General features: G+C 38.1%; 2 protein-coding genes across 5 annotated transcripts in view; one reads left to right on the top strand and one right to left on the bottom strand.

Moving 5' to 3' along the window:
* The window catches only part of LOC110625009, a 20,508-nt gene extending 17,392 nt beyond the window's left edge, over positions 1-3,116 (bottom strand). The window contains exons 1-3 of one of the 4 annotated variants that reach the window (XM_043960990.1): positions 2,957-3,113; positions 2,627-2,753; positions 1,741-2,358 (exon numbers count right to left, since the gene is read on the bottom strand). In XM_043960990.1, coding sequence (XP_043816925.1) covers positions 1,741-2,358; positions 2,627-2,753; positions 2,957-2,986 — 775 coding nt within the window. In that variant the 5' untranslated portion in view covers positions 2,987-3,113. Of the gene's footprint in view, positions 1-1,740; positions 2,359-2,626; positions 2,754-2,845 lie in introns of all 4 variants that reach the window. The other 3 variants (XM_043960988.1, XM_043960989.1, XM_043960991.1) reach the window with 3 other exon arrangements.
* Positions 3,117-25,118: 22,002 nt separating this feature from the next.
* LOC110624853 (sodium/hydrogen exchanger 6) lies at positions 25,119-38,202 on the top strand. Its single transcript, XM_021770256.2, has 22 exons — positions 25,119-25,457; positions 25,553-25,604; positions 25,710-25,769; positions 25,891-25,915; positions 26,033-26,118; positions 26,210-26,321; positions 28,457-28,519; positions 28,641-28,660; positions 28,747-28,844; positions 30,149-30,177; positions 30,253-30,284; positions 30,376-30,423; positions 30,521-30,581; positions 30,662-30,759; positions 30,851-30,926; positions 31,049-31,068; positions 31,209-31,306; positions 31,391-31,500; positions 33,613-33,696; positions 36,122-36,222; positions 36,327-36,403; positions 37,856-38,202. The coding sequence occupies exons 1-22, from the start codon at positions 25,268-25,270 to the stop codon at positions 37,906-37,908; spliced, it is 1,593 nt and encodes a 530-aa protein (XP_021625948.1). The 5' UTR covers positions 25,119-25,267; the 3' UTR covers positions 37,909-38,202.
* The last annotated feature ends 33,887 nt before the right edge of the window (positions 38,203-72,089 follow it).

Below are 72,089 nucleotides of genomic sequence, written 5' to 3' on the forward strand. Positions count from 1 at the left end.
ATTTTTCTTCAATGATCACGTTCGCACGTCCAAAAAAAGGAGGGGGAGAGGAGGAGAAGACATACTAAGCACCATTTCCAGGAGAGAAGCCACTAGCCAACAATTGGCACTTTCTAGACCTAAGGGGTGCTTGTTCCATATTATGTTTTCATGTTTTTATCAAAATGCAGCAACATAAATCTACTGCAGAAGAAAAGTCTACCTATTAATTTCTACAAAAATTAAATCCATATTAAAAAAAAAGAAAAAAAAAAGAGAAAAATAAGAATTTTGAGCCACATTGTCGAACAGCAGCCACTTTAATGTTTTCCACCATGAAATTTTCAGAGAGCCAACTTGGAATTGAGCCTGAGTTTGATGAAAAGAAGGTTCATGTAGCTCAAGACAAGGAATCCTGCATGAAAATATCCAGTTGTTCCTAGCTTAGGAACAACAAGACTTGCCAAAACCAACTAACCATTATAACCTCACTAGGGTCTTCAGCAGCCTTTGGAAGCCATTAATAAGGGTGATCACTGGAACCAAGAAAGAAAAGAAAGAAATAGGAAGAGTATGCATAGGTATCACAAATTTACAGTGAGAGGATCTTTACATGAGCATCAATATCAGTTTCCTTATGCAAACTGCTAATCTAACAAACCAATGATTCATACAACAAATACTGATAGCGAAAAATAAATAACAAAATAAGAAACCTACAGCAATTAACCTTTTATTCTGGGTACATATAAGGCCCCCACATGATTCTTTGGATGAGACCAATATAAAAGCTAAGACATAGGGCCTTTACACCATCTAATATGACAACACCCAGAACCATTGCCCAAAGACCCATGAATAATGGCTTTGTATTTGTTGAAACTACAGATATGCTATTCTAAAGGGCATTAATACACAAGCCAAATTAGCCAGGAGTATTTCTTAATTGTAAAAATTATAAATTTGCTCCTATACGGTTCACTGAATGTCTAGAAATTCAAGAGGACACAAACACTCTTAAATAAGGTTTTACAGCTTAGGTCTACCTACAGTAGTCATCTCTTTTAGGTACCCAAATTGTTCTAATTAAGTGCAACTTTGAAATGGTGGAATTTTTTCATGACAAATCCTTTTTAGAAAAAAGAATGGACAGCCAATGCAATATTGCTTTGTCAATTTAAATTCTGCCAAAAGCATTGCAGTTCATGGACATCATATTACAATGTTCTGATATCAACTAATGTTTAATATCAATGCTTGGAAATGAATTTTGAGGGATAGATTACACTTAAAAAGAAATTGGGGGATAAAATTATCTTTTGTGGCTTTCTTATGGTCTTCTGTTAATAGGATTTTCCAAACGGTGTATGCAAGCTAATTATTTTCTGTGGCTTCATTATGGCTTCCTGTTAATTGAATTTCCCAAAGGGGTATGTCAAGCCAACTTCTAGCAAATGAAGGAGGATTGATATGTGGATCCGTTTTCAGTTTTGTTTGCTGATATTATTTAGAGAAGGATACCTGGTTCTCCTGAATGTAGTTACAGTTTTCCATCAATAAATTCTTCTTCTATTTTAAAAAAGGAAGAAACAGAGAAAGTGATCATTATTATAATGTGAAAGCAGTGTTGAAAAGTGAAGAAACTCAGCACAAAATATATTTCAACATTACAAGAAGCCCTTATAAATACTTCAACGATTAAAATGACTGCCAAAAGACAATTAATCATATGAATAAAAATCAAAAACAGTTTTTCCTTACTTGCTGACTCCATGACAGAATTCTCAATCATGAGCACAGGCTTGCCATATGAATCTGCAATTGGATATGGATCAGCCTCCCAACCAACAAATTTCTGCACCCCAGTTTCCTTCTTGGCTTGATTGCTATCAACCCGTTTTGTTTCTGGTTCTTCAAATGCTACCACTTTTTGTGCTGGAACTTCTACAACAACTTTTGTAGAAGATTGCCTGCTTAAATAGGCAACACTACCCACCTTTCGTGAACCAACTCCTTGTCCACCCTGCAAGTGAGTCTGCCCAGTCCTGCTAGAACTGGGGCTCGCTATCCATTTTTGGGCATCATCCCATTTGGATGGCATTGGTTTAGAAAATGGAACAATGGGCACTCTTTGTGGGGCACGCTCTGTTTTCTGAAACTCAAATCCTGAGGATGACACACTCACAGTATCATGTACACTATCATAATTTAAAGATGAATCTTCGAAGGACCTAATTCTTGAACTGACAAATGACTGATCCTTAGATCTACAATCAGCAACCATGTGTGGATTCATGGAGTCAGCTGCTATTGAAATGGAGCATTCAGGAAGTACAGTAACAACATCTACATCTTTGCAACTATCAGAACTGCTCCCACCTGAGGAGATTTTCACTTGCTAAGCAGTCAATACAAGCAATGAAATGTTTCATACTTAAATTAAACAGAAATATCAACAAGGAAAAAGAAATTTAGGAAACAAAGAAATAATAGAACTGAATAGTGAATGCTACCAATTCAAATCATGAAACCCATTTTTTCGTGAAACATAATAAATCATGCACTGAAACAAACACATGTAGAACAAAAATTTAAAGCAACATAAAAATAAAATATAAAGAAAGAAATAGAAGGGCTAGCATAGTACCAGTTTCGTCAAAGTGAGATGGTTGAGACCTGAGGGAATAACCAGATTCAACCTGCTCCTCTTGTTTTCTCTTCTTTTCAACTCCGAGTAGCATACTTCTCAACTTTCCTGGAGAAAACCCCCCACCCTGTCCGGAACAATTACACCCAGTTACAAATTTCTATTTTTTTGACAGATCAGAGGCAGAAAGCAAATGAGAAATCAGAAAAAGTGAAATGCATGAATAGCTGTGGGTTGCTGGTCACGGCATCGATAGAGAATAACGTTGGGAGTAGAGAAAGTAAAGCGAGAAGCGCAAGCGAACAAGGAAGAGTGTATATTAACGAGTACCAGTGGCTTTTGGATCCTTTCGTAATCCATTGCAAGTAAAAGATCGAGTAAAGATTGCTTATTTCATTTCAATAAGCTTTAGAATTGCACAGAAGTAAATCATCTCATCACTCTGTGAATCAGACTCCACTGACAAAATATGGGACCTCGGCCTTTTTTGCAGTGTCTTTTTGGACTCTGGTCAAAACAGATTTATTATTATTATTATTATTATTATTTGAGTAAAGTGACGGAGATTTTAGCCCTAGTATGTATTCAGCCTCTCTTTTTTTTTTTTTCCTTTTTTTTTAAATAAATAAATCTTTAAAAAAAATAAGTAAATTTTTAGATTATATATAAACCCTTTAAAAAATAGGATAAATAAATTCTTTAATTTATAAAATTTAAATTAATTAAAATATTTTAATTTTAATATAATATAATCTCTTTATTCTAATTGAAATATTTAAACTTATTCGATTCGATTTTATCAATTGAAATATGTTATTATCACCGATCAATTCAGTTCAATTTTTTTAATTTTATTTTCTTCAAAATCAAATCGAATCGAAATAATTAAAATTTTTAAAATTAAAAATTAAATTAAATCGAAATAAATAAAAAATTAAATTAAATTTTTAAATTAATTTAATTTAATTAATTTTTTCGATTACTCATTCGTATATTCATTCTACTTACTAGCGAGTTAAGCTCACTGAGTGCATTTATTCTACCTTCACATACAATATATAATTTGAATATTGGCAATAAAAAGTCATCAATCTTCCAAAGCACGTGTTCAAAAGGAGGGAACCGAATGTACATACAATATATGGATAATTTTCCTTTGCAATTTTTTAATTTTATCATATTTTTAAACTTTTTTCTCACTTCTTATATAAATTCATTTTTTCTAATTAAAATTTAATGGATTTTAGATATTTTATCTAAAAATAATATATTTACACTACACACATCATTTATAAAATTATTTTTATCATTTCTAATTGTTAAATATATTTTTTAATTCACTTAAATAAAAATTTGTACTCATCTCTTCTTTTTGAAATTAAATAATAAATAAATATTCAAAATAATTAAGTTGTAGTAATTTATAAAATAAATAAAAAATAATATAATTGATACGATATAATAATCACTCAAAATAAGTCATGAAATATCATTATAAGATAGGACCATATAATAAAACCCTAATAAATTATGGCATGTGGTCGTAGAAATCTCATCTATAAAAATGAAGGCTATGACATTGTAACATTCGGTACTCAAAACGTCAATACTCGCCCTCTTCAGTAGCCGGTACTAGTCGGATTTTCAAGAGATTCAATAACTAATTTCATCTTTCTACGATATAAAAGCAAACAAGCATAGAGTTCAAGATACGTATTTTTATACACTAATTTTTGCTCAAAAAATCTATTATATTCGCCTTTTCTAACAGTTTACTGTTTTGAGTGTCGGAGTAGCTGCCCATAAGTGCTAATCACCTCACTTTTTTTCTTTTGTAGGCTGACCAATCGCAATTCAGCTTATTTTATGGTTGCCCATAGGTGCTAACCACCTCACTTTTTTTCTTTTGTAGGTTGACCAATCGCAATTCAGCTTATTTTCAACCACATCATTGGGCGTCGTTGCCAAGGATTCTCCATTGAATTCTTCTTGTTCATTTGGATTAAATTCGGCTTCCTATTCACTTCTTCTTATAAACACTTTTTCCTTTCTATTCTCCAAATGACTGACAACTCACGAGTTGATGCTAAATTCGCTGCTAATAAAGAGGCCAACATCTCTTTCACCCCTAGCAGTGGACAGAACACTCCATTTATGGTCAATGAGGCAGATCTCAACAATATGAATAATGAGCAGATGCTCCAATACATTAAAAAACTGCAGGCAACTCTCGAGCAATACAAAGCTCGAGAGGAGTCCTCATTTATGGCTCTCAAAATAAGGGAAGAGGCTTCCTTCGAGACCCCGAAGACTCGGACGGAAGAGATTCAAATACGGTCTAAAAGGAAGGCCAAGTTGGAGGATGAAGAGTCATAGATGAGGCCCCAAAAGACATCGACTAGAAGGTAGTCCATGTTGTACAAAGGTACCAGCAGGAGCAAGAGAAAGAATATGGTCTGGATTATTCTTCATTGCTATCGAAGGAAATCCTTGCAGAGACTTGTCCTACAAAATTCAAGCTGCCTAGTTTGTATAAATAAGACGGGACAACAGACCCCATGAGCCATCTAGTTATCTTTCGAACAACAATGCAACTCTAGGATGTCAATAATTTTGTGTTATGCCGAGTCCTCTCGTCTACACTCACAAGTTTAGCTCAGAAATAATACCAACATCTAAACCCAGGTTTTATTCACAATTTTACATAGTTTGCTATGTTATTTAAGTCTAGATTTATTACTTGTATACCTCCTAAAAAGCTCTCCTTAGACTCGAAAAAGATCTGCTAAGGAGAGGGTGAGTCTTTGAAGAGCTTCATCTCATGGTCCAATGCTAAAGCGATACAAGTTGAAGAGTTAAATCACAAAATAACATGTGAGGCATTGAAAAAGGAAACTCGCAACATTAAGTTCATAGACTCTGTAATCAAGAACCTGCCGCTACTTATCAGCAGCCACTACCAAAAAACAGACTATCAGCGACGGATTTTTCCGTCGCTGATAGTAAAAAATCTGTCGCTAAAACTTTCAGCGACGGATTTGAGTCCGTCGAAAATCCGTCGCTTAAAGTCATGTCGCTAATTTTTTCGACGGATCAGAATTCCGTTGGAAAAATTTGCGACGGCTTTTCCAACGGATCAGAATTCCGTCGGAAAATTTTAGCGACGAACAATGTTCGTCGCTAAATCCATCAAAAATCCCAAATTTATCCGATGAACAATCCGTTGCTAATCTATCGGAAGTAATTAGCGACGGAAATTTTCCGTCGGAAATATTAACACATTTTAACAAATATTCTCCCAAATCCGTCGCTAATCTGTTAAAATTCGATTACGAAAAATAATTTTCTGCTTTTATTTAGATATTCCTTGTATAATCAAATAATTTATAATTAAGAATCATATTTAATATAAATCAAACATTATTCATAATAATTATAATTAATATTCATAAAATTTAAAATATCTCCATAATATTTAACAATGTTCATAAAATTTAAAATAAATTCATAATACTTAACAATAGTCATAAAATTTAAAATAAATCCATAATACTAAACAATGTTCATAAAATTTAAAACTAATCTATGAATTTGTTGAACCATCTGATAGAGAAGTAGGATCTGCAATTGTGTTATGCGGTGAAGATATTTTTTTGTTCTTCAATGATTTCATCTGATCTTTTAAAGTGCAAGAAGACAAAAGAGTAGTTTAAGAATTATGTGGACTCAAAGCTAGACGGCTTATTCTGGGAGCAGTTTGCAAATGAGTTTGCAGGGTGGGCTTTTCCAAACAGTTCAAAGGAGTTGAAGGTGATAGAGTTTGAACAGTTAAGGCAGACTGAAGAAATGAGTGTAGATGAGTACACAAAAAAGTTTCTAGAGTTGCTTCAGTATATGGGTCAAGCTTATGACATTGACTAGAAGAAGGCTAGGAGGTATACCATGAGACTCCATTCTAGGTTTTCCTCCCTGATCTTAGCAGCAGAGAGAGAGAGTTTCCACACTATAGTGGATGCAGTTAGAAAGATGGAAGCTAGTGCCATCATATAGGGAATAGTAAAGCAAGAGGTGGCACAGTTATCGAGTTCCAAAACCTCGAGTACAGGAAGGTTTGATCTCTCTTCTCTATTTGCAGCTGCCACGGGAAGTAAAAAGTGGAGTAGATCCACTAAGAAGACTAAGAAGAATAAGTTCTAGAACAGGTTGAAGTCTGGTCTGGGAATGGTTAGTGGTTCAAGCTCTAGTTCGGATAGCTCTGGATGTGTAAGGTGTGGTAAGCCACAGAAAAGGCTTTGTCGGTTTGGGACTAAAGCTTATTACACATGTGGACAAGACGGACACATGGCACGTGAGTTTCCCAATTCATCTAGAATGGCACAGTCCCAACAGACGGCTTCTAGCAGCGTGACTCAGACAGCAGCTTTAGCCACATCACAGGGCAGAGGGCGAGGTAGAGGAAGATGGACAACCTCTTCTTCAACAGGTTCCCAAAGGGAAGGTCCTTCAGCTCCAGCATGGATCTTCACCATGACACAGCAGGAAGCTAACACATTAAACACATGGTGTCAGGTAAACTCACTATTGAGTGTTCTGATGTGTATGCTCTTATAGACCCTGGTGCCTCTCATTCCTTTATTTCTCTGAGAGCCGTAAATAGTTTGGGTTTGATAGTTTCTAGGCTAGAGTGTCCTCTTTGGGTCAGTGGACCCAAGCGTGATCCATCTGTGGTAGAGTCAGTCTGTCGGCTCAGTCAAGTTATAGTTGAGGATAGGTGCCTTTCAACCGACCTTGTGGTTCTAGATTTGACTGATTTTGACCTCATTCTAGGGATGAATTGACTCTCTACTCATGGTGCTATCTTGGACTGCAGCAACAAGGTAGTTAGGTTCAGAGAACAAGATGGATCGGAGGTCGTCTTTCGTAGAGACAAGTTAGGTATGCCTAGAGGTTTAATATCTGCCCTGCAAGCTCATAGGTTGCTTCAGAGGGGTTTTCAAGGGTTTCTTGCTCGTGTCAGAGAGTTTAATGGTCAGGTTAGGGAACCAGTTTCAATACACGTGGTCAGAGAATTTCTCGATGTTTTCTCATACGAGCTACCAGGTTCACCAACTGCCAGGGAAATAGAGTTTGAAATTGAAGTAATGCCAGGAACCAGACCCATCTCTATTCCTCCTTACAGAATGGCACCTGCCGAGTTGAAAGAGCTAAAGGAACAGTTGCAAAAATTGGTAGAAAAGGGTTTCATCCGACCTAATACCTCACCTTGGGGTGCTCCGGTATTGTTTGTGAAAAAGAAGGATGGATCTCTAAGACTTTGTATTGACTACAGGTAGTTGAACAAAGTCACTACCAAGAATAAGTATCTGTTACTTAAGATTGATGATTTGTTTGACCATCTAATAGGAGCCGGTTGTTTCTCCAAGATAGATTTGAAATTCGGGTACCATCAGTTGAGAATCAAAGAAGAAGATGTGCCTAAGATAGCTTTCAGGACTAGATATAGGCATTATGAGTTCCTAGTGATGCCGTTCGCGCTGACTAATGCCCCTGCAACAATCATGGATCTCATGAACAGAGTTTTCAGATAGTTTCTGGATCACTTTATTATTATTTTTATTGAAGATATCTTGGTGTACTCTAGAAATACAGAATAGCATGCCCATCATTTGAGGAGAGTGTTACAGATCCTGAGAGAACACGGTTTGTATGCCAAGTTCTCCAAATGTGAGATTTGGTTGAGGAGTATCTCTTTCTTGGGGCATGTATTGTCAAAAAGGGAAATTGAAGTGGACCCTAAAAAAGTAAAAGTTGTAGCTAACTAGTCCAGACCCACTACAGTGACAGAAATCAAAAGCTTTTTGGGTTTGGCAGGTTACTATAGGAGATTCATTCAAGATTTCTCCAAAATAGCTGCTCCTATGACTAGGTTGACTTAGAAGAATTAGAAGTTTGTCTGGTCAGATCAATGTGAGTAAAGTTTCCAAGAGTTAAAGAGGAGATTGACGTCAGCACCAGTGTTAGCTCTGCCTACAAGTAATGAGGATTTCACAGTATTTTATTATGCATCCTGAGTGGGACTAGGTTGTGTGTTGATGCAGAATAAGAGGGAAATTGCTTATGCTTCTAGACAGTTGAAGAAGCACGAATTAAATTATCCTACACATGATCTAGAGATGGCAGATATGATATTTGCACTAAAGATGTGGAGGCATTACCTGTATGGGGTGAAATGTGAGATCTTCACAGATCATAAGAGTTTGCAATACATCTTGAATCAGAGAGAGTTAAACTTGAGGTAGAGGAGATGGGTGGAACTGCTTAGTGATTACGATTACAAAATTCAATATCATCCGGGTATAGAAAATTTGGTGGCAGATGCTCTTAGATGGAAATCACTTGGCAGTTTATCCCACATCTCAATGGGAAGAAGACTAGTAGTGAAAGAGTTTTATAAGCTTGTTAACGAAGGCTTGCAACTAGAGTTGTCTGGTACAGGTGCGTTAGTAGCACAGATGAAAGTGACACCTGTGTTTCTAGAAAAATTGGCACAAAAACAACACGAGGACCTCGAGTTGGTAAAAATAGTAGGAGCTGTTCAGAAAGGTAAGAACGGTGATTTTAGGTTTGACAACAGAGGAATTCTCCGTTACGGAATAGATTTTGTGTACTAGATGACATAGGCTTGAAAGGAGACATTATAAGATAGGCTCATAATGCCAGGTACAGTGTTCACCCTGGAGCCACCAAGATGTATCAGGATCTGAAAAAAGTGTATTGGTGGCCATCTATGAAAAGAGAAGTGGCTCAGTTTGTATTTGCTTGTGATGTGTGTCAGAAGGTAAAGTTAGAATATCAGAAGCCAACTGGAATGCTCAACCCACTACTGATTTCCGAGTAGAAATGCAAACACATGGAAATGGATTTTATAGTAGGGTTACCATCAACGTCCAAGAGACATGACTCTATATGGGTAATAGTGGACAAATTGACCAAATCTGCTCACTATATCTTGTTAAGAGTGGTTACTCTGTGGATAAGTTAGCACAGATCTACGTGGAAGAAATCATCAGGCTGCATGGGGCTCAGTTTCTATGGTGTCAGATAGGGGACCCCGATTTACCTCCAGGTTTTGGCGGAGTCTGCAAAATGCTATAGGCACGAGCTAGACTTTAGCACTTCTTTCCACCCACAAACCAATGGACAGTCAGAAAGTACCATCCAAACTATAAAGGACATGTTAAAGATGTGTATGCTACATTTTGGTAGTTCTTGAAGGCAACATCTACCACTGGTGGAGTTTGCCTACAGTAACAATTATCATGCTAGCATTAGAATGGCTCCTTATGAAGTTTTATATGGGAGAAAGTGCAAGTCACCTGTCTGCTAGGAAGAAGTAGGAGAAAGGGCTTTAGTTGGGAAGAAGTAGGTGAAAGGACTTTAGTAGGGCCAGAATTGGTAGAGATCACCAATAGGGTAGTGCCCATCATCAGTGAAAAAATCAAAACAGCTGTGAGTAGACAGAAAAGCTATGCAGACATCCGCAAAAAATAAGTTGTCTTTCAGGAGGGAGATATAGTATTGCTTAAGGTGTCTCCTATGAAGGGGGTGATTCATTTTGGAAAGAAAGGTAAACTAGCTCCAAGGTACATCGGACCCTTCGAAATCTTACAAAAGATTGGAAATGCATCCTACAAGTTAGATTTACCTGCTTCCATGGAAAGAATCCATCTGATTTTCATGTTTCTGTGTTACGAAAATTCGTGTCAAATTCGGGCAAGGTTCTTAGTGAACCTGATATGGAGATCTTAGGAGATCTCACCTATGTTGAGCAGCTAGTACAAATCACAGACACGCAGATCAGAAAGCTGAGGAACAAGAAAATTACGATGATTAAAGTTTTATGGAATCACCACATTATAGAATAGTGTACCTGGGAGACCCGAGAGTCAACGCTTAAGCAGTAGCCCCATCTCTTTTAAAGTAAGTTATTAGATGTTTTTATGTATCTTTTTGATGTGTATGTTTTGCTTGCTTGCTTGCTTTGTTGAACATTCGAGGACGAATATTCTTAAAGGGGGAAGAATGTAATACCCGGCTAAACTCTGGTGTCGGAATTCCAATTTTTTGACGGAGATCCAGGATCTCGAACCTGGAACCTTTAGAAGGGTAAAATAGGATTTTCATAAAATGAATTTGAATTTTTTAGAATCGTGTTAAAAAAAAGGAGTTTTGTAAAGGTTTTAAGGTTCAGCCGCTGAAGATGAATATTCCAGCCACTTATAAAAGGCTTTAGCCCGAAAACGTGAGAGCTCTTTCTCTATGTTCGAAAAAGAGGTGAGTCCATGCACTCTCCTTGATATTTTTGTGGAGTTTCTTCCAATCCCTTAAAGAATTCATGAGTTTTTACTTCGTTTTTGAAGATTTGAGTTTGGATTTCAAGCTTTAACCTTTGGAGATCTTCGGAAATCGATTTCCCTTTTCTCCAAGTCTTGGTTGCTGTGTTTTCTGTGTTCTTCAAGTGGTAAGTTCAATCCCTGCCTCTTCTTCTATTTTCTGAAGGTTTTCAACAAGTGTATTAAATGCTTAATGGATTGTTGTGGCATGCATAATTGATTATTCTAAAGTTTTAATGTTTAAGTTAGTTTTGAAGATGGATGATTTTCTCTTGGGATTTTGTTGATGCATGTTGAGTTTAGAAAAAGTTTTTGAGGTCCCTTATGCGTGTTAAGTGTGTATGGTAGTCTTTAGGCTGTTGCATGCAAGTTTGGATTTGTTTCTTGGCTGTGAGCTTAGGGCAGAATCGGGTTTTGCCTTACTAGATGACTGTGCGGTTGTCAAAACTGGTCAAAAATAACCTTTTTGGTTATCAACAATTTTACAACTGCAGATAGTGGCAAAAGGATCGAATCCACAGGGAATTGATACTTACCTATTTTCCTTATCAAGACTAAGTAAACAAACTGAAAGTAAAATAAAAGGGGGTTTTGAGATTGATGAATTAAACTAGAATTGAAAGCAATAAAGTGAAGCAAATAATAAAGTAAAGAAATTCAATAATGAGAAAAGCTCTAGTTGAAGAATTGGATCCACTTTAGTTATTGGGATTGATCATTGACACAAAGATTCATTTATTTGATTCAATAAATTAGTTATGGAGGTGGGAGATGCTTCTCACCACCATATCCCTCCTTAAGCGTAAATCAATTATGGAACGTCCTCTAATTAATTACTAATCAACAAGTTGCCAAGGAACGTCCTTGGGCCTTTAGCATCTAACAACTATCAATTGTATTAAGAAATAGAGAGATCTAATTCTAACTACCCAAACGTATAGTGATATTTCTAGATCATGCAATTTCTTTAGTTTTTACACCAAGAGTTACTTGTGTTTGAATAATTCAAGCAATTACGGACTTAAAACTATCCAAACTAACAAATTATTACTTTGCAATCAAGAATCAATGGGCCCTATTGATCTAAACAACAAAGCAACAATGGAATTAAGCATGAAATTGCATAAATATTGATAAACAAAAGATAAACAATGTATGTTCAGGTCTCCCCATGCATAAAACAACTAAAGTTTCACCTAATCTTCAACTAGAAAAAGAGGTTTCAGCCACTCATGGCTGAAACAAAACAAAAAAATAAAAGAAAGAGAAGAAAAAGATGAAGAACCGGCGACTTGGAGAGGAAGTGCGGCTTCAATCCGAATGTGGGAGAGAGGAAGTGGCGTGCGGCTTGCTTGTGATGCTTTTATAGCTGAAAGTGTTGCCCTAAGTTTCTTTGTTGAGATGGAGCTCTCTTTTGAATTTCGAATTTTGAATGTTCTCCTTTAAATTTTGAATTTTGAATTTTGAGTTCTTGGGAGGCAAGTGCATCTTCTTGGGAGGCAAGTGCATCTTCTTGAGATTTGGCTTCCTGAATAGGCAGAATTGAATGCTGAGGTGTCTTCACATTTTTAATAAGGGAAAGACTTCTTAAAGATTTGAAATTTGAATTTTAAATTACTTTGTTGACTGTACTTTCCTTATTTATCTTCACTTCAGCTGCAACTTGGCTTGGGCAAATCATGTTTGTTCTCCTTTATCCTCTTTTAGGCAGTTTTAAGAGTATTTTCACCAAATTACCTCTTTACACTGTTTTCTGCAAAATAAGATCAAAACCACAGAATTAGGCAGAAAATGTATAAATTAACATTAATAACAACATGATAAATGGGTCTAAATTTGGACTGATCACTAGAGAACCTGCCTGTGGAGGTAGCCATTTGGCTGCCTAACCTACACTGGAAGGATTGACTTTTGGATCTATGAAGGGACCTTCGGTTGCTGAACCTGCCGCCAAAAGTCCCCTGCCCAGCCTTTTCCAGCTCATTTCCTACGTATGATCTTGTATGTTTATAGGGGTATCTTGGAGGGGGGTTATTTTAAGTGTTGTAAAAGTTATGTTCGGTCCCTCATTTAAGTCCATATGTGTAGAATCAGACTTGGGAGACCGTAGAGACTTACAGTGAGATAACTGCTTTAGGGTTAGGCGTGTGTAAGCCAAAGGTGAGTAGAATTGAACTGATCTATTATTTTAAAGAAATTAAACTTTTTAAGCATGCTCATACATCACGAATGCCAAGTATATACGATTAGGTTGCTTTGCATTAGAGTTCACAAATATGATGCATTGCATAAATTATTATTGTTGTGGATGGACGTTGGATGACTCACTAGCTCTCGAGTATGTTATGATGGATATGGAAAGACCAGGACTGCCCATTCTATGCCCCTGGCACTATGGACATGTTATGTTATGTTTAAGAGGAAGTCCTGAGGAGCACCCATCGTGGGCCAGTCACTATTGGAATCTGTAAAGGGTTACTGGTGACAAGTCCATCTTGATGTGAATTATTTGTGTTGTGACGCATTCGTACGATCATATGTTTTATTGAACTTTTTTTATGTTCTGCTCACTAGGCTCCTGTAGCTGATCCCTTTCCCCTAACCCCAGGTTTGCAGGATCAAAGTTAGCTTGGAAAGTCGACTGAGTTACTAGTATAGCCTGTTGTAATAATATAGCTGTGGACATGTATTAATTTGTGGACTAGAATTGTGATTTTCCTGTCATCTTCCTTGTAATCCTTGTTCATGATCCTTTTATGAAAAAATTTTTAAGTATAAGTTATATTCAAACCAAACTTGATACATGTTATGTTGACCATACTGGAGTATTTGATGAGAGTTCTAGTATGTATTTTATCTTTTCAGTTATGATGCATGCACAAGTCGAGTCTTGATTCATGTAATGATTATGTTTTTATTGTTTGTGTGATCATGTATGGAATTATATCAGGTGTAGCAGGATGTATAGTAGGCTTGCTACGAGCTCCAACGACCTTAAGTCGATCTTAACCCTAATGCTGGTAGCGGTCCGGTTTTCGGATCGTTACAACGATGCCTCGCCTCTTTCAGAAGAGATCTTGGTAGAGACATGTCCCACTAAGTTCAATCTTCTAAATTTGGATAAATACGACGGAACAACAGATCTCAGAAGTCACTTGGCGATCTTTACGATAACCATGCAGTTTTAGGATATCAATTATTTCATGTTGCGCTGAGTGTTTCCATCAACATAAACAGGTTTGGCTTAGAAATAGTACCAACATTTGATCCCAGGTTCAATTTAGAACTTTACACAATTTACTGTTTTATTTAAATTCAGGTTTATTACTTATATACCTCATAAAAAGGTCTCCTCTGACTTGCAGAAGATCCACTAAAAGAGGGCGAGTCTTTAAGGAGTTTTATCTCACGGTTCAATACAAAAGCAATACAAGTGGAAGAATTAAATCATGATATAGCATGTGAGGCATTGAAAAAATGAATATGCAACATCAAGTTCATGGATTCTCTAATCAATAGCCCAGTCGCTACATACCACCAGCTAATGGGCAAAGCCTAGAAATACACAATGTTGGATGATGAAGTTTGAGCTTTAAGAGATGACAAAAGGACGAGTCAAAAGTAAAACCAAAAACCAAAGAGGAGAGGATAGGAAGGAGACAAGAGAAGGCCACAAGGAAGGTTTCACCAGGACATAATTCGGATATTAGTCCCGCTAAATAAGACATTTTATGCCAAGGCTATAAGGCAGGTTCTACCAGGCCATAATCTAGGTGTTAGTCCCGCTGAGCAAGACATTTTATGCCAAGACTACAAGGTGAGTATTAGTCAAGTCACATGACCGGGTGTTAGTCCCGTTTCACAAAAAGTCTCTAATACATTTCACGACCAAGCCACCAGAAGGGTATCCACCAGGCTAATAGCCGGGTGAGTAGAAAAAGTGATGCAGAGTATGGAAGGACAATCCAAACAAGGCATGTGCCCTAAAATCGTGAAGACAACTATCACCTTCGAATATGAAGAATCGAAGAGTAGCAGAGGGACTTCTGATATAACATAATAATCGCCCAAAGTAGGCCATGCGCTAGCACTCAAAGACAGGGCCACTTGGCAAAGGTCTGATAAGATGATACTCGGTCCACTGAGGGAAAAGAAGGCCCGAACGCTTTATGTAACGACCCGAAAATCGGACCGCTACCGGCGCTAGGATCCGGGTCGACTTAAGGCCGCCGGGACCCGTAGCAAGCCTGACATAGGACCTGTAAACCTGTATAATCCCATTCATGATCAACAATAAGCATAAAAATTAAAACTTTCCTTTGCATACTCATCAACCAAACTCAACCTGTGCATAAACATTAACATAACCTTGATCCCTCTGTGGGATCTCATCTGTGCCCTCAAAGGGATAACATAACCTGTGTTGAGCTGGTTTACATAAACATCATCAAAATCTCTAAGATCATGTATAAAGAGGGATACAACATTCTATGGTCAAGCACATACTAACATCCATAAAACTCATTACATAACTATATTGTACTTTTACATTACAATTTTGATCATGTCCATTACTAGCTATTACATAACATGACTTCTTTACTCTATCCGGACTCCCGCTCTATACTGTACCTGCAAGCCTGGGGGTAAAGGGAGAGGGATGAGCTAAAAGCCCAGTGAGTAGAGCTAGTAAAACACATTAACACTATGCTCAAATGGAATGCATCATAACACAGACAATTCACATAAGGGTTGGGTGAACTTGTCACCAAATAGTCCAAGTTAACTCTGTGCCAGGCCTGTAGAATGGGGCCTGGTCTTCCTGTCATAACATACATTACTTACCATTTTCCAGGGCCTCCTCTGGGCTCCTGGTCTTCGAGTCCCATAACCGTGCATTACTCTGTGCCAGGCCTGTAGACTGGGGCCTGGTCTTTCTTACTCTGTGCCAGGCCGTAGCATGGGGTCCTGGTCTTCCTGTCTTGGACTAATTGGGTCATCCAACATTCACCCACATCAACAACAATTTATGCAATGCGGCATATTCGTGAAAACTAATGCAATCATCCTATTGCATAATCATGATGCATGAAACATGATAAAACATTTAGTTTAAAAGATTAAGTTTAGTTCCACTCACCTCTGGCTGACTCTGACAACACCGCAGCTGAACTCACTGCTGGGGTCCTCGGTTCCTCGGGTCCGAACCTACACAGGTGGACTCAAATGAGGGACCAAACATACCTGAACATAACTATAAACTACTCCCCAAAAACCCCCTAAAACATCCTGAAAACATCACAGAAAATATGCATGAAATGGCTGAACAGGGCACTTTCGGCGGCACCTTCGGCGGCCGAAAGTCCTGGACAGAGACGAAACTCAGGCAGGTTCGGCGGCACCTTCGGCGGCCGAAAGTCCCAGACAGAGACGAAAGTCTCTTTTCGGGGGCAACTTCGGCAGCCGAATGGCCTGCCTCCCCAGCCATGTTCGGCGGCCGAAAGTACCTTCGGCTGCCGAACCTGGTTTCTGCCAAAGGGCAGAAACTTGGTTCCCTTAGCACATTTCGCCTCCAAACCTTCCAAACATGCATATTTTTCAACCAAAGCATGCATACAAGTTCCTAGGGGCCTCAAACAAACATATACCCCATCTACAACACTTCAAACATACTCAAACAACACACATTGCTCAAAACATCAATATATATACCCATAACTCAACATATACCCTAGCATGCATTTCTACCCTTAGATCTTGCATAAAACTTATTTAGAACACATAATAAGGGTGGATCCGAGCTTACCTCTTGAAGAAATGAGAGGGAAGACGATCCTAGCTTGGAGATGAAGAGATTGAGCTCCTTGAACCTCCAAGCACCCAAAACTTGCTCTTTGTTCACAAATCTTCAAAATAGAAGTTAAAACTCGTGAAAACCATGAAAGATCTAGGGAAAACACTCAAGATTGAGGGAGGAGCGGCGGAGACTCACCTTGGCCGACAATGGGAGAGAAAAAGCTCGCCCGTGCGGACCAAAGGGACCCTTTTATATGTGGCTGGCCAGGCCACGTTCGGGGGCCGAATGTGCCTCCGTATCCATGCAATGTTCGGCGGCCGAACATGAGGTTCGGCGGCCGAACCTTGACTTCCCTCACTCATGCTTTCGGGGGCCTAACGTGCCTCCAAAACGCATGCATGTTCGGCGGCCGAACTTGACTTTCGGCGGCCGAACCTGGGTTTTCCTCCAAAGCTATTTTCATGTAAAAACTCATTTAATTCACACTTAAAATCATTTAAAACATAAAAACATTTCATAAAAACATGACTTTACCCTTCTAGAGGTCTCCGACATCCGAGATTCCACCGGACGGTAGGAATTCCGATACCGGAGTCTAGCCGGGTATTACACTTTAGGTCTCAACTCTTCATCAAGATTCGCCCACTCAACCTACAAGATGAGACTCTATAGAAAGTTAGTATTAGAGGATATTATATATTAGATTTCTGGTACGTCTACAGTCATGAAATCCCCTATCAACTAGTCGGTACCAACCGGATTTTCAGGAGATGCGATAATTAATTCCATCTTCTTACAATATAAAAGCTAATAATCGCAGAGACCAAGGGACACAATTCTTATACAAATACTCTTGAGTTCTAAACAATTCCTTACACTCACCCATGTCTCCAGTTTATTGACTTGAGTATCGGAGTGGCTGCCATAGGTGCCAACCACCTTATATTCCTTTTTCTTGTAGATTGACCAATCTCAGCACAGCTCCATTTCAGCCACATCATTTGATTCCGATGCCAGAAAATCCATTGAATTATCTTCATTTGGATTAAAACTAGTCTCTTATTTCCTTTTTCTTAAAAAGAAGTATTTCTTTTCTTCTTTTCTTAAAATGGCTAACAATTCACAAGCTACTGCTAAGACTACTACCAACAAGGGCATTATCATTTCTTCCACTTCTGACAATGGACAAAATAAACCCTCTATGGTGAATGAGGTAGATCTCAATAATCTAAATAACGAGTAAATTCTCCAATACATTAAAAGGTTGTAGGCCACTCTCGAGCAGTATAAGGCTCGAGAGGAGACCTCATTTATGGCTCCCAAGGTAAGGGAGGACGCATCCATTGATATCCCAAGGACTTTGATAGAGGTAATTCAAGCACAGTCCAAGGGGAAGGTAAAGTTGGAGGAAGAGGATTCGTTGGATGAGGCTCCAAAGGATATCGACTAGAAGTTAATACGGGTCATATAAAGGTATTAGAAGGAGCAGGGGAAGGATTATGGGCTGGACATTACCTTGCCTCTTTTAGAAGAGATCTTGGCAGAGACGTACCCCTCTAAGTTCAAACTTTCAACTTTGGACAAATACGACAGAATAACAGATTCTAGAAGTCATCTGGCGATTTGTAGGACAACCATACAACTTCAGGATCTCAACTATTTCGTGTTGTACCTAGTATTTCCATCAACACTCACATGTTTAGCTCAGAAATGGTACCAATATTTGAATCCAGGTTCAATTCATAATTTTACACAATTTGATATATTATTTAAATTCAGATTTATTACTTATATACCTCCTAAAAAGCTCTCTTTTGACTTGCGAAAGATATGCCAAGAAAAAGGCGAGTCTCTAAGAAGTTTTATCTCATGGTTCAATGTAGAAGTTCTATACAGGTGGAATAATTAAATCATGAGATAGCATATAAATTATTTAAAAAGGAATGTGCAACATCAAGTTCATGGATTCTCTAATCAAGAGTCCAACCGATACATACCAACAGCTAATGGGTAAAGCCCAGAAGTACACAAGGCTGGATGATTAAGTCCAAGTCTTGAGAGAGGACAAAAGGATGAGTCAAAAGTAAAGCCAAAAGTCAAAGAGGCGAGAATAGGAAGGAGACAAGAAAAGGCCATAAGGCGGGTTCCACCAGACTATAATCCGAGTGTTAGTCCCGCTAAACAAGGTATTTTATGTCAAGACTATAAGACGGGTTTTACCAGACCATAATCCGGGTGTTAGTCCTACTAAACAAGACATTTTATGCCAAGACCACAAGACAAGTTCTGCTAGGCCATAATTTAAGTGTTAGTCTTGCTAAACAACACATTTTATGCTAAGGCCACAAGGTGCATTGCACTAGGCCATCATTTGAGTGTTAGTCCCGCTAAACAAGGTATTTTATGCCCAGTCCACAGGGGTATTAGGCAGGCTACATGACTGGGTGTTAGTCCAATTTCATAAAAATTCTCTAAGGCATTTTACGACCAGGCCACTAGGAGGGTATCCGCTAGACTAACGACTAGGTGAACATGCAAAGCGATGCGAGTATAGATGGACAATCCAAACAACTGTCACCTTCAAATATGAAGAATCAAAGACCAACAGAGAGACTTATGATATAACAGAATAATCGCCCAAAGTAGGCCATGTGCTGATACTCGAATACATGGTCACGTGATAGAGGTATGATAAGATGATACTTGGTCCCACTGAGAGAAAAGAAGATCCGGACGCTTTAGGTCTCAGTTCCTCGTTAAGACTCACCCTCTCAACCTACAGGGTAAGACTCTATAGGAAGTTACTATTAAAGGATATTATATATTAGATTTTCATTACGTCTACAATTACAGGATCCCATATCAATTAGTCGATATTAACTGAATTTTTAAAAGATGCGATAATTAACTCTATCTTCTTACAGTATAAAAACTAATGATCATAGAGAGCAAATGATGCAATTCTTACACAAATACTCTTAAGTTCTAAGCAATTCATTACAATTATTATTGTTTTCAGTTTACTGAATTGAGCGTCGGAGTGGCTGTCATAGGCACCAACCACCTCATATTTCTTTTTTTCATAGATTGACTAATCGCAACACAATTTTATTTCAGCCACATCAAGAAGGATAAAAGAGTTGAATTTTATAAAATATAGTGATATTTGGATTGAGCGATTTTAAAATAAAGATAAATTTATATATTTTTTTAGAATTTAGGGATTTGATGATAATTTTTCTTAAAGTTATTTGAATAGTACAATAACAATTTTAAGGTAAATTACACTTTAGTCATTAAGTTTTAACATAATTAATGAATTGATTTCTGTAATTTTAAAATCGAGCACTTAAATCTCTCTATAATTAATCCGTTTAAATTAAAAATCATTCTATCCATTTTTACCATTAAAAGTGTAAAAATATTTTTATTTCCCTTTTTAAATGGATAAACTATATTTTAATTCTTGAGTTTTATCATAATTAACGGATCGGTCCTATATTTTTAAAACCAAACACTTAATCTCTCTATAATCAATCCTCCAAGACTCTAATTCGTTCATTCATTTCTTACAATTAAAAGTATGAAAATATCTTTATTATTTTCTTTTTAAATTAAAAATATTAAAGAGTTAGGGTTCCATCTATTTTCTCTCGTTTATTAATTTAAACATTTTGATAATTTATTTTTCATTTGAAAAAATATTTAAGTCCTCATTAATTGTTTATCTAGATTATCACATTCAACTTTTTTTTTAACATATTTTGTCATTCAATTTTCATTCGTTAAAATATTTCGGTACTTGATAATTTCAAAACTTCTAAAAAATACTTACAATTTCAATTATTTTTAAGTGGTATCAAGTAATTTTTAATTAAGTTATTGACTTTTACTACCAAATAACTTTTAATTAGGTTATTGACTTTTACACAGAGTGTTTTAGAAATAAATTATATTTGTAGAAATTTGCCTATCCATTAGTTTTAAACTAATATTTATAATGGGCGAAAAAAAAGTAATTTTAAATGGATTACATATAGCAGAATTTAAAGATTTAGTTTTAAAAATATAAGAACTAATTAATTAATTATATTTAAACTTAAAGATTTGTGCAATATAAAATGCTTCATTTATATTGACAAGAATTTAAGTATGCATGGAGATATTTCAAGTATTTACAATGTTTATTTTGTTTTAACTTATTGATTAATGAAATTATGAATGAAAAAATTTTCAATTTGGATAAAATAATTATAAAGAAATTTAAGTATTTGATTTTAAAAATATAGAGACTGATCCGTTAATTACACTAAAACTCAAAATTTAAAATATAATTTATCATAATTTTTATTATAAAAGGGTAATATTAATTATTTTTTACTTGAATTAATTGACTAATATATTGAAGAGTTAATAACAAAAAAAACATATACTTCTTCTGTACTTTTGTAATACCCGGCTAGACTTCGGTATCGGAATTCCTACCGCCCGGTGGAATTTTGGATGTCGGAAACCTCTAGAAGGGTAAAATCATGTTTTTATAAAATGTTTTAATGTATTTCATGGGTTTAAACAAGAAAGAAATTTAAGTTTGAATGAAAATAGTCTTGAGAGGAAGACTCAGGTTCGGCCGCCGAACCTCAAGTTCGGCCGCCGAACATGTATGCACTTCGGGAGTGCTTTAGGCCCCTGAAGGCATAAGTGAGGGAAGTCCAGGTTCGGCCGCCGAACATGGCATGCATGCGGAGGCACGTTAGGCCCCTGAAAGTGGCCTAGCCAGCCACCTATAAAAGGGTCCCCTTATCCGAATGGGCGAGCTTTTCTCCCCATTTTCGGCCAAGGTGAGTTCTCCGCCGTCCCTCGCCGATTTTGAGTCCTTTTCTTCAAATCTTTCATGATTTTCATGAGTTTTTACTTTGTTTTGAAGATTTTTGAGCAAAGAGCAAGTTTTGAGGCTTGGAAGACTCAGGAGCTCTTTTCCTTTGGTTTCCAAGTTTAGGTCGTCTCTCTCTCGATCTTGAAGAGGTAAGAGCCAATCTTGAGCTCATTGTATATTTTAAACAAGTTTTAAGTTGATCTATGGGGTAGAAATGCATGTTTAGGTTAGTTGAACTTTGTTAGGTTTTATGTGATTATATGGACAATGTGTGCTGGATATGTATGTTTGATGTGTTTGAGTTGGAGTTTAGGATAGTTTGAGACCCCTATGTGTTGATGCAAGTGTGTATGCATGATTTGAGAGAGTTGGATGCTTGATTGGAGGGTTTAGGAGGAAAGTGTGCATTGAAAAGCTGAGTTTCTGCCCTTTTGGGAGAAACCAGGTTCGGCAGCCGAAAGGACTTTCGGCCGCCGAACCTGTCTGTGAGGCAAGCCTTTCGGCTGCCGAAGCCTGCCCCCGAAAATGGACTTTCGTCTCTGGAGGGCACTTTCGGCCGCCGAAGGTGCCGCCGAACTTGCATGACTTTCGGCTCTGGAGGGACTTTCGGCCGCCGAACCTGCCGTTGAAAGTGCCCTGTGCAGCCCTCCTTTGCATGATTTCTATGATTGTTTCAAGGTGTTTTAGGGGGGTTTTTGGGGAGTATTTTAGAGTCATGTTTATGTATGTTAGGTCCCTCATTTGAGTCCACCTGTGTAGGTTCGGACCCGAGGAACCGAGGACCCCAGCAGTGAGATAACTGCTTCTGAGTCTGTTAGAGCTTCAGCCAGAGGTGAGTGGAATAACTCTTTATGTTTTACAGTAAATAAATCAATTCTTAGCATGATTCACACATCATGAATGCCATGAGATATATTAGGTTGTTTGCATTAGAATTCACGAATATGTTGCATTGCATAATATGTTGTTGATGTGGATGGATATTGGATGATTTATAGCCCTCAATCTATGATATGATATGTACGATACGGAATGAAAGACCAGTGGGACCCATTCTACGTTCGTTGGCACCATGTAAGAGAAAGTCCAGGAAGATCCATTCTACGTCCCTGGCATATTGAAATGTTATGTTATGTTATGTAAGAGAAAGACCAGGACCCATTCTACGTTCTGGCACTATGGAATTATGTAGAGGGCTATTGGTGACAAGTTCATCCTTTATGTGATATGTTTGTGATGTGATGCATTTCATGGAAGCATGGACTTTGAATTTAATGTTTTATTATTCTGCTCACTGGGCTTTATAGCTCACCCCTCTCCCTTAACCCCCAGGTTTGCAGGTACAGGGTAGACCAGGAGGTCAGCAGAAGTAGAGTCATGTATTATGTAATAGCTAGATGTGGATATGAATATGTTGTAATGTAAAAGAAAAGTATTGAAATGTTATGTAATGATGTTTATGGAAGTTTAGAGTTGTGCTTGACCATAGTATTATGTTAATCCCTTTCTAGTACATGATCTTAATGTCTAATGATGATTATTGTAAACCAAACTTAATTTATGTTATGTCACCCCATTGGAGCATTGATGAGGACTCCAAGGTGGGGTTAATGTTTATGTTTATGAATAGTGCATGCACAGGTTGAGTTTGGTGATTGAATAGAAAGAAAAGTTCAAAATTTTTATGTATGTTGTTGATCATGTATGGGATTAAACAGGTTCACATGATGAATGTTTGGCTTGCTATGGGTCCCGACGGCCTTAAGCCGATCTGGATCCTAGCGCCAGTAGCGGTCCGATTTTCGGGTCGTTATAACTTTTTTTTACTAATTAAAATTTGGCCTTTTAAAATTATTTTAATTATACCCTATCATTATTTATACAGTTAAAAATTAACGAAATTAAGACGTCACTCGCTATATCAATATCACATCAATATGCTACATAAAATTGATGTAAGATTGATAATAATTTAAAAATTTAGAATAAAATTATAATAAAATTAAAAATATAAATTTTTTTAATAATTATTTATTTTATTAATATTTTTTAGGAAATAAAAGAAATAAAAACTGAATTTATAATTTCAGGTAAATTATATATTTTTTAGCCATTTAACGAAGTTCGATTATATAATTAAATATTTAATTTATATATTATTAATTTTTTAAAAATTTACTTTAAATATTAATATAACTTTTAAAAAAGTGGTGAATTAGTATTATACGTCAGAGTTAAAAAAATAATTTAAGAAGTATTTAAAAAATTATTTTATTATTTTTAATATTTTTAAATTGAATCAAAATATTATTTTAAATTATTTTTTAATATTTTATAATTAATATATTTAATAGAATTATTTTCTTGATGATAGTTTTAAACCTAATACTAAATTATAAGCATATTAGATAAATTCAAAAAAAATATTTTTTAATACTTCATTATTAATATATTTAATAAGATTATTTTCTTAACGATAAAAATTTAAAAAAATTAAATAATAATATAATTAATAATTTTTAAATATATTTAATAGTAAAAATAGTAAATTAATAATTTAGTAAATTTTCAATTATATAATTATCGGTAGAGTATATTTAATTAGACATCAAAAAGACAAAATTTTATTAGTAAAAAATAAAAATATAAGATAAAATTGAAATAAAAATAAACTATAAAATTTTTTTTACTATTAATTCTAAACTTTATTTAGGTATTTACAGTAAATCATAAATAACGATAAATAGAATTAGAACAACTTTAAAATTTTAAATTTTAATTGAAAAAAATAGTATAACCTCTAAATAATAAAATTAAAAGCATAAAATTTTTTTATCATTAATTTTATATTAGATCCTTAGAATTTAAAACTTAATAAATTTAAATATGATCTATAGACTAATTAGATTTTTAAAATATAAGAATAACTAATTAATATTGATAAATTTAAGGATTTTTGTTGGATTCAAAAATAAGAAAAAATACTGTTGAGTTTGTAAAATTTTAGATAATTAATGATTATTCCAAAATCAATTAATTAAAAAATCATTATATTTTATAAAATTATTCTTTTATCCTTTTATTAAAATTATTATCACACGTTATCGTCTTAAATTTTTATAATATTTACTTTTTTGTAAAAATAAATATAATTTAATATCTGTAATTTAAATGTCAAACTATTCAGTTCTTTTAATTAATCTTAAAATAATTTAATTAATATTTTTTAATAATAGAATTAAATAGTTTAATTTTATAAAATATTTTATTTGAATAATTTGAAATATGGATGTATTAGTAAATGTTTTGAAAATCCAGAGGTTTCACAGTAATTCTTTCGAAAATAACGGTAAAGAATTAATTTCACATAATAGGGGGACTTGACAGTAATTTTATGAGCATGGCCTGAACATATAAGATGCCCAATGAGAAATGAAGAAGCAACTGAACAAAGAAAGTAAGCATGGAGGAAAACTAACGGGGAATCATGCTCTCGTATTAAGCTAGAAATATTACTGAATATAGAGATTCTTGAAAGTCCTCGTATTGGTGTCTTCTAATAAAGACTAAGAGAAATGGGTACGATTGGTATGAAGAATCTCCAGATTTCACCCAGTGATTCGCATCCAGGGAAGGATCAACAAGCGGCAGGAGTTGGTATACTCCTTCAGATCATGATGCTTGTTCTTTCCTTCATCCTTGGTCACGTTCTTCGCCGTTATAAATTCTATTATCTGCCCGAAGCCAGTGCTTCTCTTCTAATTGGTAATTTGGTATCCTATTTTCCCCCTTTTGATAGTAGAAAATTCTAGGGTTTTAGGTTTTCCCTCAGGCTTTCTCAATTGTGTATTTGTTTTCAGGTCTAATTGTAGGTGGACTCGCTAACATTTCGAATACAGAAACAAGCATCAGGTTCTTTCTTCTTTCTTTCTTTCTTTTTCTTTGAACGATTACTTGTTCTGCCTAGAATTAGTCAATGATGATATACATGAATCACTATGTGTTTTTTGCTTGCAGGGCCTGGTTTAATTTCCATGAGGAGTTTTTCATCCTGTTTCTGCTCCCTCCTATTATATTATATCCTAGCTTGGAGTTCATTTCTTTTTATTTTTTCAGTCTACATGTTTTGCATGCTAGTTTGCTGAATTTTTATATTGTATTTTCGACCTGTTCTTTTCCTTGACATTTGTGTTTGTACTGAGTCGGGGTTCAGTTTAGCACCTGTAAGTAGTATCCTATTGTCCTCCATATAATATTTGGATATTAGAGGCTTTATATAATGTAATATATGTGGCCCAATTTTGTGCTGAATGACCCTTTTGATTGACATGTTTTTGCAGAAACCTTTCTTTTCTAATTTTGGTGCCATTGTCACATTTGCTATATTAGGAACTTTTATAGCTTCAATGGTTACAGGTGTTCTGGTGTAAGTATTTTCCTATTCTCGGTTTATCATCCTTCAATGGCATTTATAATTTTAATTTTTCACTCACTTTTTTTTACTGCTTGTTGGGCAGTTACCTCGGTGGTCTAACGTACCTCATGTACAGACTTCCTTTTGTTGAGTGTCTGATGTTTGGTGCTCTAATATCAGCAACAGATCCTGTCACTGTTTTATCCATATTCCAGGTTCTTTGGCATTCTTTCTTTCTTTCTATTGCTTTTCAGAGCTAAAGTTTCCATACATGTTGTATAAAATTAATATAAGTAGGTTTTGATGAACTTATATTACTGCATCAAGAAAATGGATCTATATAATGATCATACAAAGAAAACATACCTTATCATGCGATGCTTCCTTGTCTTGGCAGATCGTTGACAGATACAACTGTGTGTATTGCATGACTCATTTGATATGTTAATGTACTTTCTTTATTTTACTTTTTTAGTGTAGTGATTTTTTGAAAAAGATATAGGTGAATAAGAATTAACTAACATCATGATTATGAAATCAATGGACCATCATACAAAATATTTTTTAGTTGCTCAAGGACAAGGAAAAGAAAAAGAAAAAGTAATGCCAAAAAGGCAACCTCAGCACATTTACAATAAATGAGAAGAAGTAACTAACGCCTTCCCATCAACAATTAAGAAAGAGAACTACCTTGAGTATTTAACTGTTTTAAGAGTTTTATACCCCACATTCCATAGAAATGGAGCCATCATGTTAAGTGCACGTGCACATTTTTCATGGCTTGTTCAACTTTATTGTGAACTATTGGAAGCTACAAATTGCTGTATCACAGAGCCACTGGTTGATACATTTTTTGGGGCCTATTGTTTGGGTGTTAACTGCACTGATAGGACATCAATAGTAAACAAGATTAGGGTTCTTCTCTCTTTCTCTATGTGTGTCTATCTCTCTCTCCTTTCTACACACGTCATTTTGATAGCTCAGATGTAAAGATATTGGTTGGTGATATGATGAATTTTTATAAAGTACACACACGTCATTTTGATAGCTCAGATGTAAAGATATTGGTTGGTGATACGATGAATTTTTATAAAGGTAACAAAATAAAGTCACACACACACACACATCATTTTGATAACAGCTCAGATGTAAAGATATTGGTTGGCGATACGATGAATTTTTATAAAGGCAACAAAATAAAGTCAATATTTTAGTAATAACTGAACTAGCTTAATGACATTAACATGTCCTCAATACCTAAGATGACTGTTTCTACTTTGTTGGGAAGATATATAATTGACATATTAATTTAGTAGCAAAACGTCCATTCTATGTACGACTTGTTATTAATTTTTTTATATAATTTTTAATACACACATGCACACACACATATACATATATATAATTTTAAAATAACCTTGTGTATAATTTCTATAGTGCAAAAAATATAAAAAATTATTAAAAAATTAGGTATGTGCAATTTCTTCGAGCATAATGCATAGTGACTATAACTAAAACTTTCATATGATGCTATTGAATTTATTATTTCTAATTATAATACCAGTGTACTACTCTGTGTTTTGCATGTGATTGCTTATAATTTTTTCTATATGTTATTTATATTTTTAAAATTTTATTATTTAAAATTAAATTGTTTAATATATTTTTGTAATGAATTGTTTATGTTCTATTTTACTATTTTATTATATCTACATACGATATAGTGTTATTTCGTATGTAGATATAATAAATATATATTACTCGTGAATATAGTGTAATATATATATATATATATATATATATATATATATATATATATATATTCACGAGTAACTACTCAATTTCTTATCAATTATTGTTCTCTTTATATGCAATACCACATTCCTATTGTTTCTCTATTGGTAATTTTTATATGATAACATTTTTAGTACATATTAAAATATTAATGTAGATTAAGCCTTATTAAAGACAAAAGAGGAGAGAGCCCTAAGTTTTAAACATTTAATAACATGCATAAATACATATCGTATGTAGATATAATAAATATATATTACTCGTGAATATAGTGTAATATATTACACTCATATATTACTCGTGAATATAGTGTAATATATTACACTATATTCAGGAGTAACTACTCAATTTCTTATCAATTATTGTTCTCTTTACATGCAATACCACATTCCTATTGTTTCTCTTTTGTTAATTTTTATATGATAACATTTTTAGTACATATTAAAATATTAATGTAGATTAAGCCTTATTAAAGACAAAAGAGGAGAGAGCCCTAAGTTTTAAACATTTAATAAGAGAGCTGTAGCATTTTATTAATTGATGACCTTAATTGCAGGAACTTGGCACAGATATGAACCTTTATGCTTTGGTGTTTGGAGAATCTGTCTTGAATGATGCAGTAAGCTTTAATTGCTGCATTCTGTTGTTCAATGTTTATAGTAAATGCATGTTTCATTCATTTTATACGAGACTAAATTCGCTGGATGATGATGATGTTTTGAATGTTGCGCAATTGGTAGATGGCCATATCCTTGTATAGGTATGTAAGGTTTCTGCAATTGATCTCTGCATATTCAGTATGATTAAAAATTCAGTTTTAAATCAAGCGGTGTTTTTGGGGTGCAGGACAATGACCTTGGTGAAAAGTCGTGCGTCATCTGGATCAAATTTCTTCATGTTGATTCTCAGATTTCTTGAGACATTTGTCGGTTCAATGTCTGCTGGTCAGTCATACTCTTTTCTGGGTTGGTTGTTGCAGGGAGAAGGTTGTGTTGTATTAAGAATTTCACGCTTCAGCATCTTTATTGGGCTGACAAATCAATATTGATTCTAGTACTGAAACTGAAAAGGATATGTGCTTCAAGTAAGACTGATAGAATCTTCTAGGTTTAACATCATTGGTAACTTCTAATGGTATGAGAATCATTTCATGAGTTTGAAGAAAGAAAATGATCAATGATTGAAGAGAAAGAAACGATGATTAAGAGATAGGGATTTAAGTTCTTTTCATTCTTTTTAGCAAAATTCACAAATATTACTTGTGTAAGAATGATTTTGCAAATAAATCAATAATGCAAATTAGCTGTGAAAGCATTGCTTCTTTTTTTTTTTTTTCTCCCTAAAAAATTTTGAGTGAAAAATATATTGTCAAAATAAGATTTGGCACCGAAAATGATGATGCCATGAGAAACCTTTACTGCCCAGTCCTTTTGAGCTTTTAAAATCACATATTTTCTCTCATACGGATTGATAATCTCTATATTGGATCTTTCTCTAATATGCCTTGGCTGCTTTCTATTAGAAGGAAACCATTTCTTCTTGTTGTATTTCAACAACGCTGCCGTCATTTAAGATGAATTAGATACATTTGAAATAAACATATTTCCTTAGGACCCAGCGAGTTAAAAAGCTGGTTTACGTGCAATTGGCTTTCAAGCAACTCATTATTGTTTGTAGTTCTAACTAATACTACTATTAAATTTGGGTTGGGTCTAACTCACTCTAAAAGGTAGTTCAATGCTCAAGCTCCTTATAAGTAGCATATTACCCTTATTCGAAACTAATATTGGATTCAACACACCTGCACATGCTTAGGACCAAATTGGAGTAGAACCAAATTGGAGTGTGAAATACTTATAGGAGGCCCAACATTCGATAGGAGGCTATAATACCAACTCACCCCAAAAGCTAGCTCAAGAGGAAGAGTGCCAAGTCTCTTATAACGTTTCCCCTTTACCAAACTAATGTGCGATTCAATAACTACTGATAGGAACAGGGTGTGCTCCTGTGAACAGAAAACCAACTATCTTATGACCATTATTTTTGTCTTATATAGGTTTATTTGTTTAATCTTGCTCAAGTTTAGATGTGTTTAAGTGAGATAGGGTAATAGGCTGTCCCTTTTCTTTTCCATGGCTTGATATTTCATTGGTTTTCTTTATTCTCCTTGATTTTACTACCAATACCATATACTTTAATGTTCTATGTCCAGTTCAGGATGACTGACAATTCACAATATTGTTTACAGGTGTGGGAGTTGGATTTACTTCTGCATTGATATCCTTTTATATGCATTCTTTCTTTATTATTTTTAGATCTTGAATTGTGTTGTGAAGCCTTAATTCCTAGAACCTTTTCAAGTATGCTGGTTTGGATATTGACAAGTGAGTATTCTTAAATTTTTGTCTGCTAAATTTCTGATATTGTAGCACACAGATGGCTCCATCTGTAATAATTATTTGATTGTGTTTACAGCCTTCAAAACTTGGAGTGTTGCCTTTTTGTCCTTTTTCCATATTTCTCGTAAGCTATTTCCTAGACTACTTTCACATTCAGTGTTTTTAATTTCTGGTAGACTTGTAGTGCATTTTAATGTCAATTTTTTTTTTCTGTCTTTTAGATACATGCTTGCTGAAGGTCTTGGCCTCTCTGGTATTGTCTCGATATTGTTCACAGGAATAGTAAGCACAATTGTGATATTTTGACAGTACAAGTCACCAATTATTGATGGACACTTATATGGAAAAACTACATTTTTTAGGTCATGAAGCATTATACCTATTCAAATTTGTCAGAAAATTCTCAGCGATTTGTTTCTGCATTTTTTCACCTAATATCATCACTAGCTGAAACATTTGTGTAAGAGAACATTTACTATCTTTCTCACTAAAGTGATTGAATTACTTGAATGATAGCCCAACTGTCACTGACATGCCTGACCAATTTGCAGATTTATATACATGGGGTTTGATATTGCAATGGAACAACATAGCTGGTCCCATGTTGGATTCATCTTTTTCTCAATTGTATCCTCAGTTTTTTTTTTTTAATTTTTAATTTTTAACTTTTAATTTTTCATTTTCAAAGCAACCATTTTAATGTGAGAATTACGGCTATTAATCCTTAACCTCCTTTATGCCTATTGCAGTTATTCATTGGAGTCGCAAGGTTTGAATTTTAATCATTTGCAATCTCTCTTATTGCTAATTTGGGAACTAATTCTTCTGTCATTTTAGTGTTCTTCAATTCTTGTTATGGGCAGTTATATTCTGAAATTAGTAATCTGCTCTTGTAATAAATCTTTGTAGGGCAGCAAATGTCTTTTCTTGTGCATATTTGGTCAATTTGGTTCGACCTTCACATCACAAAATACCTATGAACCATCAGAAAGCACTTTGGTACAGTGGTAAGAATAGCAATAATCATGTATGCAATGAATTCTTGCTGTCTTTGATATTGTGAAATTCTAATTAATTATTGGTGTGGGAAGGACTTCGAGGGGCTATGGCTTTTGCCCTTGCTTTGCAGTCAATTCATGATCTTCCGGAAGGACATGGCCAAACCATATTTACTGCAACCACTGCTATAGTAGTACTGACGGTACACATGCTGGCTTTCTTCCATAAACTAGAGCATTTAATTAGACATCTAGAAAATTTGAGGATGTCAAATGTGCACTTGTTGAAATTTGATGGAATTATGATATTCTTTTTATAGTTTTTGGCCTATGATGTCTGATAAATTGAGGTTGAAGGGAATTAGGTTAGGGATGATGAATTCTGTATACAGAGCCATCCCTTAGGAAATACACAAACATTTACACTTGGCACCTTTTGACACGTTTGTCGTATATTTGTTTAGTGATTTTTAATATTTGAGTTTTCTGCATGATTTAGATCAGCTTATTTGTTTCACATAGACCAATACAAATTGGATTGTTGGCCATATGTTATGGAGTTCACAATTTTAGGATTGTGAATTTTAATTCTCATTATAACAGCATATTATAGCTGATATAGACTGATAAAGGCCGGTACATAATGGTGTATACAACCTTTAGTTAAAGGAGGTGAAGAAAAAGAAGAGAGAGAGAGAGAGAGAGAGAGAGAGAGAGAGAGAATTAGGCTTACCTACCTGGATATGTGGTTGGATAACTAGGATTATGCATACGTAAGTGTGGACTATACTCTGCTGATTTTGTCTCTACTATTATTGTCCTTGGAATAAAATATCAACATTTTCTTTTCAGGAATGACATTGGATGTCCATAGTTATCATTTATTTATTATTACCCAATCCACTACCTCTTGCAACTTGCAAGCCTGAATAACTCCAGTAGATACGGAACTAAAAGTTTGATCCAAACGTTGCAAACTAAAAATTAATACCACCCGTTTGGACCTCAATTAAATCCCATTTATTGGGTGGGTTGGGTGTGAGGATCTTCCTTTTCAAATGCATGACTTCCTTGTCAAACTTGATTGACTTAATTGGCTGGTTAAGGTTGGGCCTAAGTTCCCAAGTCCCAGCAGAGGATTGTGGGATTTATGCTACTAATCTGAAACTCTTTCCACTTGTAAATTGCAAATTTAGCAGGATTTCTTCTAATTTAGTCACCACTGTTTGGCTTCGAAAAGTTAGGAGATTAAGCCCTAAAGAGTGGGGTTTGCATTAAAAGAATGTTTGTAATTTTATATCAAGGTAATTTCATTGAATTAAAAGCTAAGGTCCAAGGCTCACCAAATTCATACAACAAAGCCTCTAGGCCTCAATACAAATAAAACCCAGCCCAATCCCAATCCTAGAGACCCATACTTGACCCAAACCTGACCCTGTAGAGCTGGTTCACTTAGCAGAGCACTGCTTCCTCTGAGAACACCGGCCACCCTTGAGAAACACATCCATGGTGGCCACCAACCATTCTCCTGTTACAGATGCCAAAAGGCCATGAAAACAACAAACTGAAGCCCAAGGAGAAGCAATGCAACCCTTTCAAATAGAGATCCCAAATTATAAAGAATCTTTGCATAAATATGTATTAGAAGTTTCACACATATATATTTAGATTGAAGTTGAATGTTAATGTGTATTTTATTTAAAAGATTCATTTATGACATGATATAACAAATTATTTACGTAATTTGATAACTATTAGTTTTTATTGAAAAAAATTTTAGAATTGGCATAGGCTCTGTGTTTGTTTTAATGCTAGGCTTGCAGTGAGCTGGATCTGGGTTGAGTTGATGAACTTTTGGACCTTAGGCATACTTTTAGTCAGCATCAAAAAAGGGCTTTAGCCTATGCCCATCCTTCAATACCTCCTGTTGGTCTAAAAGTTTTGAATTTGGATTACTTTGATACAAAGAATGGCGTCATATTCATTCACTTCAAAACACTTGATTGTGGATTAGGTGAGGATCAATCTCATTCAAATGTTTAACATTGTTAATAAATAATTGGTTTTCTCTAGCCAAACCAATGTGCAGTTCTAACTAAATTGAACCTTTTCCTTTTTCATGAACACTTGTGAGTGTATAATGGCTGTTTCAAATGCACAACGAATTGCTTGCTCTGTGTTGCACAGTTTTGCAACTGACTGAAACTGAGTTGAACTCCATGATTTTTTTTAAATTTCTCATGTTTGTGTAACTCATGGAAGTTGCATATCAAACTCATTCTTTTTTACTTGTAACATTCTAAACAATGTTCCAGGTGTTGTTAATCGGGGGTTCAACTGGCACCATGCTGGAAGCCTTACAAGTTGTTGGAGATGGTCATGATGGCCCTATAGGAGAAGTATTTTTCTATTAAAAATAGATACTTTTTGGTCTTTGTTTTAATTCGGTGAAATTATATTATTCCCATTTGGTTCCTGAAATAAACTAGTCGTTTGCCTGCACAACTATATTACTATTATATAAAATAATATAAAGTTATTTTATAAAATAATATTTTTTTTGTATGAATTCACTTCGCTTATCAAGAGCAGTAAAACATTTTATCTTTTATATCGAGGTTTCAAACTCAACCTATTGCCATAAAACAAAGAAATAATTCTAGAGAAGAATTAGAAATCTTAACTAATATGCATGATTTCCAATTATAGAATAAAAAATTTAAAGATCTCAAATATTAATAAAGTACAAAGCGCATCATCAAATTTAATTGCATCAAAGAAAATTAAACATTTTAGTACTTATTATGATATATTAATAATATCCAATAACAAATTTCAATCAAGTAACTATGTTTTTAGGAAAATAAAGTTTACTAATTTCAATGGTGGTAGATGTCGGTGGCAGCAATGGTGGTGGCAGTAGAGGAGAAATATTTGAATCAAAGAATCCCATATATTTGAATGATTCTTGTCCAACTTTTATCTATCCAAGAGGGTTGAATTGGTTGGTAAGAGTTGTGCAGTCATGCATCCAGTGCTAGATCATCCCATGCTAGATGCTAGGAGAACAATAAGAGAAAAAAAAAAAAACTTCAAAACACAAACTATTTGAAAATAGAGGAGATAGAGCTGTGTGAAAAAGTATATGGAATGGAAATTGTGCTAGTAAATTTATATAGAATGGACATATTAAGGTTAGTGAAGAGACTAAAATTATCACAATCATTAATATAATAAATTATTATAATTCAGTTTTAATAACTTGACTGTTCAAAATTTGTAACACTTGATTTAGAGTATTAGAAATAATATTTTACTTTTATTATACTTTAATATTTATATTTATTTATTTTTTTGTAGTTATTTGAATTGAATAAAATTTTAGTTTGATAATATTTTACAGTGCTGTTAATTCTTTAATTGTTTTATACTTTATCACAATTAATATTTTTTATAATAACTTTATTCGATTATATATATTTATTTTATATGATTATTCACATGAGAGGAACAAAAATATATAACATTTGTTAATTAGATTATATTATATATGGTTTCAAAAAATTGTCAAATCAATAAGTTACCACTGTTGTGAGATAGTAAAAATTTTTGACATAATATTTTGTTATGGACTTACATATATATATTTTTTGACAGTAATTTATTTTATTATGTAGACATCTTTTTATAAAGTAATTATTCCATTTTTATAAATATATTTTTAACATCTATTTATTGTTAAAATAAATAAATACAATAATTTTTTTAATAATAAAATACAATAATACGTTTATTACAATATTAATAATATATTATATTAAAAAGTAGTAGAAAATTAAAAGGTCTCATAAGAGTGACAATCAATATCAATATAATAAATTGTACTTATTATATAAAAAAGTAGTAGGAAATACATTAATAGTGATGATAAAAATAATAAATTGTATTTAACATATATATCAATTATTATTTTATATAAAAATAAAATTAAAAATGTATAAACAATTATAAATTTGTGCCACATAGCATAATTATGTAAGGTTAATTGTACACTTAGTAATCTTTCATATATAAATTTTGTATTTGTATTTGTTATTTTTCACATAAGATACGAAAAACATGTAGTATCAGTTAATTAATAGTATTGGTTATAATTTTTTTTGTAGTTGATTTATTATTATATTATATTAAAAAAGTTGTAGGAAATTAAAAAGTCAGGAAGATAAAAAGTCATATACAACTTATAATAATAAAAATAATAAATTACATTTGTTATGGACATATTAATTAGTAACTTATTAAATATAAAAATATTACTGAAAAATAAAAATAAAAATAAACCATATTAAGTGTGCTACTTGGCACAAATATGTAAATTTAAGTGTGCCACTTGGCGTAACTACACACACTTAAATATTGACACTTGTCAACTTCTCCGTAATCTATTTTACACCCTAGCTTTTTATATATATATATATATATATATATATACACACTCACGTATAGAAGAGTAAGGATAAGATAATCTGAGTGGAATATGTATTCTTTGCTTTCGTTGCATATTCAAGTTGCAACCCACAAATGTTTAAAAAATATGTACTTGATCTAATAATAATTACACTTCAAATTTATCCGATATTTGAGATTATGGATCTGGACCATAATGTTCATTTGCCACCCTCAGTATGATTCAGCACATTCAGCTCCCCCATTACTTTCATTTTATCGAGTTTCTTTATACTGCTCAGTTTGCTGAGATCAAATAATTGAATCAGGACATGCTGCCCCCAGCATGTTAATACTAAGTCTTGTTATCTGTTTCAGAGTTTCGAGGGGAATCATGGTTATCTTGTTGCCTCATGTGATGAGGATGATGACACATCAGGAAACAGGCTCAAAATGAAACTTAAAGAATTCCACAGGAGGTAAAATCTTAAAATTTTACATTCACACAACTTTGTTTTTCCAGCACATTTTTGTATTTTAGCTTTCAATTATTTTTTTATCTCGTCTTTTTCCCTATATGCAGTGCAGGATCATTCTCGGCATTAGACAGGAATTACCTCACCCCTTTCTTCACTAGTCATAATGGAGATGAAGATCATGGTAAGAGTAGGACATGGTAGCACATAGTTCTTGATTATGAAATGGTTTATTGTAGTCTGCTGCTGAAAATTTTTCTGAAACATTACTGGAGATACTAGAGATTTTGTGCAGATATAGTTGAACTCAGCACTATATATAGCTATTGATTGGATAAACTTTTTGCCTCAAACTTTTGAGCTTTAATTGAATTTAGTTGGAACAAATCTAGCTTGTAAACCTACCAAATGCATAGAAGCAGATCAGTAGTGGCTCTCTTCTTTCTTCTCTTTATTTTGCTTCCATTGCTGTATATGTGCAGACAAATAACTAGTTCTATGCTTGAAGAATTGTTTCTTGGTAGTTGGAAATGCTCTTAAATGCCTCAATCTAATTTGGCAGCAGGAATGCTTGTTGCTGTTTTTTTTTTTTTTTTTTTGATAAGAGCGAATGCACAGTATTAGATCTTAAAACTTGCTTGTGGGTAGTGTCTGCCGTAGAGATGGTACTTGAAATGACTTTCCTGAAAATGTTCCAATTTTCTCTAAGTTTGTTTTCTCTTCTGGTGAGGTTACCTTTTAATCTCAATCCTTCTTGTTATGAGCAAACCTATTTCTTCATCTTTTGTGTTACATTAAGCAATCATGTGCGTTTCTAGCATTCAAATCTGTAATTTCTGACTTTCAGTTGTTTTACATAATACATGTAGTAGGACAGTTAGGATTACTTGTGTATCTATTTAAGGATGCTAGTTTTTGGTCCTTCATTCTAGTCACTTGGATAGTTTTGTAATTTCAAATTTTCTAGTATTCATCTAGAGACGTTTTTTGCCAACAAAAAAATCTACAGTTGTTGATGGGTATGAAATACATCTTGAGATTACTTAAAAGGGTCCAAATCCTTAAAGGCTTAAGTTTACTTTTTGAGTCACTGAACCTATCTATACTGTTGTTTCAAAGTTCGTTATCGATACAAATTCTAGCAATTATGCTTTTTATCATGTGATGCCTATGAAATCTTGGGTGTCATACCTAAGGAAAGTTCATGTGAAAAGCCTAAAACTTTAATTTTCTGTTCATAGCCCACAATTCTTCTCTTATTTAAATTCACTTCTTAATTCCATCATTTCGCAAACCCTAATTTTCCACCTAAATTCCGGTCATTCACAGAGCCTCAAATCATTTGTCTTCACAAAGCTTCAAAATTCAACATTAATTTCTTTGACTTGCTGGCTATCCTGCATCATAAGTAGAGTCAACAGAAAAAGGGGAAGAAGATAGAAAAAGATGGCTGCTTGGTTCTTTGGAGCTTTCCAATGATATGGGCCCTCTTAGTTTGGTTTTCCTAGTATGTTGTCCTGACAAAGTTGTTTCTACCTGATAATGATTGTTTCCGTCTGGTAGCTTCTATGAATGTCATTTTCTTCACATTGGATTGGATTCAGAATCAATCTCACTATTTTAGTTGCTTTAACAGATGATGATGCTACACCCAGTTCAAGAATTGGGGGCTTCCATGGCCATCTCTAATATTCAGCGACTGTTCGAGTAACATATACAACAACATATTGAATCAGATTTGTAAAGAATATACTGATGACTGGCAGAAAGTTTGCATAGTCAGTTAAAAACTTACCTGCCTGCTGAAATATAGATTATAAATTTGTAGATGGCATACCAATTAGATATTATCTGAGCGGTTACACATATAAGAGAATTCTCAGTGCATCTGTTGCAAATTTTTATAGTTGCACTGTTTTCTACTCGATTCTGCAGCATGTAGCAAGTTAGTTGATTTAATGCATTTTAACTTCCTACTACTAATCTTTGCTTGGAGGAGAGGAAACCTGGTTGACCTTTTCGTCTATCAAACCCCCCAACCCCCAGTTTTATTTGTCCTCGCGGAGAATTAGCTAGCCAACTATTGCATTTGTTGTCTTTTGCAGGGTGAGATAATAGTCTGTATATCGTTAGGAAATTGATTAGTTCGTAATCATTTAAGAATGTTTTTATTTTTTGTGATTTGTAAAATCAAAATTTTAAGTTTTTTCATAAAAAAAAAAATTAAATGCATTAAATATTGATACTCAAAAGAATAGGTAGTAGATGAATAGAAAATACAGATAAAAATATGTAAGATGATAAGAATAAATGAAAATAGTATTTTTTAAGTTTGACATGAAGCCTCTATTTATAAGCTTTAAAATGTAAATACATTTGGATGTTACAAAAACAGTGTTATAAAATTGAATGGGTAATAATTTAGATTATATAATTAAATGGTTGGGTAATCAGTTAGGGGGTTATGGACATCCACTTATATTATTTATAACACTCCTTTTGGATGGCCATAACCCCCTAAAATCTTTTTAGGGAAAAAAATCTTGTGAGATAAAAAAATCCAGTAAAAGAAAAAGAGTACAAAATATTATGATATATACTTCAAACTGTTTTATTAAAAACCTTGTCAAAGAAAATCTAGTGAAATAAAACTTAGACTAAGGAGAAAGAGTATAACATGATTTAACTCTCTTGGATACGATATCAGTCGGTTGGCTATAGCTTAGTAAATAAATCTGTAAAATTATCACTTGAACAAGTGTATTAAATGTTTATATCACCATTCTTTTGAAGGTTATGACTAAAAAAGAATTTTAGTAAGATATATTTCGTACTATCTCCTTTAATATATCATCTCCTTAATTGAGCTATGCATGCTGCATTGTCTTCATATAATATTATTAAAATCTTTTTCTTTAAAGTCAAACCACATATCTTATAGATATATTGGGTCAATAATTTTTAACTAAACACAATCTTTACTTGTTTCGTGCATTGCAATTATTTTTATATGATTTAAAGAAATAGCAGCTAAAGTTTGTTTCGTAGAATGCCATAATATAGTTGTGCCTTCACACGTGAACAAATAACCCCTTTAAGAACGAGTTTTATATGGGTTTGTTAAATATCCTGCATCTGCATAGTCAACTAATTTTGATCTATATTAATTTGAATAAAGGGCTATTGAATAAAAAAACATACGTTTATGATAATTCACATTTATATTCAAAATTTTAAATTTTGAATGGTAAAATTAAATTTTTTTAAGAGAGATTTATAATTTATTATCTAGATATTATAATTATTAACAAGTCAGTTACTGCATTTTCAGAAATCTATTAAAATATTTTTATCTATTCTCTCCGTTAATAAAATAATCATTCCGTCCTCTTTTCTGTTAAAAATATATAAAAGGATAAGAGAGAAAATCTTTAAAATTTAATTTTATTATCAAATAAAATTAATTTTTTTTTAATTTGCCACAATTATAGTCAAGAGTACTAATCAAATTTAGAAAAGTTGATGGTAAATTATAATATAGTCATAAAGTTCTATTTGACTAATAAAATAATCCTTAAATATATATTTTTATTATAACAGTATCCATTATTTACTCCCTATTTTCACTTTTATATAATGTCATAAATTATTAATAAAAACTTGAAATATGAAAAAAAAATTTACAACTTGAAATATATAATATTTCATTTTATTTAAAATATTATTAATAGAAAGTAAAGTTTTTCAAATATAAAAAATATATTCATAATTTATAATATTGAGTATAAGTATTTAATGAAATATTTTAATATATATTATTTATATGTGATATTTTATCTAATATGAATTTATTTAGGAAGATTTATAATTTAGTTTCTGAGTATTACTATTATTTAGAAGTCAGTCTCTGTATTTTTAAACGTATATTAAAATGTCCCTAACTTTTATTTCCATCAACAAAATAGTCTTTCTATTATTTTTCCGTTAAATTCTTAATAAGAGGAGTGAGAAAATTTTTTAAATCCTAAATTACCCTTCTTTTTTAGCTTGTAACAAAATCTCTAACTCTCACCATTTTTTTTTCTTTCTCGACAAATCATTTCTCTAAATTTTCTCTTGCAATTTTTTTGTTTCAGTTGCCTCAGTAGGCGAGCTCCAATGCTCCAGAGATGAGGGAGGAGAAAAGATGGGGGATGGAGTTGACAAGTAAACCAAGGCAAAACATGATAGCGAATGCCATAGGAGAATGAAAAAGCTTGAAAATGATGTTACATAACATCCATCTAAAGTAAACTATGAGTTGTTACTATAAAACAGGGGTTATATGGCAAGTATCTGATAAGTGAAAAACGTGGCCCCTCTACAGGATAAAGAGACCCAAGACACTTTAACATTTGGACTATTGTCAAGATTTGCTTTCCCTAGATAGGTCAAGTCTTGGCATAAAATTATCGTTATCAGGCACATTCTTATTTTTCCAGAGATCGCGAAATTAGCACTTAATTAGCTGGCGATGTCCATTATCGAGCAGCCGGCCATGTCATTGCCGGATTTTCAGGAAACACTATATTTATCTCTATCATCTCAGAGTATAAAAGGAGAACAATCCCAGAGATAAAGGTACGCTATTTCTAGTATCATTCGAACTCTCAGTAATTCATTGCATTCTCCCTATTTTTCAAGATACTGATTTCGCCAGAGATTGCGGAATTACCACCTAATTAGCTGGCGATGTCCATTATCGAGCAGCCGGTCACATCATTGCCGGATTTTTAGAAAACACTATATTTATCTCCAGCATCTCAGAGTATAAAAGGAGAACGATCCCAGAGGTAAAGGTACGCTATTTCTAGTATCACTCAAACTCTCAGTAATTCATTGCATTTTTTCTATTTTTTAAGATACTGACTTGAGTGTCAGAGTGGCTATCGTGGGCACCCACCACCACCTCACATTTTCTCTCTTGTAAGTTCTAGCCAATCATATCATAGTGTTGTTTTGGTCATGTCATCAATCTATTTTCAGCTACATCATTTTTTTTCGGCTGCCAAGAGATCCACTAAACCTCTTTTTTTGGATTACGACTGGTTCCTTATCATCTTACTTCGCTCAAGATGGCTGGAAGCCCTACCGCTGCTGACAATATTGCTACCAATAAAGGAGTCATCATTTTCTCCATCCTAGATAACTGGAAAAACATGCCCGTAGTGATCAATGAAGCAAACCTTAATAATTTAAATAACAAACAAATACTCCAGTATATTCAGAGGTTGCAGGCCACTCTCGGACAGTATAAGGCTCGGGAAGAGGTATCTAAGATGGACCCGAGAAGAAGGGATGAAACCTTCGTAGACACCTCGGGGGCCTAGATGGAAGCAGCCAAACTGCAGCATAAAGGTAAGTCCGAATCTGAGGATGAATGGGATGGGGCTCTAAAAGGAGTGGATTGGAAACTAGTTCGCCGTATAGAGATACCAAAGAGAACAGGAAGAAGACTTCATTTTAGACGATGTCTCGCCTCTTTTGGAAGAAATACTAGTGAAAACCTTTCCTGCCAAGTTCAAACTGTCCAGCTTAGATAAATATAATGAAATGACAAACCCCTACAGTTTCAAGATGTAAATGATTTTGTGTTATGCCAAGTGTTCCCATCAACACTCACAATTTGGCCCAGAAATGGTATCAACACCTAAGTTTAGGTCTAATTCAAAACTTTACACAGTTTACCATGATATTCAAATTCAGATTTATCACTTGCATACCTCCCAAAAAGCTCTCCATAGACCTGCGGTAGATCCGCCAGGGAGAGGGCAAGCCTTTAAGAAGTTTTATTTCCCATTTTAATGCCAAAGCCATATAGGTGGAAGAGTTGAACCATGAGATAGCGTGTGAGGATTTGAAAAAATGAACCCGTAATGTCAAGTTCATGGATTTCTTAATCAAAAACTCGGTCACGACATACCAAGAGTTGATAGATAAGGCTCGAAAGTATATTAGGTTGGATGATGAGATTCAGGCACTAAAAGAAGACAAGAAGAAGTCAAAAGCCCTAGAAGTGAACCCATGAAGGGGATTACAGAAGCTACCCCATCTCGCTGATGAAAGGACAAACATAGTAAGTATAAAAATTACACCCCACTAAGTGACTCACAAACTCGTATTCTGATGTGGATAAGAAAAAATGATAAAGAAATAAAATGGCCGCCTAAGCTCAATCCTGATAAGGCAGAAAAATGGGACAAGACCAAGAATTGTCACTTCCACAAAGATGATGGCCACACAATGGAAGAATGTTGAAAATTAAAGAATGAAATTTGAGAGACTTATAAGGGACGATACTCTTCGAAAATTCGCGAGAAAGGAAAAGGAAGGGCAAAAGTCTGAGCCTGAGGAAACAACCCCCGAGACAACTCCTAACAAGGAACCCGTAGGAGCCATACATGTGATAACAAAAGGGCCCATAGAGGCATAGACGTATGACAAATTACCAAAAAAGGGGGGAATCTTATAAGCCTTGGGACACTCATGAGGATCCTAGTATCATTCACATTTTAACAACAATTTAGTTTTGCCTTCATATGTAACTTGAGGATGTTCTTTTAATAATAAAAGCCAACAAAGTATTTTACATCATATGTTATTCGAAAAGAAACAACAGAATACTCGGGCATTGGTCCCACAAATTAAGACCAAAAGGTAGTTTTGCTAGGCTAGGTCACAAGGCGGTTCTCGCCATACCACTTAGGCATTGGTTCCACAAATTAAGGCCATAAGGCAGTTTTGCTAGGCCAGGTCACAAGGTGATTCCCACTAGACCACTTGGGCGTTGGTCTTATGAATTAAGGCCAAAAGGCAATTTTTACTAGGCCAAGTCACAAGGCAGTTCCTGCTAGACCACTCGGGCATTGGTCCCACGAATTAAGTCCAAAAGGAAGTTTTTGCTAGGCTAGGTCACAACGCGGTTCCTACCAAACCACTCGAGCATTGGTCCCACGATTTAAGGCCCTAAGGCAGTTTTCGCCAGGCTAGATCACAAGGCGATTTTCGCTAGGCTAGGTCACAAGGTAGTTCCCGTCATACTACTTGGGCATTGGTTCCACAAATTAAGGCCAAAAGGCATTTTCATCAGGCCAAAAGGCAATTTTCATCAGGCCAAGTCGCAAGGTAGTTCTTGCTAGACCATTCGGGCATTGGTCCTATGAATTAAGATCATAAATGGTTTTCGCCAAGCCAGGTCACAAGCGGTTTCCACCAGACCATTAGGGCGTTGGTCCCATGAATTAAGACTTAAAGGCAATTTTCGCTAGGCCAGCTCACAAGGCAGTTCTCGTCAGACCAGGTCACAAGGCAGTTCCCGCCAGACCACTCGGGCGTTGGTCTCATAAATTAAGGCCAAAAGGCAGTTTTTGCCAGGATAGGTCACAAGGCAGTTCCCTCCATACCACTCGGGTGTTGGTCCCATGAATTAAGGCCATAAGATAGTTTTTACCAGGCCAAGTTAGAAGGCAGTTTTCGCCAGACCACTAGGGTGTTGGTCTCATGAATTAAGGCCAGAAAGTGGCTTTCGCTAGGCCAGTTTACAAGGCGGTTCCCACCAGACCACTCAGGCGATAGTCCCACAAATTAAGGCCATAAGACAGTTTTTGCTAGGCCAAGTCATAAGTGTAATACCCGGCTAGACCCCAGCATCAGAATTCCTATTTTTCGGTGGAATATCGGATGTCGGAAACCTCTAGAAAGGTAAAATGTGTTTTTCTAAAATGTTTTCATGTGTTTTAAGGTTTTAAGTAAGAAAGAAATTGAGTTTTTGAAAGAAAAGTGCCTTGGAAGGAAATCCAGGTTCGGCCGTCGAACCCCATGTTCGGCCGCCGAACATGGTGCAGTTTAGGGAGCACCTTTGGCCCTCGAAGGTGGTCTGGCCAGCCACCTATAAAAGGCCCCATGTCCAAAAATGGGCGAGTTTTCTTCCCCATTTTCGGGCAAAGGTGAGTCCATGCCCTTCCATGGTTAGTTTTGATGTTTTTCTTCAAATCTTTCAAGCTTTTAACAATTTTTCATCTTGTATTGAAGTTTTTAAGCTCAAAATCGAAGTTGTGAAGCTTGGAGACTTTCGGAACCCATTTTCCCCAGATCTCCAAGTTGGGTCACGCCTTCTCTCGATCTTCAAGAGGTAAGCGTAGATCCTACCTTTCTTTTATGTTTTGAATAAGTTTTGAGAGGTTTTAAGTTAAATGATGATATGTATGTTAATGTATGTTTAATGTTAATGTTGTTAGGGCATAGGCTAGTTTTGAGCCCCTAAATGCTTGAGAATGTGCTTATGCATGCTTTTGCATGAGTTGGTTTGAGTTTGGAAGGTTGGGAGGCAAAAATGTGCATGAGAGGCTTGAGTTCTCCCATTCTAGAAGAACTCAGGTTCGGCTGCTGAAGCCATGTTCGGCCGCCGAACCTGCCTGAGGAGGCAATTCTGGCTGCCGAATCCTGCCCCCGAACGTTTGGACTTTTGGCTCTGGAGGGGAGTTTCGACCGCCGAACCTGCCCCCGAAGGTTGGTGAGTTTCGGCTCTGGAACCACTTTCGGCCGCTGAACCTGCCACTGAAAGTGCCCTGTTCAGCCTTCCTTTGCATGTTTCTATGCATGTTTTGGTGATATTTTAGGGGGTTTTTGGGGAGATGTTTAGAGTCATGTTAGTGTATGTTTGGTCCCTTATTTGAGTCCACCTGTGTAGGTTCGGACTTGAGGAACCGAGGACCCCAGCAGTGAGATAGCTGCTTCAGAGCCTTCTCAGAGTCAGCCTAAGGTGAGTAGAATGGATCTTTATGTTGCAAAATAAATAAATTTCGAGCATGTTCATGCATTACGAATGCCATGATATATACTAGATTGTTTGCATTAGATTCACGAATATGTTGCATTGCATACTATGATGTTGATGTGGATGGATGTTGGATGATCCATTAGTCCTCGATATGATATGATATGATATGGTATGGTATGAAAGTCCAGGTCGAGGCCCATTCTATGCCCCTGGCACAGAGTAAGAGAAAGTCCAGGTCGAGGCCCATTCTACGCCCCTGGCACATTGGAATGTTATGTTATGTTAAGAGAAAGTCCAGGACGAGGCCCATTCTACGCCCTTGGCACTATTGGATATGTAGAGGGCTATTGGTGACAAGTCCATCCTTGATGTGATTTGTTTGTGATGTGATGCATTCCATGAAAGCATATGTTTTAAATATATTATTTTACTATTCTGCTCATTGGGCTCTAATAGCTTACCCCTTTCCCTAACCCCTAGGTTTGCAGGTTCGGGATAGACCAGGAAGTCAACAAGAGTAAAAGTTTATGTATGCAATAGTTAGTTGTGGACATGAGAACTAATGTAATGTAAATGTAAGGTTTTGTATAAAATTGTATTGAGGATTAGTATTGTGCTTGACCCTAGAGTTTATGAGAATCCCTTTTTGTACATGATCTTATGTTAATGTTTTAAATGTTAAATTTATGTTGAACCAAGCTTGGCATATGTTATGTTGACCCAGTTAGAGCACTTGATGAGGGCTTTAGCATGGGGTTTGTATGTTTAATATTATGGTGCATGCACAGGTCAAGCTTGGTGTATGAAAAGTTCAAAATTTTTATGTAAATGTATGATCATGTATGGAATTTATCAGGTATGACAGGATGTATGTTAGGCTTGCTACAGGTCCCGGCGACCTTAAGTCGATCTAGATCCTAGCGCCGGTAGTGGTCCGATTCCGGGTCGTTACAGATTGGTATCAGAGCCCTAGGTTCATATGGTCAGACCTAGAGAGTGTCGGGCTCATAGATGTTATAAAAGGGCAAGCACAATAGGAAAAATCATGTCCACTAGGATAGGGTGTAGAGTCCTGTCTTGAATGATGATGTGAAATGCCATGATTATATGTATGTGCATTAATGATATGTGATGTATGTGATGCGGGTTCATGTGTTTCCATATGAACCATATGATGCTAATGTTTACGTGATGTGTGCTATTTTTCAGAAACAGGATGAGAGGAACTCGTCAATCTGCACGATTGACTGGAGTCCCACAGGAGAATGAGGGCACAGATGCCCGTCCCTCTGCATTGCCTAGGGCAATGTCTTGCAGATCTAGTAGAGAAAGAACGTCAAGGGACCCTAGAAGGTCTTTTGATGTGAGCAGAAGGGGAATAGTTCAGGGTGGAGTGTTAGCGGATGAGGGGGAAGATATGGATGTTTATCAGAGAAGAGATGGAAGTTTGGGTGTGAGCATGTTTGAAGAGGGCATGGGAGAATCTCAAGGAGGCACTCAGGCCTCGGGGTTTGCTCAACCACCTCAGTATCAACCCTTTCCACAGGGCCCCAGGTATTCGATGGGAGGTACATCGGATTACCCCGGCTTTAACCCTTATCCCTCTTTCATGCCATATCCACCTTTCTATCCACCATACCCCCAATACCCAATGTACCCACCCTCACCTTTCTATCCAAATGTAACAAACCCTAATCAAGGGGATGTTGCACCTCCTCCACCACCCCCTGAACCAGTAGCTCCTGAAGTCCAAGTGCCTAAACCTAGCTCATCTAGGGGGAGCAGAGTTAAGATGACTGATTACTTGAAGCTGGATGCTCCCAAGTTCAAGACGGGAGATGATCCATTTGAGTACCTGAAGACAGTTAAAATGATTACAGATGAGTTAGGGGCAGATGATTGTAGAGCCATTCAGATGGCGGGGTTCACTCTTAAATGCAAGAAGGCCCGTGAGTGGTTTAAAAATTATGTGGACCCAAGATTGGACAGTTTAACCTGGGAGGAGTTTGCCAATGAATTTGCAGGATGGGCTTTTCCTGATAGCTCAAGGGAATTGAAAATAATTGAGTTTGAGCAGTTAAGGCAGACTGAAGAGATGAGTGTTGATGAGTTTACAGATAAGTTCTTAGAGCTGTTGCCGTTCGTGGAGCAAACTTATGATACAGATCAGAAGAAGGCCAAGAGGTATACCATGAGGCTCCACTCTAGGTATTCCTCCTTGATTCTTACAGCGGAGAGGGAGAGCTTCCACACTATTGTGGATGCAGCACGAAAGATGGAGGCTAGTGCCATCATTCAGGGGACAGTTAAGCAGTCTGTGGCACAGTCTTCGGGTTCCAAGACCCCAGGTGGGGGAAGTTAGACCCCCCTTCTCTGAGTGCAGCAGTTTCAGGCAGTAAGAAGTGGGGAAAAGCCAAGGTTAAGAAGAATAAGTTCTGGAACAGGTTAAAATCAGGTCTGGGACTCGGTGGTGGCTCGAGCTCGGGATCAGATGGTGCTGAATGTTTGAGGTGTGGCAAGCTACTGACAGAGCGGTTGTCGAAGCCGGTCAAAATAATCAATTCAGTTATCAACAATATAAATACTGTAGACAGTGGTGAAAGGATCGTATCCACAGGGAATTGATACTTATTTACCTTCCTTGAGTAGACCAAATTAAGAAGTGCAGGAGACAGATTAAAATAAAAGTGCAAATGCATGTAAAGTAAAAATGGGGGTTTTGAGATTTATTTGATTAAACTAATGAAAAGAGCAACTAAAAAGAAAGCAGATTGTAAATTAAGGGTAAAACAATGATGGTAAAAGCTCTAGTTGAAGATTCAGATTCACTTTAGTCGATGGGATTGATCATTGACTCATATATTCCTTTGTTGATTCAATAAATTGGCCATGGAGATTGAAGAAGCTTCTCACATCCATTATCTCTCTTTAAGATTAAATCAATTAGGGAAAGTCCTGCAATTAATTACTAATTAACAATTGCCAAAGAACGTCTTTGAGCCTTAGGCCTTTTACAATAGTCAATTGCATAAAGAAATAGAGAGAACCAATTCTAGTCACCCACATGCATGGAGACAACACTAGAGCATGCAATTTCCTTGGTTGTGCACCAAGTGTTCTTATGTTTGAACAACTCAAGCAATTACAGACTTAAAATCATTCAAACCAACAATATATCACTTTGCAACACAAATCAATGGAGATCTTAAATAACAAAGCAATAATGTCCTTAAGCATGAAATCACAAGAATACTGAATAACAAAAGATAAACAATGTAGTCCAAGTCTCTCAATCCACAATACAACTAAAGCTTCACTTATTCTTCAACTAGAATGAAAAGGTTTCAGCCACTCATGGCTGAAACAAAAACCATAAAGAAAGGTAGAAGAAGAGAAGAAGAAGCCGAAGGTGATGGAGGCGCGGCCTTGCTTGATCCGGATGGAGAAGGAGAAGAAGAGTCTGAAAGTGTCCAAAATCGTGGCTGGCAAAGAGAGTTCCTTTTTATAGAGTTTTGGAGCTGCCCTAGGTCTTCCTAATTAGTGTAGAGGCTGCCCAAGTTGCTGCCCGAACTCAACTTGCTGCCCAAGTTGTTGCAGAAGAGGAAGATGGAGAGAATCAAGGCTTTCAGATGGAAGGTGGCGCGCAGATGGCCTTCAGAATAGGAAAGGAGCGTACCTTATGCCTGAAAAGGAAGGAAGAGCAATCCAAGGATGCCAATAGAGAAAGAAAAGTCGTGGCTTGCTCTGCAAGAGAGAGGCATGCGCGCGGATGGTGCTGAATGGGAAGGAGGCGCGCGTATCAAGCTTTGCAGAAGAGGTAGGCGCGCGGATGCTTCTGAATAGGAAGTATTTGCTGTCCAAGCTTCCTATTTAGATGGAGCCTCTTTTGAATTATGAATCTGGACTGAATAAAGGCCAAGTGCATTGAGATCTCCTTCCTGAATAGGGAGTGGTGCGCAGATTGTGTTGCAAGAGGCAAGTGGTGCGCAGTCATTGATTGCAGAAGGGAAAGTGCATCTGTCTAATCTTTTCCTTTTTAGGTAGAGCCTGCATTTGAATTTTGAATGCTGAACGCAGAAGAGGCAAGTGTGCCTTGCTGAGATCTTGCTGCCTAAATTAGAAGATATGACTGCTGCAGTATGTGCACATCTTTGAACAAGGAAAGAAAGATCTGCGATTTGAATTTCAAATAATCTTTTGACTGAGTTTTTCTTATTTGCTTTTGCCTCTGCACTCTCCTCATTTGAAGACTTTCCTTTTCTGAAAACTTGCCTTATTTGAAAACTTTCCTTTCTTGGCGCATGTTCTAAATAAGGCAGGAGAGATTCTGCAGTTCGAATTTCAGAAAGTTTGCTGACTGTGCTTTTTGACTCTTTCCTTATTTGGCACTTTCCATATATGAAAACTTTCCTTATTTGGAACTTTCCATATATGAAAACTTTCATTTTCTGGAACTTTCCATATTTGGGACTTTTTGGCAGTTTTAAGAGCATTTTCTCCAGATTGTCTCTTTACACCTAAAATCTGCAAAACATGATTAAAATAAAAAAATTAGGCAGAAAAGGTGCAAATAAACATCATTAATATCATGATAAATTGGGCTAAAATACACTCTGTCAAATACCCCCACACCTAACCTTTTGCTTGTCCTCAAGCAAATAAACATAGTCAAATAAACTCTTTTTACTTTGATCCTTTATGTCCACTTAAGTTCTTACTCTAGACCCCTATTTTGAAGCATTGCAATAAAGAATATATGCATCAAGGTTACTTACCTCTTTCCTTGTCTCCCTTTACTTACCATGGCTAGGATCGGTTTTACTCAAGAGAGAGATCATACATGCACACTACATATGTTCAATTAAAGACTTATTCTAGCTTTCAGAGTGACTTGCCCTTACCTTGAAGTACTTTATTCAGCCTTTTTGCACTTTAAACTTGCTTGAAAAAGTCACCAACCTTTTGACGTGAAGGTACATATTGGTGATACCCACCCCCAGTTACTTAGTTGGTCACCTGTTCAAGTGGCTACTAGCTCTGTTCATAGTCTTTTGACCATTGGAACAGTTTTCAATTTGTGCTCATGAAGTCTAGGCCTTTTCTGTATTACTTTTTCTCAATGATTTGGGCAAATCAACATCAATTGCTAAAACAAGTCACATTAAGTTTATTCACACAATTCTCAATTCATTCTCTCAAATGAGTGTCATCAATATATTTTTCACCATGGCAAGCTCAAGGATTCAATTCAAAAAGCAATTCCCAAACATGAATATAACTTATTGCAACTGATTCAACCTAGGTTTAAAGAGTCATCACATCAATGGGGTCATGGAAAGAAAGTTCATCCAACATAGCTCATCAGTTTGAGTAAAGCAAATCAAACAGAAGATTATGGATGTGTGTGTTATTGAAAGCAAAAAAACGAAAATTTTTTAAAAACTGTGGCTAAATAATCTGAAAGAAACGCAAAGCATGAATCTGAAAGGAAATCTGAAAGCAAAAACGCACTCTGAAAGGAAAAAATGTATCTAAAGTAAAAATTAAAATGCCTGTACCCCCACACCTAAATCATGCATTGTCCTCAATGTATAAGAAACATAAAGAACAAAGAAATTGAGTACTTCCCTTTGGTGTGGTTGGCATGGTGCGATGAGCCTATTCAGAGTGAGTGACGAACAGGTGTTCGTCTGGGAAGTCTTCCTTGACTGGACATGGCACAAAGTTGGAGGGAAATCGGCTGAGGTGATCGGCCACTAGATTCTCTTTCCCTTTCTTGTCTCGGATCTCAAGGTCAAACTCTTGCAATAACAAAATCCACCGAATGAGTCTCGGTTTTGATTCCTTTTTCTTGAGCAAATATCGCAAGGCAGCATGGTCAGAATAGATGGTGACCTTAGTTCCCAAGAGGTATGGTCTGAACTTCTCTAAGGCGAACACAACAGCTAGGAACTCTTTTTCTGTTGTTGAGTAGTTGCTTTGGGCGGCATCCAGTGTGCGGGAGGCGTATTGGATCACATGGGGTGAGTTCCCCACATGTTGCCTGTAATACCCAGCTAGACTCCGGTATCGGAATTCCTACCGTCCGGTGGAATCTCGGATGTCGGAAACCACTAGAAGGGTAAGATTATGTTTTTACAAAATGTTTTGATGTATTTTATGATTTTAAACAAAAAGGAAATTGAGTTTTGAATGAAAATAGCCTTGGAGGAAGACCCAGGTTTGGCCGCCGAATCCCAAGTTCGGCCGCCGAACATGCATGCACTTCGGGAGTGCTTTAGGCCCTCGAAGGCATAAGTGAGGGAAGTCCAGGTTCGGCCGCCGAACATGGCATGCATGCGGAGGCACGTTCGGCTCCCGAATGTGGCCTGGCCAGCCACCTATAAAGGGGTCCCTTAGCCAAAATGGGCGAGTTTTCTCCCCATTTTCGGCCAAGGTGAGCTCTCCGCCGTCCCTCACCAATTTTGAGTCCTTTTCTTCAAATCTTTCATGATTTTCATGAGTTTTACTTTGTTTTGAAGATTTTTGAGCATTATAGCAAGTTTTGGAGCTTGGAGGTTCAAGGAACTCGATCTCTCCCATCTCCGAGCTAAGGTCATTTTTCCTCTCGATCTTCAAGAGGTAAGAGCCGATCTTGAGCTCATTATATGTTTTAAACAAGTTTTAAGTTGAGTTATGGGGTAGAAATGCATGTTAGGTTATATTGAAGTTCATGGGTTCATGTTTAGTTTTTGAGCAATGTATGATGTTTGTGGTTGTTTGATGTGTTGTAGTTGGGGTTTAAGGTAGTTTGAAGCCCCTAGGAGCTGATGTATGCTTCTATGCATGTTTTGATTGAGTAGAATGCATGATAGAAGGTTTGGGAGGTTGTTGTGCTTGTTGGAGCCGAGTTTCTGCCATTTGGGAGAAACCAGGTTCGGCCGCCGAACATGCTTGTGAAGGCCAGCCTTTCGGATGCCGAAGCCTGCCCTCGAAAATGGACTTTCGTCTCTGGAGGGCACTTTCGGCCGCCGAAGGTGCCGCCGAACCTGCATGACTTTCAGCTCTGGAGGCACTTTCGGCCGCCAAACCTGCCGCCGAAAGTGCCCTGTTCAGCCTTCCTTTGCATGCTTTCTATGGATGTTTTGAGGTGTTTTAGGGGGCTTTTGGGGAGTATTTTAGAGTCATGTTTATGTATGTTAGGTCCCTCATTTGAGTCCACCTGTGTAGGTTCAGACCCGAGGAACCGAGGACCCCAACAGTGAGATAGCTGCTTTCGAGTCTTGTCAGAGCTAGCCGGAGGTGAGTGAAATACTCTCTATGTTTTCAAAGTAAATAATAAACTTTTAGCATGATTCACGCATCATGAATGCCATGAGATATAGTAGGGTGCTTGCATTAGAATTCACGAATATGTTGCATTGCATATTATGTTGTTGATGTGGATGAATGTTGAATGATCCATTAGCCCTTATATGGTATGATAGACTATGGAAGTCCGGGTGAGCCTGCACTACGCCCCCGGCATGACTGAATATGTATGTTATGCTATGGAAGTCCAGGTGTGCCTGTACTACGCCCCTGGCATGATTAGACTGTATAGAGTGCTAAGTGGTGACAAATTCATCCTTGATGTGAAATGTTTGTGCTGTGATGCATTCCATGATATCATATGTTTTAAATACTATGTTTTATTATTCTGCTAACTGGGCTCTAGTAGCTCACCCCTCTCCCTTAACCCCCAGGTTTGTAGGTACAGGGTAGACCAGGAGGTCAGCAGGAATAGAGCCTTGTGTATGTAATAGTTAGAAGTGGACATGAATATGATGTAATGTAAAAGTATAGTTGAATGTAGTGTAATGATGTTATTGAGGATAGAATGTGCTTGACCATAGTATGTTGAAATCCCTTTTAGATACATGATCTCAAAATGTTTATGGATGTTTATGGTTAACCAAACTTAATGCATGTTAGGTCACCCCATTGGGGCTTTGATGAGACTCCAAAGAGGAGTTAATGTTTATGATCATGTTATGTATAGTGCATGCACAGGTTGAGTTTGGTGAACGAAAGAAAGAATGAATGAATGATAGAAAAGCTCAAAATTTTTTATGTTTGTGTTGATCATGTATGGGATTAAATAGGTTCACAGGATGAATGTTAGGCTTACTACGGGTCCCGACGGCCTTATGCCGACCTGGATCCTAGCGCCGGTAGCGGTCCGGATTTTCGGGTCGTTACAGAATGGTATCAGAGCCCTAGGTTCATATGGTCGGACCTAGAGTGTCGGGCTCATAGATGTTATAGAAGGTCAAACACAATAGGATAATCATGTCCACTAGGATAGGATGTAGAGTCCTGTCTTAACTGATGATGTGAAATGCCATGATTATATGCATGTGCATTGATGTTATGATATGATATGTGATGTATGTGATTGTAACAACCCGAAAATCGGACCGCTACCAGCGCTAGGATCCAGGTCGGCTTAAGGCTGCCGGGACCCGTAGCAAGCCTAACATATAACCTGTAAACCTGTTTAATCCCATACATGATCCACAACATACATAAAAATTAAAACTTTTCTTTCGTTCATATACTCATGTACCAACCTCAACCTGTGCATGCATTGAACATAATCATAAACATAAACATACTGTAAACATTGATCCCTCTGTGGGATCTCATCAATGCCCCAACGGGCGACAAACATATGTTGAGTTGGTTAACATCTACAACATAAATCATCTGAGATCATGTAATAAAAGGGGTACCATACACATAGGGTCAAGCACAAACTCTAATCCTCAATATCATTATACATATCATAACCAATCATAACATTACATCATTATACAATTTATCATGTCCACTTTCTATCTATTACAACACATGGCTTTACTCTTCTTGACTTCTCTGCCTAGCCCGTACCTGCAATCCTGGGGGATTATGGAAAAAGGGGTGAGCTGCTAGAGCCCAGTGAGCAGAATAATAAAACATTTAAAATCTCATGCCATCATGTAATGCAACACATCACAACAAATCACATCTCGGATGGTATTGTCACCAATAGTCCTCTACATTCCAAAGTGCCGGGATATAATACCCGGCTAGACTCCGGTATCGGAATTCCTACCGTCCGGTGGGATCTCGGATGTCAGAGACCTCTAGAAGGGTAAAACCATGTTTTCATAAAATGTTTTAATGTATTTGATGTTCTTAAGTTGTAAGGAAATGAGTTTTTTTGCATGAAAACAACCTTGGAGGAAAACCCAGGTTCGGCCGCCGAACATACATGCATTTCAGGTGTGCCTTAGGCCCCCGAAGGCATAAGTGAGGGAAGTCCAGGTTCGGCCGCCGAACCTCAAGTTCGGCCGCCGAACATGGCATGCATGCGGAGGCACATTCGGCCCCCGAACGTGGCCTGGCCAGCCACTATAAAAGGGTCCCTTAGCCGAAAACGGGCGAGTTTTTCTCCCCGTTGTCGGCCAAGGTGAGTTCTCCGCCACCCCTCACCGATCTTGAGTCCTTTCCTTCAAATCTTTCAAGTTTTTCACTAGTTTTCATCTTGTTTTGAAGATTTCCAAGTTTTGAACAAGTTTTGAGCTTGGAGACACAAGGAAGTTGGAAATCTCCCATCTCCAAGTTTAGGTCGTCTCTCTCTCAATCTTCAAGAGGTAAGAGCCGATCTTAAGCTCATTGCATGTTTTAAGTAAGCTTTGAGTAGTTTTATGGGGTAGAAATGCATGTTAGGTTATGTTGGAGTTTATGTGTTAATGTTATGTTTTTGGACAATGTGGATGTTTGATGTGTTGTAGTTGGGGTTTAAGTTAGTTTGATGCCCCTAGGAGCTTGTATGCTTGTGTATGTGTGTTGTAGAATAGGTTTATGCATGTTTGGATGGAATGGGAGGCATTTGTGCATGTTTGAACCAAGTTTCTGCCCTTTGGGAGAAACCAGGTTCGGCAACCGAAAGGACTTTCGGCCGCCGAACCCTCTTGTGGAGGCAGCATTCGGCTGCCGAAGCTTGCCCTCGAAAGAGGACTTTCGCCTCTGTCTGGGAGTTTCGGCTGCCGAAAGTGCCGCCGAACATGCATGAGTTTCGTCTCTGTCTGGGAGTTTCGGCCGCCGAACTTGCCTGACTTTCGGCTCTGGAGGGACTTTCGGCCGCCGAACCTGCCGCCGAAAGTGCCCTGTCCAACCTTCCTTTGCATGTTTTTCTATGTGATGCGGGTCTGGAGGGTCAGGGCACTTTCGGCAATTGTTAATTAGTAATTAATTGCAGGACTTTCCCTAATTGATTTAATCTTAAAGAGAGATAATGGATGTGAGAAGCTTCTTCAATCTCCATGGCCAATTTATTGAATCAACAAAGGAATATATGAGTCAATGATCAATCCCATCGACTAAAGTGAATCTGAATCTTCAACTAGAGCTTTTACCATCATTGTTTTACCCTTAATTTACAATCTGCTTTCTTTTTAGTTGCTCTTTTCATTAGTTTAATCAAATAAATCTCAAAACCCCCATTTTTACTTTACATGCATTTGCACCTTTATTTTAATCTGTCTCCTGCACTTCTTAATTTGGTCTACTCAAGGAAGGTAAATAAGTATCAATTCCCTGTGGATACGATCCTTTCAGCACTGTCTACAGTATTTATATTGTTGATAACTGAATTGATTATTTTGACCGGCTTCGACAACCGCTCTGTCAGTAGCTTGCCACACCTCAAACATTCAGCACCATCTGATCCCGAGCTCGAGCCACCACCGAGTCCCAGACCTGATTTTAACCTGTTCCAGAACTTATTCTTCTTAACCTTGGCTTTTCCCCACTTCTTACTGCCTGAAGCTGCTGCACTCAGAGAAGGGGGGTCTAACTTCCCCCACCTGGGGTCTTGGAACCCGAAGACTGTGCCACAGACTGCTTAACTGTCCCCTGAATGATGGCACTAGCCTCCATCTTTCGTGCTGCATCCACAATAGTGTGGAAGCTCTCCCTCTCCGCTGTAAGAATCAAGGAGGAATACCTAGAGTGGAGCCTCATGGTATACCTCTTGGCCTTCTTCTGATCTGTATCATAAGTTTGCTCCACGAACGGCAACAGCTCTAAGAACTTATCTGTAAACTCATCAACACTCATCTCTTCAGTCTGCCTTAACTGCTCAAACTCAATTATTTTCAATTCCCTTGAGCTATCAGGAAAAGCCCATCCTGCAAATTCATTGGCAAACTCCTCCCAGGTTAAACTGTCCAATCTTGGGTCCACATAATTTTTAAACCACTCACGGGCCTTCTTGCATTTAAGAGTGAACCCCGCCATCTGAATGGCTCTACAATCATCTGCCCCTAACTCATCTGTAATCATTTTAACTGTCTTCAGGTACTCAAATGGATCATCTCCCGTCTTGAACTTGGGAGCATCCAGCTTCAAGTAATCAGTCATCTTAACTCTGCTCCCCCTAGATGAGCTAGGTTTAGGCACTTGGACTTCAGGAGCTACTGGTTCAGGGGGTGGTGGAGGAGGTGCAACATCCCCTTGATTAGGGTTTGTTACATTTGGATAGAAAGGTGAGGGTGGGTACATTGGGTATTGGGGGTATGGTGGATAGAAAGGTGGATATGGCATGAAAGAGGGATAAGGGTTAAAGCCGGGGTAATCCGATGTACCTCCCATCGAATACCCGGGGCCCTGTGGAAAGGGTTGATACTGAGGTGGTTGAGCAAACCCCGAGGCCTGAGTGCCTCCTTGAGATTCTCCCATGCCCTCTTCAAACATGCTCACACCCAAACTTCCATCTCTTCTCTGATAAACATCCATATCTTCCCCCTCATCCGCTAACACTCCACCCTGAACTATTCCCCTTCTGCTCACATCAAAAGACCTTCTAGGGTCCCTTGACGTTCTTTCTCTACTAGATCTGCAAGACATTGCCCTAGGCAATGCAGAGGGACGGGCATCTGTGCCCTCATTCTCCTGTGGGACTCCAGTCAATCGTGTAGATTGACGAGTTCCTCTCATCCTGTTTCTGAAAAATAGCACACATCACGTAAACATTAGCATCATATGGTTCATGTGGAAACACATGAACCCGCATCACATACATCACATATCATTAATGCCACTGGAATCTGGTAAAAACCTGAATAACTATCAAGACAACAGTAGTGGGACTTACCTGCGAGTCTTTCGAGCATCTGATCAATGAAAGGCAAAGGAAAGTTGTAACAGCCCGGAAACCGAACTGCTACTGGCACTAGGATCCAGATCGACTTAAGGTCGCTGGGACCCGTAGTAAGCCTGCTATCCTGTCTAAGTACCTGTGAAATCCCATACATGATCAAACATTTACTGTAAAACCATTCACACTTTTCTTTCCTCCAGGGCTTAACCTGTGCATGCACTATAACTGTACTATAACTCGCCTTCCGGAGCTCTCATATATGCTCAAGGCGGCTAAACTCATACTGTGTCAAGCCTGGTTCTTTTATACATGTGACATAAATAATGGCATAAAAAGATCATGTATATACAGCAAGGGATTACAACTCATAAGGTCAAGCATCATTCTATACACTCTACAACACAAGTTATCTCTTTACAAATTACATGTCCACACTAACTATTACAAAACTATGTACTCTTCCTGTACCCTACTGATTTCCCTCTAAACTCTGAACCTGCAAAACTGGGGTTAAGGGAGTGGGGTGAGCTACTATAGCCCAGTGAGTAGAACAGTAAATAAAACAGGTGATAAGATATGCTATCATGGAATGCATCACATCACAAATAAATCACATCATCTCAGCCAGACGGATCAAAACTCCCTCTATCTGTGCCCGGCCCGCAAAGGAGCTCTCAGGACTTCCTCCTCAATCATTAGTACCGAAGTACCCTCTGCCTGGTCCCCTGAGGGCTGTTCTAGGTCTTTCTTCTGAGGGCTATTGAATCCAACACTATGTCCGCACAGTATCATAGAAGCAATGTACAAGGAGCAGTGCCAAGTACAAGGATAGATGCAATGCGCCATATTCGTGTTCACTAATGCACTCAACCTATAGTATGGTCATGATGCATGAAACATGATAAAATATTCATTTCTCATATTAAAACCTTAAAGTTAGTTCTACTCACCTCTGGTTGACTCTGTCCTAACTCTGCAGGTTCTAAAGCAGTGCTCACTGCTGCTCTCTGGGTTTCCTCTGGTCCGTACCTACACAGGTGGACTCAAATGAGGGACCAAACTAACTCAAGAACATCTCTAAGAAACTCCCCAAAAACCCTCTAAAAGATCCTAAAACAATCACATAAAACATGCAATAGAAAGCTGGACAGGGCACTTTCGGCGGCAGGTTCGGCGGCCGAAACCCCTCTCCAGAGACGAAACTCAGGCATGTTCGGCGGCATCTTCGGCGGCCGAAGGTCTCGTCCAGAGACGAAACTCACACACTTTCGGGGGCCGAACTCCCTCTTTTGGCGGCCGAAAGTTCCTTTCTAAACCGAAAGCCTAGCTTTCGAGGGCAACCTTTGGCAGCCGAAACTGCCTCCACAAGGGGTTTGGCGGCCGAACCTTCCTTCAGCGGCTGAACTTGGTTTTGCCCGTTGGGCAGAAACCTGCTCTGTTTCATGCAAACTTCCCCCAAACTCCTCGCAACATGCATATCAACTACTCCCAACTAGCACATACCATAAATCATGCATAAAGAGGTCCAAAACTAGCCTAAAACCTCAAACAAACACATCAAACAACACTTACCATGCTTGAACATAAACATCTCCCAAAAACCTCACCTAAACCTAATCATGCATACTACCCATCAAACCTCCATAAAATCTTCAAAAAACATCAAAGAAGTGCAGGATCCACCCTTACCTCCTTAAGAACTTGAGGATGAGTGATCCTAACGTGGAGATATGAAGAAAATCTCTTCCAAAGCTCCAAACTTCAAAACTTGCTATTTTTGCTCAAAACCTTCAAAACACACCAAAACTCTTAAAACCCTAGAAAGATTTGGTGAAAAACATGAAAAACATGAAAGTCAACTTGGGAGAGGCTTGAACTCACCTCTGGCTGCAAGTGGAGGAGAAATATCCTCCTTCCACCGACCCTTGGCCCTTAAATAGGTGGCTGGCAGACCACCTTCGGCAGCCGAAGGAGAACCCGAAACCATGCAATGTTCGGCGGCCGAAAGTGACCTTCGGCGGCCGAACCTTTGCATTTCTCCCTTGTTGCTTTTCTTTCAAAACCTCATTTTCCTTTCAACTTAAAACCTTAAAACAAGTCACAAAACATTAGAAAACATATGTATTACCCTTCTCGAGGGTTACGACACCCGAGATTCCACCAGACTACAGGAATTTCGATGCCGGACTCAAGCCGGGTATTACATTCTCCCCCCTTAAGAACATTCGTCCCCGAATGTCCCTAATACAATATAAAACACATAGAAAAGGGGAAAGCTAACTAACTAACCTTAAAACAGATATGGATATTGCTGGAGCATGGACTCTCGTGTCTCCCAGGTGCACTCTTCTAGGTTGTGGTGGTTCCACAAGACTTTCACCATTGGTATCTCCTTATTCCTCAACTTCCTGATCTGGGTGTCCAAAATCCGTACTGGCTGCTCTACATAGGTGAGATCTCCAAGGATCTCTACATCAGGTTCACTGAGAACCTTACTCGGATCCGACACAAACTTTCTCAACATAGAAACATGAAATACCGGGTGAATGCGTTCCATCGATGCCGGTAAATCCAGCTTATACGACACATTCCCGATCTTCTGCAAGATCTCAAAGGGACCAATGTACCGTGGCGCTAGTTTACCCTTTCTTCCAAAGCGAACCACTCCCTTCATTGGAGACACCTTAAGGAATACCATATCCCCCTCCTGGAACTCTATCTGCTTCTTACGGATGTCTGCATAGCTTTTCTGTCTGCTAACAGCTGTTTTGATCCTCTCTCTGATGATAAGCACTAACTTGCTGGTAATCTCAACTAACTCTGGCCCTGTAAGAGCCTTCTCTCCTACCTCTTCCCAGCAAACAGGTGTTCGGCACTTCCTCCCATACAAAGCTTAATAAGGAGCCATCCCTATGCTAGCATGATGGTTGTTGTTGTAGGCAAACTCCACCAGAGGTAGATGCTGCCTCCAAGAACCGCCAAAGTCTAACACACACATTCTCAACATATCTTCTATCGTCTGGATGGTCCTCTCTGACTGACCGTCTGTCTGTGGATGGAAAGCAGTGCTGAAATCCAACCTTGTGCCCATAGCAGCTTGCAGACTCCGCCAAAACCTAGAGGTGAACTGAGGTCCTCTATCTGACACGATCGACACTGGAACTCCATGCAGCTTGACTATCTTGTCTACATACACCTGAGCTAACTTGTCCACCGAATAGTTACTCCTAACTGGAATGAAATGGGCAGATTTAGTCAGTCTATCCACAATCACCCATATGGAGTCTAGTCTGTTGGACGTCACCGGTAACCCCACTACAAAATCCATAGCTATGTTCTCCCATTTCCATTCTGGAATCGGCAGTGGGTTCAGCATTCCAGCCGGCTTCTGGTGCTCTAGCTTTACCCTTTGACATGTCTCGCAGGCGGACACAAACTGTGCCACTTCCCTCTTCATCGCTGGCCACCAATACACCTTTCTCGGATCTTGATACATCTTGGTGGCTCCAGGGTGAACGCTATATCTTGCATTATGAGCTTCCCTCATAATGTCTTCCTTCAAACTGCTATCATCTGGTACACATAATCTCTTACCGTGACGAAGAATTCCCTCACTGTTAAATCTGAACTCTGCACTGTTGCCAGACTGAACAGTCCTAGCAATCTTCACTAACTCGGAGTCTTCGTGCTGTTTCAGAGCCACTTGCTCTAGAAACACTGGTGTAACTCTCATCTGTGCAATCAAAGCACCTGTACCAGATAACTGCAACTGTAGCCCTTCATCCATGAGTCTGTAAAAGTCCTTCATCACTGGTCTTCTCTCTACTGTAATGTGGGATAAACTGCCAAGTGACTTCCGGCTTAAGGCATCAGCTACAACATTAGCCTTACTCGGATGATACTGGATCTTGCAATCGTAATCACTGAGCAATTCTACCCACCGTCTCTACCTCAAGTTTAACTCTCTCTGACTCAAGATGTGTTGTAGGCTCTTATGATCCGTATAGATCTCACACTTTACCCCATAGAGGTAATGTCGCCACATCTTAAGTGCAAAAATAACTGCTGCCATCTCCAGATCGTGTGTCGGGTAGTTCAGCTCGTGCTTCTTTAGCTGTCTAGAAGCATAAGCTATCACTCTGTCATTCTGCATTAACACACAACCTAATCCCACTCGGGATGCATCACAGAATACTGTGAAATCTTCATCAATGATTGGCAGAGCTAACACCGGTGCTGAAGTCAACCGTCTCTTCAACTCTTCAAAACTCTCATCACAATCCTCTGACCATACGAACTTCTGATTCTTCCTGGTCAGTCTGGTCATAGGAGCAGCTATCTTCGAAAAATCCTGAACAAACCTCCGATAGTAGCCTGCCAAACCCAGAAAACTCTTGATCTCTGTCACTGTAGTGGGTGTAGGCCAGTTGACTACTGCCTCTACCTTCTTGGGATCAACTGCTATGCCTTCCTCTGATACGACATGTCCCAAAAAGGAAATGCTCCTCAGCCAGAACTCGCACTTGGAGAACTTGGCATACAAGCCATGCTCTCTCAAGGTTTGCAAAACTATCCGCAGATGCTGGGCATGCTCCTCTGCATTCCTGGAGTACACCAAGATATCATCTATAAAGACGATCACAAAACGATCCAAGTACTCCCTGAAAACCCTGTTCATGAGATCCATGAATGCTGCAGGGGCGTTAGTCAACCCGAACGGCATTACTAGGAACTTATAATGCCCATATCTGGTCCTGAAAGCAGTCTTGGATACATCTCCTTCCCTGATCTTCAACTGGTGGTATCCGGATCTCAGATCTATCTTAGAGAAACAACCTGCTCCTGCCAGCTGGTCGAATAGATCATCGATCCTGGGTAAAGGATACTTGTTCTTGATAGTGACTTTGTTCAACTGCCTGTAGTCGATACAAAGTCGAAGAGATCCATCCTTCTTTCTGATAAACAGTACTGGAGCACCCCAGGGTGAGGTACTCGGGCGGATGAAACCCTTGTCTAACAAGTCCTGTAACTGCTCTTTCAACTCTCTCAGCTCTGCTGGTGCCATCCTGTAGGGAGGAATAGAGATCGGTCTGGTACCAGGTAGCAATTCAATCTCGAACTCTATTTCCCTATCAGGTGGTAGTCCTGGAAGCTCTTCAGGAAACACATCTGGGAACTCTCGAACCACTGGAACTGAGGACGGTTCCCTAACCCGACTGTCTAGCTCTCTCACATGAGCTAGGAACCCCAGACAACCCCTTCTCAACAATCTATGAGCCTGAAGGGCTGATATCAAACCCCTAGGTGTCCCCCTCCTGTCTCCTCTGAAGACACACTCTGACCCATCCTGGTCTCTGAAAAGGACTACCTTGTCTCTACAGTTCAGGGTAGCATTATACGTAGATAACCAATCCTTCCCTAGAATGACATCAAAATCTGTCAACTCTAGAACCACCAGGTCAACTGGAAGGTATCTACTCTCTATGCATACTGGACTGAACCGACAGACTGACTCTGCCAAAGATGGATCACATTTGGGTCCACTGACCCAAAGAGGACACTCTAACTCGGACACCATCAGACCCAACCTCTCTGCGGCTCTAGAAGAAATGAAAGAGTGAGAAGCACCGGGGTCCATCAAAGCATACACCTCTGAACACCCAATGATGAGATTACCTGACACCACTGTGTTCGAAGTGTCTGCCTCCTGTTGCGTCATGGTGAAAATCCGTGCTGGAGCTGACGGACCTGCACCTCGGGAACCCGTCCCTGATGAAGAGGTTGCCCCTCTTCCTCTACCTCTGCCACTGCTTGGTGGTCGGGCTGAAGCTACTGACTGTACGACACTGCCTGAGGTCATCTGCTGGGATGGTGTAACCAAAGTCCCCTGAGGACATTCTCGTGCATAATGTCCCTCCTGCCCACATCTATAGCAGGCTGTAGATCCCAACATACAAGCTCCTCTGTGCGGTCTCCCACACCTATTGCAAACTGGAATATCTGTGCCAGCGCTGGAGCCGCTACTCATTCCCTGGCCCGACTTAAGCCTGTTCCAGAACTTGCCTCTTTTTCCTCTGAGTTTATCCCATCTCTTCTTGCTCACACTTGCCGTACTCTGTGAGGAGGAACCTGGTTTAGCACCAGAAGACTGTGCCTTTGGTTGCTTGACTACCCCCTGTAATATGGCACTGGCCTCCATCTTCCTAGCAGCATCCACAATGGAGTGGAAACTCTCCTTCTCCGCGTGAAGGATCAAAGAGAAATACCTGGAATGAAGCCTCGTGGCATATCTCTTTGCCTTCTTTTGATCAGTCTCATACGCCTGACCCACGTATGGTAACAATTCTAGGAACTTATCTGTATACTCATCAACGCTCATCTCTTCCGTCTGTCTCAACTGCTCAAACTCCACAACCTTTAGCTCCCTAGAACTGTCAGGAAAAGCCCACCCAGCAAATTCGTTGGCGAACTCTTCCCAGGTCATACTGTCTATTCTGGGGTCCACATAGTTCTTAAATCATTCTCTGGCTTTCTTGAACTTTAAGGTGAACCCTGCCATCTCAATGGCCCTACAATCATCTGCTCCCAACTCACTTGTGATCATTCTGACTGCACTGAGATACTCATAGGGATCATCTCCTGTATTGAATTTAGGAGCATCCAACTTTAAGTATTCGGTCATCTTCACCTTACTTCCCCCTGAAGAACTGGGTTGCTGTGCTTCCACAATAGGGGCTGCTGGTTCAGGTGGTGGTGGTGGAGGTACTGTTTCTCTGGATTCAGGTGATGCTGAACTTGGATGAAAAGTTGGGGGTGGATACATGTGATATGGTGGATAGAAGGAAGGATAGGGCATATATGGCATGCAGGGTGGATATGGGGCAAAGCTGGAGTAATCCGACGTGCCTCCCATCGGATACCCTGGGCCCTGTGGAAAGGGTGGATAGCCAAACCCCGAGGCCTGTGCGCCTCCCTGGGACTCCCCCATACCTTCTTCTGCCCTTCCTACACCCATACTTTCATCTCTACTCTGAGCTTCCTCCATAGCAACTCTCTCTTCTTCTGATCTTTCCCCTCTGCCTACTCCTCTTCTACTCTCGTCAGAAGACCTTCTAGGGTCTCTTGACGTTCCCTCCCTGCTTGACCTGTGAGTCCTTGCCCTTGGCAATGCAGGAGGACGAGCAGCTGTACCCTCACTTCCAGGTGGGACTCCAGTCAATCTCGCGGATCGACGAGTTCCTCGCATCTTAACTCTCTGGAAAACAGCACATAACATAACACATAAGCAACACATATAAAAGAATGCACAAGCATGAATCATGGCATTGCACATCATCATATAGACAGGACTGACATCCTATCCTAGTGGACATGTTTTCCTATTGTGCTTGACCCACTAAACCTCTATGAGCCCAACTCTATCTCTATAGGTCCGACCATGTGAACCTAGGGCTCTGATACCAATCTGTAACAGCCCGGAAACCGAACTGCTACTGGCACTAGGATCCAGATCGACTTAAGGTCGCCGGGACCCGTAGTAAGCCTGCTATCCTGTCTAAGTACCTGTGAAATCCCATACATGATCAAACATTTACTGTAAAACCATTCACACTTTTCTTTCCTCCAGGGCTTAACCTGTGCATGCACTATAACTGTACTATAACTCGCCTTCCGGAGCTCTCATATATGCTCAAGGCGGCTAAACTCATACTGTGTCAAGCCTGGTTCTTTTATACATGTGACAAACAATGGCATAAAAAGATCATGTATATACAGCAAGGGATTACAACTCATAAGGTCAAGCATCATTCTATACACTCTACAACACAAGTTATCTCTTTACAAATTACATGTCCACACTAACTATTACAAAACTATGTACTCTTCCTGTACCCTGCTGATTTCCCTCTAAACTCTGAACCTGCAAAATTGGGGTTAAGGGAGTGGGGTGAGCTACTATAGCCCAGTGAGTAGAACAGTAAATAAAACAGGTGATAAGATATGCTCTCATGGAATGCATTACATCACAAATAAATCACATCATCTCAGCCGAACGGATCAAAACTCCCTCTATCTGTGCCCGGGCCGCAAAGGAGCTCTCAGGACTTCCTCCTCAATCATTAGTACCGAAGTACCCTGTGCCTGGTCCCCTGAGGGTTGTTCCAGGTCTTTCCTCTGAGGGCTATTGAATCCAACACTATGTCCGCACAGTATCATAGAAGCAATGTACAAGGAGCAGTGCCAAGTACAAGGATAGATGCAATGCGCCATATTCGTGTTCACTAATGCACTCAACCTATAGTATGGTCATGATGCATGAAACATGATAAAATATTCATTTCTCATATTAAAACCTTAAATTTAGTTCTACTCACCTCTGGTTGACTCTGTCCTAACTCTGCAGGTTCTGAAGCAGTGCTCACTGCTGCTCTCTGGGGTTCCTCTGGTCCGTACCTACACAAGTGGACTCAAATGAGGGACCAAACTAACTCAAGAACATCTCTAAGAAACTCCCCAAAAACCCTCTAAAAGATCCTAAAACAATCACATAAAACATGCAAAAGAAAGCTGGACAGGGCACTTTCGGTGGCAGGTTTGGCGGCCGAAACCCCTCTCCAGAGACGAGACTCAGGGATGTTCGGCGGCACCTTCGGCGGCCGAAGGTCTCGTCCAGAGACGAAACTCACACACTTTCGGCGGCCGAACTCCTTCTTTCGGCGGCCGAAAGTCCCTTTCTAAACCGAAAGCCTAGCTTTCGGGGGCAACCTTTGGCAGCCGAAACTGCCTCCACAAGGGGTTCGGCGGCCGAACCTTCCTTCGGTGGCCGAACCTGGTTTTGCCCGTTGGGCAGAAACCTGCTCTGTTTCATGCAAACTTCCCCCAAACTCCTCGCAACATGCATATCAACTACTCCCAACTAGCACATACCATAAATCATGCATAAAGAGGTCCAAAACTAGCCTAAAACCTCAAACAAACACATCAAACAACACTTACCATGCTTGAACATAAACATCTCCTAAAAACCTCACCTAAACCTAATCATGCATACTACCCATCAAAGCTCCATAAAATCTTCAAAAAACATCAAAGAAGTGCAGGATCCACCCTTACCTCCTTAAGAACTTGAGGATGAGTGATCCTAACGTGGAGATATGAAGAAAATCTCTTCCAAAGCTCCAAACTTCAAAACTTGCTATTTTTGCTCAAAACCTTCAAAACACACCAAAACTCTTAAAACCCTAGAAAGATTTGGTGAAAAATATGAAAAACATGAAAGTCAACTTGGGAGAGGCTTGAACTCACCTCTGGCTGCAAGTGGAGGAGAAATATCCTCCTTCCACCGACCCTTGGCCCTTAAATAGGTGGCTGGCCAGACCACCTTCGGCAGCCGAAGGAGAACCCGAAACCATGCAATGTTCGGCGGCCGAAAGTGACCTTCGGCAGCCGAACCTTTGCATTTCTCCCTTGTTGCTTTTCTTTCAAAACCTCATTTTCCTTTCAACTTAAAACCTTAAAACAAGTCACAAAACATTAGAAAACATATGTATTACCCTTCTCGAGGGTTCCGACACCCGAGATTCCACCGGACTACAGGAATTCCGATGCCGGACTCGAGCCGGGTATTACAAAAGTGATCTTTCCTCGTGCCTACATTTAGCTTTCTGTAATCCATGCAAACTCTCCATCCATTCTGAACTCTAGTTGGAACGAGTTCTCCTTCAGCGTTTGGCACAATGGTGATCCCAGTTTTCTTAGGAACAACATGCATAGGACTTACCCATTTGCTATCAGAGATAGGGTAGATGATACCTGCATCTAGGAGCTTGATTATCTCCTTTTTCACTACCTCCATCATGGGTGGATTCAGTCTTCTTTGAGCTTCTCTGACTGGCTTGCATTCCTCCTCAAGGTGTATTTTGTGCATGCACGTGGCAGGGGAGATACCTTTGATGTCATCTATGGTCCAACCCATGGCTTGCTTGTGCTTTCTCAGAACTTTCAGGAGGCTTTCTTCTTCGAGTTGGCTCAATTGATTAGACACGATCACTGGAAGTGTCTTTCCGGCTCCTAAGAATGCATATTTCAAGTGACTCGGAAGAGGTTTCAGATCTGATTCTGAAGTTTCCTGTTCTGTTGTCTGTTGTTCGGCTGAACTAGATTTTGCTTGTTGCGCATGGACTGTTCGCAAGGGTGCCGGAGGTGCAAGGTGTTGCGGAAGTGGCTCAAGAGGCGCCGATTGAGGTGTTGAGGAGTTCGGCCGTCGAAAGCTGGTGGGGCTCGATAGTCGAAGGATGGTGAAGTTCGGCGGCCTAAAGATGCCTCTTTGCGAAAGCCGAAAGGTCCTCTGCGAATGGTTCTGCATTCCTTTCTGAAGTGGTGCGATTTGCACCTGTTCTTCCTGCAGTGGTCTGCAGCTCAGCTGTTGAATGCTGCAGACAGTTTCTGTCAATTCCAGCTCTTCATTTTTCAGATCAGATCCCCTGCACAAATCATTGTTTAGCACCTCATCATGATTCTCATTAAATATCTCTTGACTCAAACAATCAATCATGTCTAAACCATAAACAGGGGACAAATCATGGGGAAATCTCATAGCATCATAGACATTAAATTTGATTACTTCCCCTTCAAATTCCATGGTCAAAGTGCCATCATGCACATCTATTTTGGTTCTGGCAGTGCTCAAGAAAGGACGTCCAAGAAGGATGTCTAAAGAGGTGCTACAGCGGTCTTCCTTAGTATCAATCACATAAAAGTCTGCTGGGAAGACAAGCTCATCTACTTGCACTAGAACATCTTCGAGCACTCCTTTTGGGTATACCACGGATCTGTCAGCTAGTTGAATCACAACTCTAGTGTCTTTCAGTGCACCTGCATTTAAAGAATTGTAAATGGAAAGGGGCATAACATTTATGGATGCACCAAGATCACACATAGCCTTCTTAATCCCAACATTCCCTATCCTACATGAAATTGCAAACATTCCCTTGTCTTTACACTTGGTTGGGAGTTCTCTTTTAATGACAACAGTAACAACTTCACCTACACTTACCTTTTCCCTCTCTGCAAGCTTCGTTCTATTGGTACATAGTTCTTTCAGAAATTTTGCATACCTGGGAATCTGCTTAACAGCATCTAGCAGAGGTATGTTGATCTGCACCTTCCTGAAGGTGTCAAGGATCTCCCTTTCTTCTTTTTCTTTTTGTGCTTTTTCAAATCTCTTGGGAAAAGGGGGTGAAATCTGAAAACGTACCTGGTGATCGTCCTTTTGCGCAGGAGGATGGCTAGCTGGCTCAGGTGGAGGTGGCGCAGGAATGGTTTCAGCTGAAACCTCTGATTCTTGCGCAGGAATGGTTTCTGGTTCATCAGTCTTGGCATCTTGGAGCTCTTTCCCACTTCTCAACGTAATAGCATTCACATTCTCTCTAGGATTGTCTTCTGTTTGAGAAGGTAACTTACCTTGAGTGCCAGATCTGTTCATTGCGGATGTCAATTCCCCGATCTGCAGTTGCAACACTTGTATCGTCTTTGTCAACTCCCCAATGGCATGGTCCGAACTTGTAGGTGCTAGTTGGGCTTGATTCCTTTGGCCGATCTGATTGTTTGTCCTGGCGTAGCTGAAATTGGGATGGTCTCTCCAACCTGGGTTATATGTGTTAGAATAGGGATCACGTCTTACCTGATTATTATATCCTCCAATTGCATTAACGTGCTGGTCCTCTTCTTGAGGTGTAGGACATTGATCGGTTGGGTGTCCCACATAGGCACATATACCACATGGCCGAGGTTGCTGAGGCTGTTGAGGCTGTTGAGCTTGCTGAACTTGTTGAGCTTGGCTAAGGATAAGCTTTTCCACAAGACAAGTTAGTTTTGAAATTTGAGAATTAGAAGTGGGTGTACTTACCTCATGGATTCCTCTCTGCATTTGCTTTTCTTCCCCATATTGCCTAGATGAGGCTGCAAGAGTGGAGATCAGTTCCCTCATCTCCCCAGGCGTCTTGTCTTTAATGGATCCTCCACAGGCCATATCAATGTATCTCCTTTCTGATGATGACAATCCTCCGTAGAAGAACTGTATAAGGGACCTGTCTGACATATCATGTTGTGGACAACCTGTACAAAGTCTTTCAAACCTTTCCCAATAGTCATATAAATCTTCAGTTGGTTTCTGTCTTATGCTAGTGATTTCTCTTATTATGCCAATTGACTTAGATGTTGGGAAGTATTTGTTCAAAAAGGTTTGAACCATATCTTCCTAAGAAGTTATAGATCCAGGTGGCAAATAAAATAACCAATCTTTAGCATGGTCATCAAGTGAGAAAGGAAAAGCTCTTAATCTAATATCATCTTCAGTAATTCCTTGAGGTCTCATGGATGAACAAATAATGGTGAATTCCTTCAAGTGCTTGTGTGGGTTTTCATTTTCTAATCCTCTAAATTTAGGGAGAATATGAATCAAACCTGTTTTGAGCTCAAAAGGAGCGGTCAGAGGTGGATAGTTGATGCACAGAGGTGCTTGGTCACCTATGGGGGCTGCCCATTCTCCCATGGTTCTTCCTCTTGGCTCTGGGGCCCTTACAGCTGGATTTTCTTGAGGTATTTCCTCACGGACAGCATGTTTAGCATTGGCAGTACGTGGTGCCACATTTTCAGCCATTTCAGATGGTTCAGGATGCGTTGGAGTGGTTTCAGGAGGCTGATCTGCGATTTGAAGGTTGCTTTGCGCGAATCCGGATTGCGCAGTCCCTAAATGTGCACCTGTTTGCTTACCTAGTCTCATGATTATGCGCTCAATTTCTGGATCGTAAGGTAGGATTTCCTCGCTTCCAGATCTGGTCATAAAAGAAAAATAAACAAGTTAGATTAATTCCTCGGCAACGGCGCCAGTTTTGACAGAGCGGTTGTTGAAGCCGGTCAAAATAATCAATTCAGTTATCAACAATATAAATACTGTAGACAGTGCTGAAAGGATCGTATCCACAGGGAATTGATACTTATTTACCTTTCTTGAGTAGACCAAATTAAAAAGTGCAGGAGACAGATTAAAATAAAGGTGCAAGTGCATGTAAAGTAAAAATGGGGGTTTTGAGATTTATTTGATTAAACTAATGAAAAGAGCAACTAAAAAGAAAGCAGATTGTAAATTAAGGGTAAAACAATGATGGTAAAAGCTCTAGTTGAAGATTCGGATTCACTTTAGTTGATGGGATTGATCATTGACTCATATATTCCTTTGTTGATTCAATAAATTGGCCATGGAGATTGAAGAAGCTTCTCACATCCATTATCTCTCTTTAAGATTAAATCAATTAGGGAAAGTCCTCCAATTAATTACTAATTAACAATTGCCAAAGAACGTCTTTGAGCCTTAGGCCTTTTACAATAGTCAATTGCATAAAGAAATAGAGAGAACCAATTCTAGTCACCCACATGCATGGAGACAACACTAGATCATGCAATTTCCTTGGTTGTGCACCAAGTGTTCTTATGTTTGAACAACTCAAGCAATTACGGACTTAAAATCATTCAAACCAACAATATATCACTTTGCAACAAAAATCAATGGGGATCTTAAATAACAAAGCAATAATGTCCTTAAGCATGAAATCACAAGAATACTGAATAACAAAAGATAAACAATGTAGTCCAAGTCTCTCAATTGTTTTATTGTTCTGCTAACTGGGCTTTAGTAGCTCACCCCTTTCCCCTAACCCTCAGGTTTGCAGGTTCAGGATAGTCCAGGAAGTCGTCAAGGATAAAGGCTTGTTATGTAATAGTTTAGTAGTGGACATGAGATGACATGTAATGTAATGAAATGTAAGGTATGGTACGGTTATGTATTGAGGATTAGTATTGTGCTTGGCCCTAATGTATAGTAATCCCTTTTTGTACATGATCTATATGAAATGTTTTAATGATGAGTTATGTTGAACCAGGCTTGACATATGATATGTGCCCCATTAGAGCATTTGATGAGGGCTCTAGTGTGGGGTTTTATGTTTATAGTTATGGTGCATGCACAAGTCAAGCTTGGTGTATGAAAAAGTTTAAATTTTTATGCAAATGTATGATCATGTATGGGATTTATCAGGCATGACAGGTTGTATGTTAGGCTTGCTACGGGTCCCGGCGACCTTAAGTCGATCTGGATCCTAGCGCCGGTAGCGGTCCGATTTCTGGGTCATTACAGGAGACATATCATGGAGATATTTCATAGCATCATAAACATTAAATTTTACTACTTCTCCTTCAAATTACATGGTCAATGTGCTATCATGCACATCTATCTTAGTTCTGGCTGTGCTCAAGAAAGGTCGTCCAAGTAGGATGTCTGAAGTAGTGTTGCTATTGTCTTCCTTCATATCAATCACATAGAAATCTGCTGGAAAGACAAGTTGATCTACTTGCACTAGAACATCTTCTATAACTCCTTTTGGGTATACTACAGATCTGTCAGCTAATTGAATGACCACTCTAGTGTTTTTCAGTGCACATGCATTCAAAGAATTATAAATAGAAAGAGGCATAACATTAATTGATGCACCTAAGTCACACATGGCCTTGTTGATGCCCATATTACCAAATTTACAAGAAACAGAAAACATCCCTCTATCTTTGCACTTGGCTGGGAGTTCTCTTTTTATGACAGCTGACACAACTTCACCTACACTTACCTTTTGTTTCTCAGCAAGCTTTCTTCGGTTAGTGCACAGTTCTTTCAAAAATTTTGCATACCTGGGAATTTGTTTCACAGCATCTAGCAAGGGTATATTGATCTCCACTTTTCTGAAGGTTTCAAAGATCTCTCGTTCTTCTTTTTCTTTTTGTGATTTTTCAAACCTTTTTGGAAAAGGAGGTGGAATCTTGAAACTTACTTGCTGA

This window comes from Manihot esculenta, chromosome 10, assembly GCF_001659605.2.
Source record: "Manihot esculenta cultivar AM560-2 chromosome 10, M.esculenta_v8, whole genome shotgun sequence".
NCBI classification, from domain to species: domain Eukaryota; kingdom Viridiplantae; phylum Streptophyta; class Magnoliopsida; order Malpighiales; family Euphorbiaceae; genus Manihot; species Manihot esculenta.

Bases quoted from the DNA above. Each gene is read 5' to 3' on its own strand.
- LOC110624853 (XM_021770256.2), top strand. From the start codon at position 25,268: ATGGGTACGATTGGTATGAAGAATCTCCAGATTTCACCCAGTGATTCG. The intron at 30,582-30,661 runs GTAAGCACAATT...TACATTTTTTAG, and splicing joins CGATATTGTTCACAGGAATA to GTCATGAAGCATTATACCTA. The intron at 36,404-37,855 runs GTAAGAGTAGGA...TTGCTTTAACAG, and splicing joins TAATGGAGATGAAGATCATG to ATGATGATGCTACACCCAGT.